General features: G+C 43.3%; 3 protein-coding genes across 3 annotated transcripts; 1 reads left to right on the top strand and 2 right to left on the bottom strand.

Moving 5' to 3' along the window:
• Positions 1 to 14219: 14219 nt before the first annotated feature.
• On the bottom strand, positions 14220 to 19235 carry BSPH1 (binder of sperm protein homolog 1). Its single transcript, XM_049899980.1, has 3 exons — positions 19211 to 19235; positions 14825 to 14956; positions 14220 to 14362 (listed from the first exon to the last, which is right to left on the bottom strand). The coding sequence occupies exons 1-3, from the start codon at positions 19233 to 19235 to the stop codon at positions 14220 to 14222; spliced, it is 300 nt and encodes a 99-aa protein (XP_049755937.1).
• A 13378-nt stretch (positions 19236 to 32613) lies between these two features.
• On the top strand, positions 32614 to 52967 carry ELSPBP1 (epididymal sperm binding protein 1). The gene is made up of 6 exons (XM_049901391.1): positions 32614 to 32687; positions 40691 to 40695; positions 41076 to 41204; positions 45947 to 46093; positions 48549 to 48704; positions 52810 to 52967. Exons 1-6 carry the CDS (start codon positions 32614 to 32616, stop codon positions 52965 to 52967), a joined length of 669 nt encoding a protein of 222 aa, XP_049757348.1.
• Positions 52968 to 63152: 10185 nt separating this feature from the next.
• On the bottom strand, positions 63153 to 70623 carry CABP5 (calcium binding protein 5). The gene is made up of 6 exons (XM_049901286.1): positions 70561 to 70623; positions 68576 to 68606; positions 67700 to 67843; positions 66372 to 66481; positions 65618 to 65765; positions 63153 to 63178 (listed from the first exon to the last, which is right to left on the bottom strand). The coding sequence occupies exons 1-6, from the start codon at positions 70621 to 70623 to the stop codon at positions 63153 to 63155; spliced, it is 522 nt and encodes a 173-aa protein (XP_049757243.1).
• Positions 70624 to 71463: the final 840 nt, after the last annotated feature.

Raw genomic sequence — 71463 nt, 5'->3', positions numbered from 1 at the left:
CTTCTAACCCCCTCCACCCTCCCATCTCCCCTCCGGGCAGGAGATGCCAACATAGTCTCAAGTGTCCGCCTGATCCAAGAAGCTCACTCCTCACCAGCATCCCTCTCCAACCCATTGTCCAGTCCAATCCATGTCTGAAGAGTTGGCTTCAGGAATGGTTCCTGTCCTGGGGCAACAGAAGGTCTGGGGGCCGTGACCACCGGGGTCCTTCTAGTCTCAGTCAGACCATTAAGTCTGGTCTTATGAGAATTTGGGGTCTGCATCCCACTGCTCTCCTGCTCCCTCAGGGGTTCTCTGTTGTGTTCCCTGTCAGGGCAGTCATCGGTTGTAGCTGGGCACCATCTAGTTCTTCTGGTCTCAGGATGATGTAGTCTCTGGATCATGTGGCCCTTTCTGTCTCTTGGGCTCATAATCACCTTGTGTCCTTGGTGATCTTCATTCTCCTTTGATCCAGGTTGGTTGAGACCAATTGATACAACATACAGATGGTTTTTTTTTTTTTTTTTGGCTTTAACAAAGAGAAGTTTATTCTCTCAAAGTCCAGTAGGCTAGAAGTCCAAATTTACGGTGCTGGCTTCAGGAGAAGGCTTTCTCTCTCTGGTGGCTCTGGAGGAAGGTCCTTGTCATCAGTCTTCCCTTGGTCTGGGAGTATCTCAGCACAGGAACCTCAGGTCCAAAGGATGTGCTCTGCTCCCAACATTGCTTTTTTGGTGGTATGAGGTCCCATGTCTCCCTGCTTGCTTCTCTCTTTTATGTTTCAAAAGAGATTTGCTTAAGACACTGTCTAATCTTGTAGATCTCATCAATATACCTGCTACTAATCCATCTCCTTACATCATAGTGATAGGATTTACCACACATAGGGAAATCACATCAAATGACAAAATGGTAGACAATCATACAATACTGGGAGTCTTGATCTAGCCAAGTTGACAGATATTTTGGGGGACACAATTCAATCCATGACAGGGGGCAAATTTCAGAAATATGCTGCACACCTCCCCAACAGCCACAGAGCCCTGAAGCTGACTCCAGCCTGCTGTCTGCCCTCACAACACTTTTCAAGGACTGTCTGGGATTCTGACCCTCTTTTTTTTTTTTTAATTAATTTTTATTAAGCTTCAAGTGAACATTTACCATTCCAATCAGTCTGCCACATGTAAGTTTACATACATCTTACTCCCTTCTCCCACTTGCTCTCCCCCTATTGAGTCAGCCCTTTCAGTCTCTCTTTTTGTGCCTATTTTGCCGTCTTCCCACCCCCCCTCCAGTCAAGAGTTGCCAACACACTCTCCAGTGTCCACCTGATTTAATTAGCTCACTCTTCATCAGCATCTCTCTCCCCCCCACTGACCAGTCCTTTTCATGCCTGATGATTTGTCTTCCGGGATGGTTCCTTTCCTGTGCCATCAGAAGGTCTGGGGAGCATTGCCTCCGGGATTCCTCTAGTCGCAGTCATACCATTAAGTATGGTCTTTTTATGAGAATCTGGGGTCTGCATCCCATTGGTCTCCTGCTCCCTCAGGAGTTGTCTGTTGTGCTCCCTGACAAGGCAGACATCGATCGTGGCCGGGCACCAACTAGTTCCTCTGGTCTCAGGATAATGTAGGTCTCTGGTTCATGTGGGCCTTTCTGTCTCTTGGGTTCTTAGTTGTCGTGTGACCTTGGTGTTCTTCCTTTGCCTTTGTTCCAGGTGGGTTGAGGCCAATTGATGTATCTTAGATGGCTGCTTGTTGGCATTTAGGACCCCAGACGCCACATTTCAAAGTGGGATGCAGAATGTTTTCATAATAGAATTATTTTGCCCATTGACTTAGAAGTCCCTTCAAACCATGTTCCCCAGACCCCAGCCCCTGCTCTGCTGACCTTTGAAGCTTTCATTTTATCCCGGAAACCTCTTTGCTTTTAGTCCAGTCCAAATAGGCTGACCTTCCTTGTATTGAGTGTTGTCAGATGGTTTTTTAATGGAGCACCGTACTCACGTACTCGCAGGTAATATCCTTCATTTCGTGTGCTAATCTGTTATTTCACTAAAAGGTGACCTCAGGGGATAGTTTTGTTTCAAGGTTTAAAGAGTATCTCAGGGTGATAATCTCAGGGAGCCTTCTGGCCTCAACTGGTCCAGTAAATCTGGACTTTTTAAGAATTTGAGTTCTGTCCTGCATTTTTCTCCCCTTCTCTCAGGGTTTCTGGTCTTTTTAGAACACAGATAAGGTGTAGGACCCACCCTACACTGGTGTGACCTTATTAACATAACAAAAGAAAAATCCTGCTTCCAAACAGGGTCATATTCACAGCTACAAAAGAAAAAAAAAAAAACAACACCAAACCCATTGACACTGAGTGGATTCTGACTTCTAGCAACCCTATAGGACAGAATAGAACTGCCCCGTAGAGTTGCCAAGGAACTCCTGGTGGATTTGAACTGCTGACCTTTTGGTTAATAGCCATAGCTCTTACCCACTACGCCACCAGGGTTTGGAATTCAACACATAATTTTGGAGGACACAGCTTAGTCCACAGCGGACTGTGCTGTATCAGTCAGGGATCTTACAAACGACCAAAATGGGCATTGGTTAATTTAGACAGAAGGGCAATTTACTGCACCTTGCGTGGCACAAACGGTTAAGCACGTGACTACTAACCGAAAGGTTGGTGGTTCAAACCCACACAAAGGCACCTTGGAAGAAAGGCCTGGCAATCTGCTTCCGAAAAGTCACAGCCTTGAAAACCCTACAGAACTGCTCTACTCTGCGCACATGGGGTCGCCATGAGCTGGAACTGACTCAGCAGCAACTGTTTCTTTTGTGAACTTTTTATTGTGGTTTGGGCGAAAGTTTACAGAACAAATTAGTTTCTCATTCAACAATTTATACACATTTTGTTTCATGACATTACTTGCAATCCCCTCAATGTGACAGCACTCTACCCACTTCCTCCCTGAGTTCCTCGTTTCCATTCGCCCGTCTTTCCTACTGCTTTCTGCCGCCTGGACTTTGTTTTGGGGCAAATGCTGCCCTTTGGGTCTGGTGCGGTTGGTTGTTCTGAGGACCACGTTCCTCACGGGTGTTATTGTTCACTCCACAGGCCTGTCTTTTGTTTGGCTGAAAGGTGATCTCCAGGAGTGGGTTCAGTCCCAGGTTTGAAGAGTGTTTAAGGGCAATTATCTCAGGATAACTGATCCTTAAATCCATTTATTTTGTTTTATTTTTGGATTATGCTTCATTCAGTTTGACTGTTTTATAAGAAAACATACTCAGGATCAAATTAAGTGATAACATTGAACTTTTATCAGAGGGTTACGGTACTTAAATCTTCTATAGTAAATACAGTCTATTTTATTTTTTATAGTAAAATCTCCCTAATTAGGCTAAAAATAATCCCAGCCCAGACTGACAGCAACTTTTTTTTTTTTTTTTTTTTTTAACAGCCATTGCAAGCAATGTGAAAACTTCAGAGGCTTAAGGAAAGTCTGGCTCTTGATCAGTGCAGGTCAGGAGAGGGTCTCTTCTCTCTGCAGTGACTGAGCGCTTCAGGTTCTCCCACCTGGTGCCTCCTTCCCCTGTTGGTCCCAGAGTCCTCCTCCTTTTCCTCTACATTCAGCAGGCAGACAAAGGGTGCGGCGATAGGAAGGGAACTCACACAGGCGGTTCTAGGGGCCAGGCTGGAAGCAACATAGATCCTTTCCACCACACTCCATGGCCCCCAGAATTATTTAAAATGCCTCTGTCTGTGTGCCATTGGCTCCTAGATGGGAGTAACAAAGAGGCAATGTTTATATTACATTCAGGCATTCCAGCTGCCAGAAATTGAGAGCTTCATGCCACAAATACTTAATATGGGTCCTCAATATGCCACCAGAGTCCCTGGGTTGCACAAATGGTTAAGCATTTGACTGTTAACTGAAAGGTTGATAGTTGGAACCCACCCAGAGGTGCCTGGGAAGAAAGGCCTGGCAATCTGCTTCTGAAAGATCACAGCCTTGAAAACCCTATGGAGCACAGTTCTACTGTGACACACAGAGGGTCACCATGAGTCAAAATCAACTCAATGGCAACTGGTTTTTATGTGTCACCACCTGTCTGTTAAATTTGTCATACCGTGGTGGCCTGTGTGTTTCGATGATGGTGGGAGTGGTGCCACAGGTATTTCAATACCAGCAGGGTCACTCATAGTGGGCAGGTTTCAGGGGAGCTTCCAGACTAAGACAGACCAGGAAGAAAGGCCTGGTGATCTACTTCTGATAATTAGCCAATGAAAACTTTATGGATCACAACTGAACATTGCCTGACTAACTTGCTTTGGACATGTTATCAGGAGGGATCAATCGCTGGAGGAAGACATGATGTTTGGTGAAGTAGAGAGGCAGCAAGGGTAAGGGAGACCCTTGGTGAGATGGATGGGCACAATAGCTGCATTGTTGTACTCAAACATGCCAGTGACCGCGAGGATGATGCAGGCCTGGGCAGTGTTTTGTTCTGTTGTACATAATAGGTTTACCATGAGTCAGAGCCAACTGATGGCAGCTATCTATCTATATCTACTATCTATCTATGTACCTATGTATCTATCTATCTATCCATCTATCTATCATCTATCATTCATCTATCCATGCATCCACCCACCCACCCATCCTCCATCTAACATCTATTTATCTATCATCTATCTATTCATTCTCCATCTAACATCTATCTGTCTATCTGTCCTCCATCTAACATCTATCTATCTATCATCTGTCTTATCTATTCATCCTCCTAACATCTTTCTATCTGTCCATCTATTTATCTCTGTATATCTATCTCTATATGCCAGGGTCCTGTACTCAACTCTGGGGATACAGCCATGAAGAGGACGACAAAGACTCCCCACCCCACACAGTTCTTACATACTAGCAGGTGAGGACAATGAATGATGAACATAATAAGCAAGAAAATTATGACGCACATTGGGAGGGTATAAGAATTACGGGAAGAGCAAGAAGAAAAAGTGGAATAAGGTAAGAGAGAACAAGAGCGACGGGAAGATAGAGAGACATCACTGAAAATGGTGGAGTAGGTAAATGCTGAGGGCCTGCCCCTCCTGGAAGCACCAAAAAAAAAAAAAAAGGCAAAAGCTATCAGAATCACCTTTACTAGAACTCAGAAACATAGTCAAAGGACAATGAAAAGAGCAAGAAGAAAAAGTGAAATAAGGTGAGAGAGATCAACAGCGTTAGAGAGGCAGGGAGTCGCAATTTAAAATTGGGAGGTGATGGAAAGGGATAGCGGTGACGGTTGCACAGCACGATGAATGTAATTAATGTCACTGAGGAATCATACATGTGAAAAATGTTGAAATGGCAAATGTTTTGTTGCAAGTATTTTTAGCACAATTAAAAAATAGGGAGGTGAGGGTAACCTCACTGAGGTGACATTTGAGGAAAGATTTTGAAGGCAGGAGATACCAGTTGCCACGGAGTTAACTCTGATTCATGGCGACCCCACGTGTGTCAGAGAAGAACTGGGCTCCACAGGATTTTCAATGGCTGATATTTTGGATGTAGATTGCCAGGCCTTTCTTCTGAGGCACCTCTGGGTGGACTCGAACCTCCAACCTTTCTGTTAGTAGCTGAGTGCTTAACCCTTGCTCCACCAAGGAAGAGGTGGGGCTATCTGGGATTGTAAGACTCCAGGAGCTGGAACAGCCAGTGTAGCCACCTGAAGCAGGTGTGTCTGAAAAAGAGCAAAAGAAGCTGGTACACTAGGGTGGAAGGAGCAGCCAATTGCTGTTGAGTCCACTCCGATTCAGAGTAGAACTATGTCCCGTAGGGTTTTTAATGACTAGTTTTTCAGAATTAGATTGCCAGGCCTTTCTTCTGAGGTGCCTCTGGGTGGACCCTGACCTCCAATCTTTTGGTTAGCAGCCAGGTGTGTTAATGTTTGCACCACCCATGAATTTTGAGCAAGGGAGAGGTTTGTAGGAAATCAGGTCAACCTGTTATTTCACTGAAAGGTGACCCCAGGCTATAGTTTTGGTTCCAGGTTTAAAGAGTATCTCAGGGTCATAGTCTCAGGGAGTCCTTTGGTCTCAACTGGTCCAGTAAGTCTGGACTTTTGAGAGTTTTCATTTTTAGCATGTTAAAAGGAGAGGGTATTTCTTTTTAATTTTAAGCACAAATTTTAAAATGTAGACTATTGCACTCACTGCTAGGGGGCAGAGTCTCCTATCATTTTACTGGAACCAGCCCATCAATCACTTGCCCACTTAACAATTCTTTCCAAGATAGCTTATCCATCACCATGACGCTTCTGCCTCTGTTAGAAGCCATATCTATGCACACAAACACACACATTTTCTATTCAACACCTGTTCTATCTATCTGTAGATAGATCTGTATCCATCCACCCACCCACCCGCCCATCCATCCATCCATCCATTGGTTGGACCCTTCAATTCAGCCAAAGAGAAAGACAACATTTGCCTGGAGAATCTTTATTCAACAATATAACAGAAATAAGCGAGCAGAGAAGAGCATTCTGGGAAGTCGCCGCCATCTTGTTCCCCACACCATCCTGAAGCAGCTGGAAGAAGTCAGAACCAGTGGTTGTTACATCAGCCATGCCTTGACTGTCCAAGAAATATTCTTGGGTTCTGCAGTGCAATTTAGGTCAGTTCTCTCTCCTCCCCACCTTCCTACTGTTTACCTGTCTTCACTCTGCATGGGTCTCCGCAGGATAATAAGGGCTCAGGGAGCAATGTGCTTCCTGCCCATCTGTTGTAGTCTTTCCGCTTGTTTCATGCCTGGTTCACATACCATTATTGTGTTTGCCTTCACCATCCACTTTTTTTTTTTTTTTTTACTTTCAAATGAAGATTTATTGTCAAAACCAGTCTTTTAGGATGTACGTTTCTTATCAAGCTGACAACTGACCTCACCACTGACCTCCTTTTCAGAAACTTCCAAAATAAGTGTCTCATTCATACCTTACTTGACCCTATGTTAGAATTTGGTATTATTTAGCAAAACTTTTTTTTTCCTTTAAAACTCTATTTCCTCTTACATTTAGAAATTCAACCAAAATAGAACAACAGGGAGTGGATTCATCCTACTGCCTGCAACAACTAAATACTGAAGAAAATGTATGAAACATTTTGGGTTTCTTGAATGACTTTTTAAACGTGTGATTTGTTGTATGTATATGCCAGTTATATGTGTGTTATGTTTCCTTAAAGAAGAAAGAGAAAAAAATATGAAAGAAAATTTTCCAGTGGTATGCATCCGTAGAGCCAAATATCTAAACAAACCCCAAACACAAGAAACATGGAGACAATTATACCAACACACATCATAACTGACTTACTCAAATCTTGTGACAAAGAGAAAAATTTAAAAGCAGAAAAAAAAAAAAAAGATCAGAATGACAGTAGACTTTTGACCAAAATAATGCATGTAAGAATATTGTAGAGCATCTTCAAGCCACAGGAATTCTTATTAACATTTTATCAATGTAGGCTACACATAAAACACATACAAGTAGAAGTTATGCTTGTGTAATAAAATATATAATAAAAATGTTCAGTTGCTCTGTGGGAAGGTGAGTTTTATCTCCTCTTGACTTCCTGTTGTCTCTCCCAGATTATTTACGCCTTCAGACATTCATAAAAACCTGCGTCCCTTTGAAAGTCTCTAGGTGGCACAAACAGTTAAGTGCTCGGCTACTAACCAAAAGGTTGGCAGATTGAATCCACCCAGAGGCACCTCAGAAGAATGTCCTGGTTATCAGCTTCCAAAAGATCACAGCCACTGAAAACCCTGTGGAGCATAAAGTTCTAACCTCATACACATAGGGTTGCCGTGAGTCAGAGCTGACTCAACAGCAGCTGGCTTGGTCTGCGTGTTCCACTGATGCTCATGGCACTCAGCTCTGTTTCTCCTTGCCCTTCGGCACATCTTGGGCTATACCCCATTTTATTGAAATTTCTGGCTAAGACTCACAAATTTCCTTTCCTCACCGTAGTTTTCTACTATCCTTGTTGTTGTTGGGTGCCACCAATTCCATTCTGACTCGTGGTGACCCCATGGGACAGAGTAGAGCCACCCCGTCGGGGTTTCCTTGGCTATAATCTTTATGGGAGCAGATCACCAGGTCTTTCTCCTGCAGAATGGCTGGGTGGATTCGAACCGCCAACCTTTCTGTTAGGAGCCGAGCATTTAACCATTTTGCTGCCAGGTCATCTGTCTACTCTCCTTAGTGACTTTAATAGCAGCATAACCAGCCCTTCCACAAATCCAAATTCAGTGTGGCCAGACCCAATGGACATCTTCCAACTATTATATATTATATAAACTTTCAATAGCTCTCTTACAACTATTATATATTATGTAACATCACATATATTATGTACTATGGACAGTTAAACATCTTGACCTCTTACAGCTTTTTTTATTTTTAAAAATTTTTTATTGTGCTTTAAGTGAAAGTTTACAAATCAAGTCAATCTCTCATACAAAAATTTATATACACCTTGCTATGTACTCCTAGTTAAAAAAAAAGTTACTCTCCCCCTAATAAGACAGCACACTCCTCCTCTCCACCCTGTATTCCCCATGTCCATTCAGCCAGCTTCTGTCCCCCTCTGCCTTCTCATCCTCTCTCCAGACAGGAGCTGCCCACGTAGTCTCATGTGTCTACTTGAGACCAGAAGCTCACTCCTCACCAGTATCATTTTCTATCCCATTGTCCAGTCCAATCCCTGTCTGAAGAGTTGGCTTTGGGAATCGATGCAGTCTTGGGCTAAAAGAAGGTCTGGGGACCATGACCTCCAGGTCCTTCTAGTCTCAGTTAGACCATTAAGTCTGGCCTTTTTACGAGAATTTGGGGTCTGCATCCCACTGTTCTCCTGCTCCATCAGGGATTCTCTGTTGTGTTCCCTGTCAGGTCAGGCATTGGGTGTAGCCAGGCTCTTACAACTCTTATATGCATTGATCATTCACCTTATTGGAAGACACTTCTTCCTTCGGCTAACATATTGCTGTTGTTGGGTGCCGTCAAGTGGATTTCGACTCATAGCGACCCCATGCGACGGAGTAGAACTGCCCCAGAGGGTTTCTAGGCTGTAATTTTTACGGGAGATGCAGTGGTTAAGTACCCAACTGCTAACTGAAAGGTTGGCAGTTTGAACCCACCAACTATTCTAAGGGAGAAAGATGTGACAATCTGCTTCCATAAAGATTTATAGCCTTGGAGATCCTATAGGGCAGTTCTACTCTGTCCAGTAGGGTCACTATGAGTCAGAATAGACTCAGTGACAGTGGGTTTATCTTTATGGGAGCAGATCGCCAGGTCTTTTCTCTGGCAAAGCTGCTGGGTGAGTTTGAACTGCCAGCCTTTTGGTTAGCAGCCGAGTGCTTAACCGTGGGACCACCAGAGCTCTGTTTACTGTCCTTCTTCCTCTCTGGTTTGTCCTTCTCTTCTTTTGCAACCTCTCCTCCTCCATGAACTTTAAATATCAGAATACCTCAGGGATCTCTTCTCTCCTTACTCTGTGCTCTCATGGAGCAATCGCACCCATACTTCGGCATCAAATGCCATCAACTTGGAAACAGAAGTATTCCTTTGAGAAATCATATTTTAGATTTGCTTTAAAATACTCAAGCAGAAAAAGAAATGGAGAGGAATAGACAAAACAAGAATACAAAAATGTGAATTGTTAAATCTGGTTGTTTTTGTTTTTAGTTGCCGTCGAGTTGCTGTAATCTTTACAGAAGCAGATCACCAGGCCTTTCTCCTGTGGAGCTACTGGGTGGGTTCGAACAACCAACCTTTCAGTTAACAGCTGAGCACTTAACCATTACACTACCAGGGCTCCTTTAAATCTGGTAATGAGTGTGTTATGGATTGAACTGAGCCTCCCCCAATATGTGCTGGAATCCTACCCCTATACCTGTGGATATGCCTGGAAATAAGGTTTTCTTTGTTTTGTTAATGAGGCCATATCAGTGTAGGGTGTGTCCTAAACCTAATCACTTCTAATTTATAAGGAGAGGCTTGCTTGGTTCCCATTACTCCTTCTTTCCCTCCAATTTCTCCCCTTTGTAATGGAAATGTCTACTTTGTACCTGTTCTGCCATTGTGCTTTGGAAACAGAAAATTTTTATTCTAGATTTCACAGGTTCACAGATGAAGAGGAATGTTGCCCCAGGATGGAATACACCTAAAACCTCACCCATATGTGATTTAGATGATTCAGAAGATGAGACTTTGGACTCGGAGTTGACTTAAGACTTTTGGGGTGATGTGATGGGGTGAATATGTTTTGCAAGTGGGAAGAACATAAATTTTGGGAGACCGAAGGGTAGAATGTTATGGATTGAGTTGTGTCCCCCAAAAATACGGGTGTTAAATCCTAACCCCTATAGTGGTTATAATCCCATTTGGGAATGGGTCTTCTTTGTTATGTTCATGGGGCAGTATTGGTGTAGGGCACGTCTTGAGTCAATCTCTTTTGAGATATAAAAGGAAGCACAGTTAGGGGAAGATCAATGCCACGCCACATGAAGATCACCAAGGGCCCAAGACATAGAGGATGAAAAAAGAAAAGTACCTTCCCACAGAACTAAGAGGGTGAGCGTCTTCCCCTAGAGCTGGTGCCCTGAATTAAGACTTCTGGCCTCCTAAACTGTGAGAAAATAAATTTCTGTTCTTTAAAGTCACCCACTTGTGGAATTTGTGTTATAGCAGCACTAAGATACCCATACAGAGTGCACGGGACTTCATGATAGTGTGGTACTGCCCATTCTATGTTTGGGTCTATTTGGAAATGTCTATAGTTACGCAGTAAAAGCAAAAGAATAAAATTTAAATACCACCTGTGTCCTGAGGATTCCCATAAGTGTGTCCCCAACCTATGGGTCTCTTCTGAGCTCATAACTGATCATTCAACAATTACCTCAACGTCACCTTTTGGATATCCATGAAATACCTCAAACTTGAAAAGACAAAAATGGAACCACAATCTCTGCCAAGACGAGGTCCCCCCAACTTGCCCTTCACCAGCTTTTCTCTTCTCAGAACGGGGACCCCATATCACCCCGTTGCTTATTCCAGAAGCGTGGAATCCACCCTGAGAGCCTCCCTCTCCCTTACCTCCAATATGTACTTAATCACCATTTCCTGTCTGTCCTTCCCTCTGTTACTGCAGACTTGAACTCTTTTCCATCTTCACAGTCATCGCCAATCCCTAAGAAAATACCAGCTCCCAGGTAGACTCCTTGAAAAGCTTTCTAACCAAATTCAACACATCAGCTTTTCCTTTTTGCATTTATTCTCCACTCAGATCAGTGGCATCACCACGGGGGTGCAGGGAGTGCTGACCACACCAGGTGATAGTGTCAGAGGGGAGTGACACCAAAATAACTATCTATAAAATGTTTGTGCAGTGTTCAGTAGAAATTTTTTATTTTTTATAAAAAATCCTTGTAGTTAGTGAGAGCAATAAAAACATCTTCCGTTAAGCCCAGCTTACATGTATCAATATACCTACAAGGCTAAAACTATGCTAATTTACTTTTCGAATGTCCCAATGAGCTCCGATCAGAGCTGTCATTACTACCCAATTACAATGATGCTTCGAGTCACATGGTTTCGTCTGCAGGTGCTGCAACACGCGCCATTGTTTTGGTCGCTGGCGGTGTTCTTACAGGCACTGAGTTTGTCAAATTTTCTAGTGTTTTAGCTACAGTATTGTGGTAATTAGTATTTGTGAATGTGTATCAATACCATTTTGGAGAATGACGTAGTAATTAAAGGAAAAAGAGTGACATATGGGAATTAGGTTTTATGCGCAACATTAGTACAAAAAACATTACTAAGGATTCTGTACGGTCTGGTACGGGAGGAGGTCCATGGGGGAGTGGGGAGTGACACCCTGAGTTACCGCACTGGGTGACACCAACCCTAGTGACACCACTGACTCAGATCCAACCCGGTCAGCCTTACCATTAAGTTGGGCAAATATATACAGATAGAAAGTAGATTAGTAGGGATGGGGGAGTGGGAGATGAAGAATTATTGCTTAATGGGTGTATAGTTATCTGTTCTTGTGGTTGTTAGGTGCTGTTGAGTCAATTCCAACTTACAGCCACCCTATATGACAGGGTAGAACTGACTCATAGGGTTTCCTAGGCTGTAATCTTTACAGAAGCAGATTGCCACACCCTTCTCCCGAAGAGCCACTGTGTGGGCTCGAGCCACCAATCTTTCGGTTAGCAGCTGAGTGCTTAACCATTGTGCCACCAGGGCTCCTTATCCACAGGTACAGGGATTAGGATTTCCTATGGTTGAATGGAAAGGCATGCTTGCTGTCTAAAAAAACAAAAACATAAATCAATCCATAGCATTGGGTACAGAGTTTTCGTTTGGAGTGATGAAAAAATTATGGAAATATTTGTAGTTCAACCAAGTATACGAGGCCAAATGGGCAACACCTGTCCAAAAGCAAGGATGAGAAGAGAGGAAGGGACAGAAAACTGGATAAACTGACACAGAGAACCCAGGGCGGAAAGGGAAAGGGGGAGAGTGCTGACACATGGTGAGGATTGCAACCAACGTCACAAAACAATTTGTGTATAAAATCGTTGAATGAAAAACTGATTTGCACTTAAACTTTCACCTAAAACACAATAAAATAAAAAACAATCTAAAAAAAGAAATTATGGAGATAAATAGTGCTGACAGTTGCATAACGCTGCAAATATAGTTAATGTCACTGAATTGTACAGTTAGAAGTGATTAAAATGGTTAAAAAAGAAAGAAAGAAATTGGTTTCTAGCTAGATCCTGCTTATACAACAGCGTTCCGGCTTCTCCTCGCACTTAAAAGTTAGCTGTTAAGTCGTTTGCACGGCCTGGGAACCGGCTTTTCAACAGACTCACTAAAGGCCAGTCAGACCGGCCTTCTTCAATGAAGCTGGCAGTCATGAGACGGTTACTGACCATCCCATAATAGTTGGTTTTCCAGAAAAGTCTACCCTTGTTACCTTTTTATTACAACTTTTACAACACCTCACCACGATTGGTTGATTCCCCAGGTTTCCTCTCTTCTTCCGGCAGGAGGCAGAGGCCCAGGCGCGCTGACTCTGAATCTAACCCCTGTATGATCTTCCTGGGGTGGCAGCAGTGAGCCGTCACCATTTTTTAGGGCTATGAGCAATATTTTTAGAGCCGTATGCAAAAACTCATTCACAAAAATTATGCAGACTGTGCACACATCACAAGACTGAAGATCCCCCCCTCACTGTTCATGCATACGTGTGTCACTCCCTACAAAAGGAGCAAATCTTACCTGGTTCAGGGAGCTGGCAGCCTTAGGTCAGGAGACCCTGCCTGTCTCCCAGTTTGCAAACTGTAAATAAACCCTTCTGTTCTTCCAACCCAGCATCTGCCTGACTTCAGTTTGCTAGTCTGCTGGACAAGGACCTATTAGATGAGGGCTTCGCCAACTGCTAAAATGCGCCGAGCTCCTTTCAGCCTCGTTACGGTTCATCGTGTTGTTCAGACCTGAGCTGCCTGGAGTCTCACTCTCAAACTTTACCCATCTCAGGCCTCACTTCAGTTTTTACCTTTTTTTCCTTTTACGGCCGAATTTTACAGACTTCATAAGTAAAAGCGCTGAGGCATGAGTATAAACGCAAGTCCGTTGCCATTGAGTCATTTCCGACTCATAGCAACCCTATAGGACAGAGGAGAACTGCCCCATACGGTTTCCAAGGAGCGGCTGGTGGATTCAAACTGCCGACATTTTGGTTAGCAGCCGAGTTCTTAACCACCACACCACCAGGGCTCCGAGGCATGAGTATAAGTCCCCATAATGAAAACCCCAAGTTATTTGCAGTCAGATCACCTTCAACTCATAGCCCAAAAGGAAACCCTTTTAATGAGGATCTTACTCCATTCCCAACAAAAACTATAGGTTTCTTTCCCATGCGAATGATGAAGCCTCTTCATTGCCTGCTCCCCTTAAATATCACCATAAGAAATTAAAAAAAAAAAAAACCCTGTTACTATTGAGTTGATTGCAACTCATGGCGACCCCATGTGTTACAGAGTAGAACTGCACTCCGTAGGGTTTTCTCGGCTGTAATTTTTATGGCAGCAGGTTGCTAGGCCTTTCTTCCACCGTGCCACCGAGAGGGTTCGAACCTCCAACCTTTAGATTAGCAGTCGAGCGCAGATCTCACCATCAATCACAATATCTCCAAATTCCGTCCTTGTTATAATTCTGGGTCAACGAACACCACTTTTTCCCGAACAAACTCCCATCGTCAGTACACTCCCGGTAGATCATACGTTTGTACCAGAAGGGAAATGCACAGTCTGCAACATCTGCCAGGAGGAAAGAAACAATTAGAATTAAAAAACTTTTTATTTTGCACGCCACCACAATACACACACATACGCACACAACTCACACAAACACACTTTGGCTTCCCACTCATCATCACCTACTCTGCTGTGCTCCACCAAAGCCAGACGATGACAATATTGGTGGGAGACTGAGACCCATTTCACCAAAATCACACAATAACAATATTGATGGGAGACTGAGAGCCCCTATTACTTTGATGTTTCACAAAAATATTTCTTCTCAAGGTAACAGGGTTGAAGTGCTCATAACATACCTTCGGTGCAATGTGATTTTTATACTGTCAAAACTATGTGTACCTTGTTGAAACAATGTACCTGGCTATCGATTCCATTTTCCAGAACCCTCTTGTGGAACTCACCCAGTCTCAGCCCCAGTGCCCAAGATTACCACCTGGAGGTCTTCACAGGGAAGACACTCACCTTCTTTACCACAATACTTCCAATATCCTTGGTAAGTCTTATTTAATGAGCACCAGTCATGTTTTGACAAGCTCTTGATGCAAGAATAGAATGTTCTATCCTTGTAGTTGAATGGAAAGGCACACTTGCCATCTAGAAAAACAAAAACAAAAAACAAAAGCTCTTCATCCGTCTGTGGGAGTGTCCATTGAAATAATACAAAGCTAATTTCTTCCTAGGGGTTGTCACACTCTTAAATCAGAGCAACTGCCTTGGTTCTTCTGAACAATATTGCAACACACCAGTTGTTGGATCTGGAATGATAAAGTTTTCCTCTTATACCCCTGACCCTACTCCAATTTTTTTCCCCCAGGGCATAAACAGTCTAGGAATTTTGCTTAGTGTTTGATTCCAGTTCAGAAATCTATCCCAAGCTTAGGAACATAAATGTGAGCATTTATTTACCAGAAAATTCTTTTCTTTTCCCTGTCTTTCTTACACCTTCTTTCACTACCTCTCTCTCTCGCTCACACACATACTCTCTCAGACACACACATATCTACTTTCTCTCAAATACACGCTTTCTCCCCCCCCACACACATACTCTCTTTCACTGTCTCGCACACATTGTGTCTCCCACAAATGCATATAATCTGTTTTTTCTCTCTCTCACACACACTGTCACGGGTTGAATTGTGTCTCCCCAAAATATGTGTCAACTTGGGTAGGCCATGATTCCTAGTATTGTGTGGTTGTCCTTCATTTTGTGATTGTAATTTTAAGTTAAAGAGGATTAGGGTGGGATTGTAACATCCTTACTAAGGTTACATCCCTGATCCAATGTAAAGGGAGTTTCCCTGCAGTGTGGCCCTGCACCATCTTTTATCTTATAAGAGATGAAAGGAAAAGGAAGCAAGCAGAGAAGGGGGACCTCATACCACCAAGAAAGCAGTGCTGGGAGCAGAACTCGTCCTTTGGGCCCAGGGTTCCTGTGCGGCGAAGCTCCTAGACCAGGGAAAGATTGATGACAAGGACCTTCCTCCAGAGCCAACAGAGAAAGCTTTCCTTTGGAGCCGATGCCCTGAATACTTTTAGCCTTCTAGACTGTGAGAGAATAAACTTCTGTTTGTTAAAGCCATCCACTTGTGGTATTTCTGTTACAGCAGCGCTAGGTAAGTAAGACACACACTCACACACACTGTCACACACACTCTCTTACACACATATGCTCTGACTCATATATACATACCTTCTGACACACACACTCTCTCCCACACATACACCCTCTTTCTCACACACCACACTCTTTCTCTCTCTCGCGCGTGCACACACATACTCTCTCTTTCTCACACACAATTCCATGTATGTAAGTCCTATGAGGAAACCCTGCTGGCGTAGTGGTTAAGTGCTACAGCAGCTCACCAAAAGGCTGGCAGTTCAAATCTACCAGGTGTTCCTTGGAAACTTTATGGGGCAGTTCTACTCTGTCCTATAGGGTCGCTATGAGTCAGAATTGACTCGATGGCAACGGGTTTGGTTTTGGTTTTTTGAGTCCTATGAACTGACACATTTGCTTCAGTAGAGTAGAATCCCTAAAGCAAGGCTCTTAGGTCAAAGCAGACATAGATGTTTAATATTGGAGGGTATTACTGCAAATAATGTCACAAAACAATTTGCATATTAAATTTCTGAATGAAAAACTAATTTGCTCTGTACACTTTCACCTAAAACTCAATAAAAAAAATATGCTGATGGATATTGTTTTACCAAAGGACAGTAGCAACACATTTTCCCAGCAATGTTAAAGAGTGTTTTTTACCGGAAGTTTCACCAATATGGAGCATTTATACACTTAAATTTTTTACCTTTCAAACAGATAATACCTAATTATGACTTTTATTTACAGTTTCTTTTTTTTACTTGCATTTTTTTTATTATTTCACTTTAGATGAAGGTTTACAGAACAAACTAGCTTCTCATTAAACAATTAGTACACATACTGTTTTATGATATTGGTTACCAACCCCATGACATGTCAACATTCTCTCTTTTCGACCTTGGCTTCCCTATTACCAGCTTTCCTGTCTGCTCCTGCCTTCTAGTCCTTGCCCCTGGGCTGGGGTGTCCCTTTAGTCTCATTTTGTTTTATGGGCCTGTCTAATCTTTGGCAGAACGGTGAACCTCAGGAGTGACTTTATAACTGAACTCAAAGGGCTTGCAGGTATTTACAGTTTCTTGATAACAATTCAGAGTACATGTCTTTGGAGGTGTTTATTGGTCAATTTTTTATTGTTGTTAGGTGCTATCAAGTTGGTTCTGACTCACAGTGACCCTATGTACAACAGAACGAAACACTGCCCAGTCCTGCACCATCCTCGCAATCGTTGCTACGTTTGAACCCATTGTTGCAGCTACTGTGCCAATCCATCCCGTTGAGGGTCTTCCTCTTTTTTGATGACTCTCTACTTTACCAAGCATGATCTCCTTCTCTAGGGATTGGCTCCTCCTGATAACATGTCCAAAGTATGGGAGACTAAGTCATGGCCAATTAAATCCCTGTTTTGGGAATTATTCTTTCATGTCCTTCTCTTTTGGGTTTGTCATTTTTCTTATCAACTTGTAGAAGCCCATTTATATGGTGGCAAACAACCCTTTGTCATGTTGTATGTGTGAAAAATATTTTCTTGGGGGAGATATCTTTATCTTTTGACTTTGTATAGTAGGCCAAATAAGTTTTTAAAAAGAGAAAATGACAAAGGGAAAGAAAATGAAGTCTACCTTTATTGCTTCTGAGTTTCCTGTCTTGCTTAAAAGACTTTTGCTCTCTGTTGTTATTAGTTGCTGTTGAGTTGAATTCGGCTCATGGTGACCCCATGTGTGCAAAGTAGAACTGCACTCCATAAGGTTTTCAAGTCTATGCCCTGTCTTCCAGCCACCCCTGAGTAGGTCTGAGTCACCAGCTTTTTGGCTAGTAGTCACGTGCTTAATCACTGGTACCACCTTGGGACTCAGATTCCTTCCCGGTCCCTGGGCCATACCTATATCCTTCTACATGTTCTTCTTAAATTAGATGATTGTGTTTCTTTAACATTTAAAATTTGCTTGATCAGAAATTCAGTTTTGTAAATGACGTATGAGGGGAGTATGACCTTATTATCTTCTAAGTGGACGTTCTGTAATGACAGATTGATCAATAAATAAACCACTTATCCCTCATGAAGTAAAATAAAAACGTTGTAATGTATTAAATTCTGATATATACTGAGATTCATCCTATATTTTCCATCAAGTCCTTGAATTTATTAGAGAGGTAGAATACCGTGGTGGTAAAAAGTGTAGACTCTGGAACCAGCGAGCATTCCAAAATATTATATGTCTTCATTGTTACTTGGGACCCCTGGTGGCACAGTGGTTAAGTGATATGGCTGCTAACCCCTATGGGGTAGTTCCGCTTTGTCCTCTAGGGTTGCTATGGGTTGGAATTGACTCTATGGCAACAGGTTTGGTTTGGTTTTTGGTGATAATTGCTTGACTCTTCCTTGGTTGCTTACTATGCTGTTTGGATTACAATATCTATGTTGTTGTTGTGTATTGTTGAGTCAATTCCCTACTCATAGTGACCCCACTTGACAAAGTAGAGCAGCCCCATAGGGTTTCCTAGGCTGTAATCTTTATGGAAGTAGATCACCAGGTCTTTCTCCCACAGAGCTGCTGGGTGGGTTCGAACTGCTGACTTTTTGGTGAGCAGCTGAGTGCTTAACCATCAGTGGGCCACCAGAGCTCCTTACAATATCTGTTGTTGTTGTCATTGTTAGATGCTGTTGAGTCAATTTTGTCTCATGGCAACACTACGTGACAGAATAGGACTGCTTCGTAGGGTTTTCTAGGCCCCCAAAACAAAAAACCGTTGTCATCGAGTCGATTCCGACTCATAGCGACCCTATAGGACAGGCTAGAACTGCCCCAACAGAGTTTCCAAGGGGCACCTGGTGTATTCGAACTGCCAACCTTTTGGTTAGCAGCCGTAGCACTTAACCACTAAGCCACCAGAGTTTCCTTCTAGGCTAAAGTATGTTTAAATATCTGATAAGACTAGGTGTCTCACCAACCCAGCACTATTTTTGTTTATAATATTACTATCACTGGACATTTTTTCTATATGGATTTTAAAATCAGGTAATATGTATCCAGTAGGCAGAAACTAAAGAGTAGAAATATTCAGTGCTGGGGAAAATTCAGGGTGACTTCTATTTCTCCTTTTCCCCTAACTGTATATGGGGAATTTATATAAGTTTTTATAAAAGGAGAAAAAAGAAAAATTTACCAGGAAAAAAATCACCAATTCCCTGTTTTTACAAAATTAAAAGAAAACACACTCAAATAGCAAAAGTTTTCAGATCAACTTACCTTTGATCTCTGGAAAATGCATCATAGTGTCTGAAAAATAAAATTTGAAGCTGAAGTTTATTTCACTTTCCTTAGACTTTAAAATGGACTGATACAAAATTGTATTAAATAAAAAGTTAGTTTGGGGAAATGTGACGTTGTTATTGCATTATGTCTTTCATTCAAGAATGTGGCACGATCTCCTACCTTTCAGAACTTGTTCCATGTTCTTCAATATGACTTTAACATTGATTTCATATGTTGTTGCTGTTGTTGGGTGCCGTTGAGCTGATTCCGATGCAGGGCAACCCTATGTGACAGTGTCCTGCCCCATAGGGTTTTCTTGGCTGTAATCTTCATGGAAACAGATTGCCAAGTCTTTCTCCCGGGGAGCCATCGGGTGGGTTTGAAACACCTACCTTTCAGTTAGCAGTTAAGCACTTAACCGTTGTGCTACCAGGACTCCTTCACATAAGTCCTATAATTTCTTACCGATTTAATTCCCAAATATAAGTAGAATGTTTTCCTTTTCCATCACTGTTTAGTAGCTTCTTACCAGTACAGAGAAAAACTGATGACTGTTGCATATTTATCTTATATCCAGCCACATAACCAGTTGCTCTTATTAATGCGAATAATTTTTGCTAGTGTTCCTAGAGGTTTTTAAATATGCATTCATAAAGTAATTTTTCCTATTTTCTATAGGTCTATGAATATTTCCTTTTTACAATATCACATGTGTTGTTGTTGTGTGCCGTCAAGTCAATTCCGACTCATAATGACACTATAGGAGTAGAGTAGAACTGCCCCATAGGGTTTCCTAGACTGTAATCTTCACGGGAGCTGACCACCAGGTCTTTTCTCCCATGAAGCTGCTGATGGATTCAAACTGCCAACTTCTCAGTTAGCAGCCGAGTGCTTAACCATTGTGCCACCAGGGCTCCTTTCACATATGTTACTGAAAAAACCAAACCCATTGTCATCGAGTTGATTCCGACTCACAGTGACCCTATAGGACAGATTAGATCTGCCCTATGGGGTTTCCAAGGAGCAGCAGGTGGAATTGAACTGCTGACCTTTTGGTTATAACAGCCCAGTGCTTAACCACTGTGCCACCAGGGCTTCTTCACATATGCTAGAGTCCCCCAAAATAATGTTAACTCATATTGGTCACAAAAGACACCCGAAGCTTTCCTGACTTTAGTTGGAATGATATTCAGATTAAGAATGTTCATTTCAGTGTAGTTAGTAATAGTTCGAAATGTGGGAATCGATTTCAATGTATCAACCACTAAGGGGATTTTAAGATAAATTATCACTAAAATTGTGCAGGTATTAACACAAATGAGCATGTAAATAGATGTTGAAAGATTTGTACTTCATCTTTAAGTGACAAAAGGCATCTCTTATTTCATTATGTTTTATAAGACATTTTTTGCAAAAATAAAATTGCATTATGTAGTTGTATACAATAAAATATTTATCACTCCAAAATGTTAACGTGATCATCCTTGACAGTAAAACTAAGATTTCTATCTTCTTGTTTTTCCTTAACTGTTTTCTTACCAGGAAAAAAGTACTCAGTGGCTTTTTTGTGTGTGTGTGTGAAATTTAAAAAGAAATTCTAATAGCAAAAGTTTTTTGATCAACTCACCCAAGACTGCTGGATATTGGTCTGAAAGACACAAATTTAAAACAAATATTTATTTCACTGCATTTAGCCTTTAAAATAAAATAAAAATGAAAGTGTTTTATTAATTTCTGGTTGAGTACAAATAATAATATTTGAAAGGTTATACACCCAAATCTCAATGGTGCTTATTTTTGGTGATGTGGTTGTGGATAATTTCTAATTTTCTTTTTGCTTTAACTGTATTTTCCAAATATTATTAGTGGACAGAAACAATGAAAATTATTTTTAAATTAAACACATTTCAGCAGGTAAAAGTAAATGATTTATTTGTTCCACATTTTCCTACAAAATAAACCACAATATAATAGGAAAAACATGTTCTACCATTTCACCATTTTTCTCTGTGTTGCTTTGTTTTATTCTTTTTTTTTTTTTCCAGGACTATCTGAAAGATATAATTTTTTTTTCTTTTTTGGTCTTGTAGAATTTTTTTTTTTTTTTTTTTTGGTAATAGCTTTATTGAGATAAAATTCACATACCATAAAACTCACCCATTTAAAGTCTACAGTTCAGTGTTTTTTTTTTTTTTTTTTAGTATATTCACAGGGTTGTGTAACCATCACCACAATCAATTTTAGAACATTTTCATCATCTCAAAAGAAGCCCTGAAAAACAGTTTAGCTTAACTGGTTAAGAATATCTGCCTTGAGCATTACGCTTTTTTAAGAATTAGCTATACAGGATCAAATTGACAACAGCAACTCAAAAGATTAGGTAGGAAACTTAGGGAGCACTGAGTTTATGTTAATGAGAGGTGAACAGTTTGGAAAAGGAGGGTGAGAACGGTTGCACAACTTGAAGAATGTAATCAATGTCACTGAACTGTACATGTATCTAATCTAACAACAATCTTTAAGTGTAAAATTGAATTGATTGAAAATCCTTTAGGCTCTAGGGTTCCCAAACCTGGCTTCAGGTAAGAATCACTTCATAGCTTTCTGAAAAATACTCACGCCCTTTTGGCTCTTAAATGCTTTTGAGCGGCCCTCTAAGATGCTTCAATTGGTCCCAAATCACTTGGAGCAAATAAGAATGAAGAATGCCAAAGGCACAAGGAAAATATTAGCCCAAGAGACTAAAGGTCCACATAAACCAGAGACTCCACCAGCCAGAGACCAGAAGTAGATGGTGCCCAGCTACCACCAATGACCGCCCTGACAGAGAACACAACAAACAGTCCCAGACAGAGCAGGAGAAAAGTGCGCAGCAAAACTCAAATTCACATAAAAAGACCAGACTTAATGGTCTGACAGTGTCATGTATTGAATTGTGTCCCCCTAAGAGATAAAAGGAAAGGGGAGCAAGCAGAGAGTTGGGGACTTCACACCACCAAGAAAACAGTGGCGGGAGCAGAGTTCATCCTTTGGACCCGGGGTTCCTGTGAGGAGAAGCTCCTATTCCAGGGGAAGATTGATGACAAGGACCTTCCTCCAGAGCCGACACAGAGAGAAAGCCCTCCCCTGGAGTTGAGGCCCTGAATTTAGATTTCTAGTCTATTAGACCGTGAGGAAATTTCTTTGTTAAAGCCATCCACTTGTGGTATTTCTGTTATAGCAGCACTAGCACTGGGTTTAGATGACTAAGACAGACAGAGACTGGAGGAACCCCTGAAACTATGGCCCTGGCTGCTCAGTTAACCCAGATCTAAAACCATTCTCGGAGCCCACTCTTCAGACAAAGATTAGACAGGACTATAAAACAAAAAATAATACACATGAGGAGTGTGCTTCTTAGTTCAAGCAGATACATGAGACCAAATGGGTGGCTTCTGTCTGAAGGCAGGATGAGAAGGCAGGAAGGGACAGGAACTGGTTGAATGGACACAGGGAACTCAAGGTGGAAAGGAGGAGTGTGCGGTCAAGTTATGGGGATTGCAGCTAATGTCAGAAAACAATATGTGTATAAATTTTTGTATGAGAAATTAACTTGAGCTGTAAACTTTCACCTAAAGCACAATAAAACAAACAAAAAAATACCCACACCCTTACCCTATCCTTGTATATTTAGGTTTAATTAATCTTAGATGGGCTCTAAAACCAAAAAACCAAACCCGTTGCCATCGAGTCAATTCCAACTCATAGTGACCCTATAAGACAGAGTAGAACTGCCCCATAGAGTTTCCAAGGAGCGCCTGGTGGATTCGAAATGCCGAGCTTTTGGTTAGCAGCCATAGCTCTTAACCACTACGCCACCAGGGTTTCCTAGATGGGCTCTAGGCATCTGTATTTTCACTTTATTTTTTAATTAACACCTAGGAAAATCGACCCTTTTCTGGGGTTTCATGAGTTTTAATGCATGTGTAAATTCATGTAACCACCACAATCAGGATCCAAAACTGCTTCATCGCCCTTAAACCTCCCTCCATTATGGCTGCGCCCTCCCCCCATCTCTCCCTTCAGGCAACCACTGATTCGTTCTCCATTATTATGTCGTTAGTTGCCGTGGAGTTGGTTCGAACTCATGACAACCCCATGTGTGCAGAGCAGAACTGCTCCCTAGGGTTTTCATGGCTGTGACTTTTCTGAAGCAGATAACCAGGTCTTTCTAGTGCGGCACTGTTGGGTGAGTTTAAACCACCAACCTTTCAATTGGCAGGTGAGCACAGGCTGTTTGCACCACCCAGGGACATTGTTCTAGAATAATGGTCTTCCAACTTGAGTGGCATCAGAATCACCTGGAAGACTTGTGAAAACCCAGGTAGTCTGGCCCCACCCACCAGAGTTTCTGATTCAGCTGTTGTTGTTGTTGTTAGTTGCCGTGGAATTGTTTCTTACTCATAGCGACCCACGTGTGCGCAGTAGAACTGCTCCATACGGTTTTCAAGGTTGTGCCGTTTTGAAAGCAGATCACCAGGCCTGTCTTCTGAGCTGCCTCTGGGTGGGTTTGAAGCAACAACCTTTCAGCTAGTAGTAAAGCACTTAACCGTTTATGCCACCCAGGGACTGTCTTTTCGAGAATGACACATAAATGGAATCATTCAGGATGTAACCTTTTCAGACTGGCTTCTTCCACTCAGCATGTCTTTGAGATTCAATCAAGTTGTGTGTGTTAATAGTAGTATTCTATTGTATGGATGTACCACAGTTGAATGAATGGATAAAATTCTTTGTCTGCATACTGACAGAAAAAAAACAAAAGCCAAACCCGTTACCATTGAGTTGGCTCTGACTCGTAGTGACCCCATGTTTTATAGAGTAGAACTTCTCCATAGGATTTTCTTGGCTATAATCTTTATAGGAGAAGATCACCAGGCTTTTCTTCCATGGCACCATTTGTGGAGTTCCAGTTGCTCCACATCCTCACCAACACTTGATATTATCAGTATGTTTTATTTTAACCATTCTAATAGGTGTGTAGTGGTAATGGTGAATGATATTGAACATCTTTTTTTATATGCTTACTTGCCATCAGCAGTTTTTTTTAAGGCTTCCTAGCTAATTAGAATGTGAAACCAGGATTTAAAACCACTGCTTTGAATGTCCCAACCCTTGTCTGTCATCATTAAGATGTCTCTCATCATCTCTAATTTACAAAGACAGTACATCCCTCGCCTTTTCTCCAGCCAGGGTGGAGGGTGTCACAGTGAGAAAGTATTCCTGTTTTGGGATATATGCTTTTAATGTATAAAACCATTAATTGTTCATGTTGGTTTCTAACCCTGACACCTTTTCCTAATATTAAGTCTAAAAGTAGAGATTTGGAACTGGTGATGAGAGAGACAGTTTCTTGGTATGTCGTCTTTCCTGGAAGGAGAAAAACCGAACTGAGAAAAATTCCTGGATTTGGAGCCAGGATCTTTTCAATGGTAAATCTGCTCGAAGATACTCCCTGATTGTCCTCCCCTCACTCCTTACCCCTGATTAAGTTGGGTATCTTGCCTCACTATCCCTTTTCTGTGCCTCCACATAGTCAGTGATTAGAAAACATCAGTCATTACCGTACAAAAAGTTAAGGGTTCTGTTAGTATGAAGGCTCCTGGATGGCACAAGTGGTTTGCACCTTGACTACTAACCAAAAGGTTGGCAATTCAAACTCAACCAGTGGTGCTGTGGAAGAAAAGCCTGGTGATCTGCTCCAGTAAAGATTTCAGCCAAAAAAAAAAAAAAAAAAACCCTATGGAGCAGTTCTACTCTGTAAAGCATGGCGTTGCCTTGAGTCAGAATCAACTCGATGGCAACAGGTTCGTTTTTCATTTTTTTCTTTTCCAGTTTAGTATGAAGGCAAAGAATTTGCATAGCAGGTAACCTCCCCACAAAGGTAATACACTTGAAATATGTTTCTCTCTAACCAAGACTCTCACTACCTATCCCCAGAACCATTATAATAACCAACCCGTTACTGCTTTTCTGATTCAGAGATGCTCCTCCTGGCTCCCTTTCAGGCCCAGTTACAAGCAAATGTAACCATGTTATACCCTATCGAGGAGCCCTGGCGGTGCAATGGTTAAGCATGAACCCACCCACTGGCTCCGCAGGAGAAAGACCTGGCCGTCTGCTCTCTTAAAGATCACAGCTAAGAAAACCTTATGGGGCAGTTTTACTCTGTTGAATGGGGTTACCATGAGTTGGAATCAACTCCAGGGCACCTAACAGCAATAGCGTACTCTATCACACTGTTTTCCAAGGGTTTGCTCTCAGACTAAAACACAAATTCATTAGGCCAGCCTACATTGTCCCTTCCTGACTCCCCAACCTTGTCTTCTATCACAACCTGCTCCCGTGTGACCAACAGACTGCAGTACTGGCAAAGTGACATTCTGTGCACGGCAAATTCCTGGTCCTGTAACAAGATCACTCAACTGAGTCTCACTGTGAAGCTTTGCCAGTTCAATCCCTTCTCCTTCTTCAGGTCACATGTGTAGTTAATTTAGCACATACTGTACATTTTGGAAAGAGCCCTGGTGGCGCAGTGGCTGAGAGCTCGGCTGCTAACCAAAAGGTTGGCGGTTCAAACTCACCAGCTGCTCCACGGGAGAAAAACCTGGCAATCTGCTCCCGTAAAGATTACAGCCTTGGAAACCCTATAGGGCAGCTCTACTCTGTCCTATAGGGTCTCTGTGAGTCAGAATTGGCTTGACGGCAATGGGTTCTTCCCGTTTCTTCTGTCTTCCACTGAAGTGTGAACCCATTGAGCCAGAGACACTCAAGCTATTTAGCCTCTGCAACTGTGCAGGTGGCAGGATCTGAAACCCACCATTTCACAAGTTCCAAAATTCTAAAATGCCATGTTGTTCATATTGTAATGTCTCTGAAATCAGAATGCACCTTATTCTTGATGGCATCTTATTATTGTGTAGGCCAGGTGGCCGTGGAGACATAGTTGTCATTGTCTGTACTGATTACAATAGTATTAAAAAAAAAAAAAAAGCAATATGCACATCCAAAAACCAAACCCATTGCCATGGAGTTGCACCACCAGGGCTCTTCTTTTCTTATCCGTTGCCATCAAGCTGATTCCAACTCACAGCGACCCTATAGGACAGGGTAGGACTGCCCCATATGTTTCTCAGGAGCACCTGGTGGCTTCAAACTGCCAACCTTTTGGTTTGCAGCTGAGCTCTTAACCACGGCACCACCAGGACTCTTCTTTTCTTTCTTAGGGTATGTGAAATAAGGATGCCTCTCACCCTCGATGGCATCTTAGAGTTGATGAATTATGGCAGTAGATACACAAGACTCACTTTTTTTCAACATCCAGCCCCAGACATCGTTTGTCACATTCCTCCTCACCTTCGTAGTCGTAGCTGACCACACTGTGAAGGAGGCAGATCCAGACCAGCAGAAGCCTCAAGCCCAGTGCCATAGCTCCTCCTTCAAGATACTAGTGGCTCATGGGCTCATCCTGCTTGGGGTTTTATGGCCCTGGGAACCAGCCACACCACTGTCTCCTCCCTGTCCCTTCCTCCCCTATCTCTCTGTCTTTCTCTCCATCCTCCCCAATCTCCTCCCCTCCCCTTCTTACTCATGCTGCCCCCTTCTCATCTTCCTCCTCCCTTCTGCTCCCCCCCCTCTATTTCTTCTTCCTCCTCCTTCTCTTCTTCTGTCTCCTTCTTCCTCTCCCCCTCCTCCTTTCTCTGTTACTCCTCTTCTCTTTTCCCTCCTCCTCTTTCTCCTCCTTCTTTCTCTCTCATCATCCTCCTTTTCCTCTCTCTCCCTCTCTCTCACTCCTCCTCCTCTCTCTACCTTCTCTTCTTCTCCTCTCCTCCTTCCTTTTTCCTCTCCCTCCTCCTCCTCCCTGTTCTCCCCCTTTTCCTTTCTTCCCCTCCTTCTCCCTCTTTCCATCTCCTTCTCCTGTCCTTCATCCCCCTATCTACTTCCCTCCTACTCCTCCCCATTCTCCTTTTCCTCTCCCTCCCGGTCTCTCCCACCCCCTTCTCCTTCTTCACCTTCTCTCTCTTTCTGCTGAAAAGCTAAGCCACTGGCCTCACATTGGAAGACATAGAGAAAAAGAGATATTTAAGATCTCTGGTTCCTGGGTGGCACAAAATGGTTTGATCTTGGCTACTAACCAAAAATATAGGGCTGCTATGTGTAGGAATCAACTAGATGGCAAGGGTTTTTTTTTTTTTTCACTAACCAAAAAAAGAGCCCTGGTGGCACAGTGGTTAAGAGCTCAGCTGCTAACCAGAAGGTTGGCGATTGGAACCCAGCAGCCTCTCCCCTGGAGAAAGATGTGGCAGTCTTCATCCATAAAGGTTACAGCCTAGGAAACCCTCTGGGGCAGTTCTACTCTGTCCTATAGGGTCACTATGAGTCGGAATCAACTCGACAGCACGTAACAACATTACTATCATTATTATTATTATTGAAGTTATTTATTATTGTTGCTATTATTATTAAAGTTATCTACTATTATTATTATAGTTGTGTTAGTAATTGTTAAAATGATCTGTTATTACTATTATTAAAGTTATCAATTATAATTATTAAGGATTCTTGGTGGCTCAGTGGTTAAATGCTCCACTGCTAACTAAAAGGTCGTTGGTTTGAACCCACCAGCCGCTCCATGGGAGAAAGATGTGACAGTCGGCTTCTTTAAAGATTACAACCTAGGAAACCCTATGGGGCAGTTCTACTCTGTCCTATAGGGTAAATATGAGTGGGAATCAACTCGACAGCAATGAGATTTTTCTTGTTTTTCTTTTTATTCTTTACCGAAGCAGACTGCCACATCTTTCTCCTGCGGAGCAGATAGTGGGTTTGAACAGTTGACCTTTTGGTTAGCAGCCCAATGCTTAACCATTGCACCTCAGGGTTCCCCTAGGTTGGAAGGCACTCAAAATACACTGTGGCCACAACCATGGACTCAAGCATACCAAAGGTGGTGAAGATGGCCCAGGACCAGACAGTGTTTTATTCTGTTGTACATGGGGTCGTCATGAGTTGGAGCCAACTCAACTGCAACTGGCATGGTGGTTTTTTCGTATGTCTTTAACTGTCCAGCTGAAACCTTTCCAGTTCTCTGTAGCTAAATATCCAAGAGTTCTTTCTCCACCACTCATTAATATTCTTGTTCCTGATTCCAGCCTCCACAAGACCCCATCAATATACACATGACTGAGTTTTGTGGTCTCCTGAATATGCATGAGCTTACCCTGAGCATCATTCACCACGGGTGACCCATCCAGACAGTGCCTGATTGTCATCACTTACCAAGAATACCAGGCACCCATGACATTGGATTCCTCCTTAGGGGAGCTCCAATTTCAGTCCTACAGACAGACTGACACCAAAGCAGTCCTGTCAATTTCCAGATAATCCAGAGATCTTGGGAGCTCCCCTTGAGGACTCGTTGAGAGAGCAAGGGCCAAGAAGGACACTCTCAAAGGTACCCCTTGACCTGGAAACCTGGGAGGGTGTAAGAGCAGGAAAAGAGGCCCTGGTGGCACAGTGGTTAAGTGCTCGGTTGCTAACAGAAAGGTCAGAGGTTCAAACCCACCAGCTGCCCTGTGGGAGAAAAGACCTGGTGATCTGCTCCCATAAAGATGACAGCCTAGGAAACCCTGTAGGACAGTCCTACTCTGTCCTGTAGGGTTGCTATGAGTCGGGATCAACTCAACAGCAAGAGGTTTGGTTTTGAGTTTGGTACTGCAAGGAAGGGAGCCCTGGTGGGTGTCTCAGTAGTTACAGCGCTTGGCTGCAAACTGGAAGGTCAGTGGTTCATACCCACCAGTCACTTCCTGGGAGAAAGATGTGGCAATCTGCTCCCTTAAAGATTTATAGCCTGGGAAACTCTATGGGGGCAGTTCTACTCTGTCTTATAGAGTGGCTGTGAGTCAGAATCCAGTCAACAGCACACAACAACAAAAACATAGTGTTTTATAGTTAGGAGAGTCTTAAAGCCCTTGATTTCGTTTAGTTCGCTCAAGACCCTTGCTTTATAGGAATAATGTCCCCATAGTAATATGTTGTTGTTAGTTGCCATCCAGTCAGCTGTGGCTCATGGTGACTCCACATACAACGGAATGAAACATTGCCCTGTCCTGCACCATCTTCATATTGTTGGTATGTTCCAGTCCATCGTTGTGGTCACTGTGTGTTTTGAGTGCCTTCCAACCTAGGACGCTCATCTCCAGCACTATATTGGACAATGTTCTGTTGTTATCCATAGAGTTTTCATTGGCTGATTTTTGGAAGTGGATCTCCAGGCCTTTCTTCCTAGTCTATCTTAGTCTGGAAGCTCCGCTAAAACCTGTCCACCATGGGAGACCTTACTGGTATTTGAAATAATGGTTGCATAGCTTCCAACATCATAGCAACACACAAGCCACCACAGTATGGACTGACAGATGGGTGGCAGATAGTAATATAGAGGTTTGTTATAATGGTTAAGAGCATAAGCTCTTCACTGTCTGGTTGTGGTCATAGTTCTACCTTTAGTGGGCTTTTTTATTGGTGTAAAAATACAATAACAACGTTTTCCACTGCAATATTTTTCATGTGTACAATTCAGTGAGACGAATTACATCAATCATGTTGTGCAACCATCGCCAGTGTCTGCTGTCAAGTTTGCCATCACCACAAACAGATACTCACTGCCTCCTAAACAACGATTCCCCCTTCCCTCCTCCCTCCAGCCCCTGGTTTATAAGTCACCACTAATAAACTTTGGTCTGTATGCATTTGCCTATTCTAGGTGTTTCCTATTAGTGAAACCATGTAATATTTGCCCTTTTGTGATTGACTTACGCTTTACCTTACCTTACCATGCTTCATTTTCCCATAACATGGCCTAATAATAGTTCCTGCCTTATAGGACTTTGTGATTATTAGAATAAAAAACTTGCTGTCCAGTCAATTCCGACTCATAGCGACCCTACAGGACAGAGTAGAACTGCCCCATAGGTCTTCCAAAGAGTGGCTGGTAGGTTTGAACTGCCGACCTTTTAGTTAGCAGCCAAGGCTCCACCAGGGCTCCAACAATTAGAATAGGCAAGTATACATTTAAAATTCATCTATATGAGACTCAGCAGGCAACAAGTACTTTAAAACAAAGATGAGAATGTAAGGGGGGCAGGGAAACTAGATTAATGGAAATGGAACAACCAGAGCGGAAATAATGAGAATGTTCACATGTTGTGAAGAAAGTAACCAATGTCACTGAACACCATGTGTAGAAATTGCTGAATGGGAAACTGAACTGCTGTGTAAACCTTCACCGAAAACACAATAAAATATTATTTAAAAAATAACACAAAAAGAATAGGCAAGTATGTAGAGACCAAAGTTTATTAGTGGTTATCAGGGGCAGGTGAGGGGGAGGGGGAAGGGAGGGCTCAGTGTTTAGGGGGCACTGGGCTTCTGTTAAAGGTGATGGAAAAATTGGGGGGCAGATAAGAGCAATGGTTGAACAACATGATGAACCTAAGTTAATGTCACTGAACTGTACAGGTGAAGAATGTTGGGAAATGGCAAATGCTTTGCCACCTGTATACTTTTACACAATTAAAAAAAAAAAAAAAAGGAGGGTTTAGAGGAAGTGACAAAATTCGTCTCTCTCCCCTCTCCATACATAGTAACTGACTTCTGACTTGTATGCCCTCTGCCATTTACAAAGTACTTGCTAGAACCTGCCATACTTATAACAAGAAGTTTGAGGTGAGTTTTGTGCTCTCTCATTCAATGCTTGGAGTCCTTGAGTGGTGCAAATGGTTAAGCGCTTGACTACCGGCCAAAAGGTTGGGGGTTCAGATCCACCCAAAGCCATCACAGAGGAAAAGCCTGGTGATCCGCTTCCGAAAGGTCACAGCCTTGAAAACCCTATGGAGTGCAGTTCTACTCTGCACACATGGGGTTGTCATGAGTTGGAGTCGATTTGACAGCAACTAACAGCGACGATGACATTTAATGGTTGGAAAAACAGAGGTAAGAAAGGATGAGGGAGAACACCCAGGTCTGCCAACCCCGTAACCCCTTTCCCACCTGCCAACACAACAGTAACAATGGCAAGAAGCCAACTGTTGCTCGGCCCAGAACCGAGGGCCCTCCAAGCGCTTGAACATGCCAACGCGTAGGGAAGAACTTGCTCCTAACCTGAACGTTCCAGACGTGGGTGTCTGGCTATCGAGTCTCACTTTCCAGTCCAATAATTTTTTTGAACCACCCCCAAAATATTTTCTATTAATATCCGTGATTTGACCCAAGGTGACCTGTTCACATTTCAGAATATAAGTTGTTGATACCAATTCCTCACGTTCGCACACAATCCTTGGTGGCATGAAGAAGCAAGCCACGCGAATATACAGGGATGGGGGGCTGGGAGCATTCCAGGTGAGGGAACACCAAGTGCAAAGACCCTGAGGTATCAACAAGCATGTCTTATACAAAAAACCCAAACCCACTGCCCTTGAGTTAATTCTGACTCATAGCCACCCTACAGGACAGAATAGAACTGCCCCATAGGGTTTCCAAGGCTGTCTTCTTTACGAAAGCAGACTGCCACATCTTTTTCCTGTGGAGCCGCTGGTGCGTTCAAATAGCCAACCTTTTGGTTAGCAGCCGAGTAGTATTTTAACCACTGTGCCACCAGGGCTCCACTTGTGTTACAGAAGAAAGAGGAAAAAAGCTGGTGTGGCTGGGGTAGATGGAGGGAGGAGAAGGCCATGGTGTGGACTCTTGATTTTATTATAAATATGACGGCAAGTTATTGGAGGACTCTGAATTAATGAATACCACTCCCTCCCCATTTTAACTCCTTCAACGGGTTCCAGTTGCACTTGGAGTTTAAAGAAGGCTCTGCAGGGTCTGCGTGGCACTAACTACTGGCTGAAAGGTTGGTGGTTCGAACCCACCCAGAAGTGCTGCACAAGAAAGGCCTGGCTGTCTGCTTCCAAAAGGTCACAGCCTTGAAAACCCTATGGAGGACGGTTGTACTCTGCACTCATGGGGTCACCATGAGTTGGAGCCAACTCCATGGCCACTAACAACAACAACATCACCTTATTTCTGAGACTCCAGTGGCCTAAAGTATGTGGAGCATCTAGCGTCGTGCTTGGAGTACAGGCAGCACTCAGCAAACGCTGGGTCTCTCTCCCTTCCCATACACTCTCCCTTCCATAATGACAGCTGATTTTTTTCTGGCAAAAAAGGAAGTTATTTTTTGATCGCCCCTTGGGGATAGGAAAAAAATTGCCATGTGCGACCTCAAATATGCAGTTAGTGGGAAGAGGAAGAGAACACGTGGGAGCCAAATTTTTGTCTACCTTAAACCCAGAGAGAAGAGGTCAGCCAAAATGAGCTGGTGGTCCAGTTACCTACTGGGATGGACGGCCTTCCTCCTCTACTCCTCTGAGACAAGTGGAGGTGAGTATACTGGGAAAAGCTGGGGAGGATCTCCAAACCAAAACCAGACCCGCTGCTGTTGTGTTGATTCCGACTCAGTCACCACCAGGGCTACTCAACAACTCCCAAGGATAACCTTAGTTCCGTGGTCATAGCAACCCTATAGGATCCCATAGGGTTTCCCAGGCTGTAATCTTTATGGAAGCAGACCGCCACATCTTTCTCCCACGGGGTAGCTGGTGGGTTCAAACTGCCACCCTGTCAGTTAGCATCTGAGCTATTTAACCACTGGACTACCGGGGCTCCTTACAGGGGTGGATTACCCAATAAGCACAAGTTTACTGGTGCTTCCTTCCTAATCTGTACCAAACAATTTCATGCGTGGTGAAAATGTGTGAAATTGTTCACCACAGATTAGGAAGTAAGCCAAGTAACCCTGGGCTTACCTTGTTCACTGAGTAATCCATCCCTGTCAGGGACTGCAAATTTGAAAAAAGGCTATTCTGTAGGAAGGTTCTGTGGGGTTAGGAGAGACAGATGGCAGCCATACCTAGAAGCAGAATCTTTGATGTGGGGAGAAAATGTGAAATTGTTCACTACAGATGACCTGGTAAGCAAGATAAGCACCGTGCTTACCTTCTCCCTGGCTCCTTGTAGTAAGATCTACAAAAAAAAAAGGAAAAAGAAAAAAACCCAAATCTGTTGCTGTCGAGTCCATTCCAACTCATAGCGACCCTATAGGACAGAGTAGAACTGCCCCAAAGGGTTTCCAAGGAGCGGCTGGTGGGTTTGAATTGTTGATCTTTTGGTTAGTGCCGGGACGCTTAACCACTACACCACCAGCGCTCTGTAGTAAGATCTAGAAAATGTTAATCAGGAAGTGAGATCAGAGAGGTCAGCAGGGTCTGGATTATAGAGGATTGTAACCCAGTTAAGAGAATTAGGCCATCGCTAGATTACTTTGCAGATGGCTAATACGGTGAAACCTGTGAGAGCCAGAACTCCAGGAGACTGCCTTGTTTTTCCGGGTCTCACGAGTTTCCAGCCTTTGACAAGGTGCAGTCTTAACCACTTTTCTATTGCTCTCTATTAATGGAAAATATTTGTGTTTTCCTTCTCTGACAGGTTTCCGCCTTACACAGGTTCCGGTTTTGCAGTTTTTACTGTAGTATCCATTATGTGTTGATTTTTACTAACAACTCTCAAAACTCGTTGCCGTTGAGTTGATTCCGACTCACAGCGACCCTATAGGACAATGTAGGACTGCCCCATAGGGTTTCCAAGGCTGTAACCTTTACGGAAGGCCATTGCCAGGTCTTTCTCCCATGGAGCAGCTAGCTAACATTTATTGAGCGACAGCCATATGCCAGGTGCTCTTCTAAGCACTTTCTGTATATTAACTCGTTTAAACGCCACAAAAACAAGACCAAATGGTCCTCAGAGACACAGAGGTGGAAATGCATCAACCCATTAGTGGGGCTCGAAGATGGACATCTGACTCTTCCAGTCTCACCCATCTCGCCTTCGTTCCCATCATGGTTTATGTCAGATTATAGAGAGAAAGAGTCTGATCCAGAACCAGGGATGGGGCTCCTAGGCTATGAAGACAGAGACTGTGTCTTAGCCATCTGTAGTAACCCAGTGTCATTGTGACAGTTCCAACTCCTGGTGCCCCCGTGTGTTACAGAGCAGAACTGCCCCATAGGGTTTTCTTAGCTGTAATCTTTACAGAAGCAGATTGCCAGGTCTTTCTCCCGCAGAGCCACTGGGAGGGTTCGAACCACCGAACTTTTGGTGAGCAGCCGAGTATTTAACTGTGACTTATAGGTTTCTAATAACTTATAGTTAATGTTGGAGCCTTGGTGGTGCAACAGTTAAGTGCTCAGCTGCTAACCAAAATGTTGGTGGTTCAAACCTCCAGCCGCTCCAGGGGAGAAAGATGTGACAGCCTGTTCTGTGAAGATTTACAGCCTCGGAAACCCTATGGGAGCACTTCTACCCTATCCTATAGGGTTGCTATGATTCAGAATCACCTCCACAGCAACGGGTTTTTTTTTTTTTTGGAATAATCTTCACAGAAGAAGATCACCATAGTGAACTGTAAACAATTTGTGCCATTGAGGGACCTTTCCATCTGTATTAGTAAAGGCCTAACTGTTATAACAGACAACCCCAAAATGTCAGTGGCTTAATTCAAGAGAGATTTATTTCTCACTCATGGAACAGCTCAGTGCGGATGTCGGGGCGGGGGGGAAGCCTTTTTTTGTGTGTGACTCAGGGACACAGCATCCTTCAGTATTCTTGGTTCATCATCTCCTGGGGCCTCAGAGCTCCCTGCAGGGCAGCGGCGTCACTAGGATTGGTGTCACCCAGTGCGGTAACTCACGGTGTTACCCTTGCATGCTATTACTATAATATTGTAGCTAAAACACTAGAATATTTGACAAAATCAACCCCCCCCAAAACACAAACCCGTTGCTGTCGAGTTGCGACTATAAAAACACCAGCCGCAGTGAAAACAACAGTGCGTGCTTTAGTGTGTTCAGATGAACCCTCGCGATTTGAAGCGTCAGTGTAATTGGGTAACAATGACAGCTCTGACCAGAGTGCATTAGAGGGCTCAGAAAGCAAATTAGCATAGAGTTTTAGCCTTGTAAGGCTATGAAAAATGTTTTTGTTGTTATAATGAACTACAGGGATATTTTTATAAAAAATATTAAATTCTGCTCAAACACTGCACACGCATTCATAGACAGTCATTTTGGTGTCATCCCCTCTCACAGTGTCACCCCGTGCGTTCCACACCCCCTGCACCTCCCCACTGCCTGCAGGGTCCTCTTTATCAGGGTTTCTCAATCTTGGCACTATTGGTACTTGGGACCAGATTATTCTTTGTTGTGAAGGGCTGTCCTGTGCATTGTAGAATGTTTAGCAACATCCCTGGCCTCTATCCAGTAGATGCCAGTAACACAGCTCCTCCCTCGACCCCGGTTGTGACAGCCAAAAGTGTCTCCAAGCTCTGCCCCATGTCCCTGGGGGTTAAAATCGTCCCACCCCTCGCCCATTGAGAGCCACTGGTTTATATCCAGCGGACACACGGAGAAAGACGAGCATGGACAATTGCTTGGGACATTTTTTTTTTTTTAATTTTTATTGTGCTTTAAGTGAAAGTTTACAAACCAAGTTGGACTCTCATACAAAAATTTATAAACACCTCGCTATATACTCCTAATTACTCTCCCCCTAATGAGACAGCACACTCCTTCTCTCCTATTTCTTTTCGTGTCCATCCGACCAGCTTCTGACCCTCTCTACCCTCTCATCTCCCCTTCAGACAGAAGACACCAACATAGTCTCATGTGTCTACTTGATCCAAGAAGCTCATTCTTTACCAGTATCATTGTTTATCCCATAGTCTAGTCCAATCCGTGTCTGAAGAGTTGGCTTTAGGAATGGTTTACTTGGGACATTTTTATGGACTAGGAAATGGCCATCATCATTTCCACCCATACTCTCTTGGTCATAATTTAGTCATATGTTGTTGTCGGGTGCTGTTGAGTCAATTTTCAACTCTTAGAGACCCCATGTGACAGAGGAGAACTACCCCATAGGGTTTCCCAGACTAGTCTTTACAGGAGCAGCTCAACAGGTCTTTTCTCCCGTGGAGCCTCTGGCTGGGTTTGAACCACCAACCTTTCAGTTAGCAGTCGAGCACTTAGCCGTTGCACCACCAGAGATCCTTTAGGCATATAGACCTTTCTGGCTTTAAAGGGAAGTCCCTGGGTGGTGCAAATGGTTAACACACTCAGCTGCTAACTGCAAGGTTGGCGGTTCAAGTCTACCCAGAGGTACTTTGGAAGAAAGGCCTGGCAATCTACTTCCAAAAAGCAGCCATGGAAAACTCATAACGATCCCTTGTGACAGAGGAAAACTACCCCACAGGGAGCACAGTTCCACCCTGTAATACACGGTTTCACCATGAGTCTGAATCTACGCAATGGCAACTGGTTTACTGGCTAGCGATAGGATGACTGGAAAATGAATTCTAACTGTGTACCCAGAAAGAAAAGGAAGCTGGGTTTTGTGAATACATGACAGTTTTGGCCTCGCCATCTTTGTAACATGTGCACACACACGCATGTACACATAGACAAATAACCTACTAAAGTGTCTCACTCATAGTAAAAGCCAGCTGCCTGTCAAGTTTGATTCTAACTCATGGGGACCCCATGTGTGTCAGAGCAGAACTGTGCCCCATGAGGTTTTCAATGGCTGTGAGCTTTCAGAAACAGACTGCCAGGCCTTTCTTCCAAGGCACCTCTGGGTAAATTCAAACCACCAACCTTTGGTTAGTAGCTGAGTGCTTACTAGTGTGCTCCACTCAGGGACTCCTTCACTCATAGTAGTCCATTATTATATCTTTGAGGGAGGGAGAGAGGAAAATAGAGGAGTTGGCAAGATGAGGGCAAGGAAAGGAAACTGATCCTGGATGAAAAACCAAAACAAAACCCACTACCATCAAGTTGATTCCGACTCATATAGGACAGGGTAGAACTGCCCCATAGGGTTCCAAGGCTGTAACACTTTTTTTTTTTTTTAATTTTTACTGTACTTTAGATGAAAGTTTATAGAGCAAACTAGCTTCTCATTAAACAATTAATACACATATAGTTTCGTGACATTGGTTGCCAACCCCACGACATGTCAACACTCTCCCCTTCTTTACCTTGGGTTCCCCATTACCAGCTTTCTTGTTGCCTCCTGCCTTCTCATCCTTGCCCCTGGGCTGGTGTCTCATTTTATTTTATGGGCCTGTCTAATACTTTGGCTGAAGGGTGAGCCTCAGGAGTGACTTCATTACTGAGGTGTAAGGTGCCTGGGGTCCATACTCGCAAGGTTTCTCCAGTCTCTGTCAGACCATTAAGTCTGATTTCTTTTTTTTTTTTTTTTTTTTTGAGAGTTAGAATTTGTTCTATATTTTTCTCCAGCTCTGTTTGGGACCCTCTATTCTGATCCCTGTCACAGCAGTCGGTGGTGGTAGCCGGGCACCATCTAGTTGTGCTGGACTCAGTCTGGTAGAGGCTGTGTGTGGTACATGTAGCCCATTAGTCCTTTGGATCAGTCTCACCTCTGTGTCTTTGGTTTTCTTTGTTCTCCCTTGCTCCAGATGGGGTGAGACCAATGGAGAATCTTAGATGGCCACTCACAAGCTTTTAAGACCCCATATGCTACTCACCAAAGTAAAATGTAGAACATTTTCTTTATAATCTATGTTATGCAATTGAGCTAGATGTTCCCCAAGACCATGGTCTCCACAGCCCTAAGCCCAGTAATTTGGCCCCTCAGGGAGTTTGGATGTGTCTGTAGAGCTTCCATGACCTTTCCAAGGCTGTGGTTTTTACAGAAGCAGACTGTCACATCTTTCTCCCATGGAGCTGCTGGTGGGTTTGAACTGCCAGCCTTTAACCATTTAACCCCTGCGCCACCAGGGCTCCTGGACTAGCTGATGACAAATTGAGCTCTCATTCCAGTTTTGCTAAAAAAAATATTAACTTTAAATTATTCCTTATCTTCCGTGGGTCCCTTCATTTCCTTCTCCTGTGTATTGAGGAATATGGGCTAAAACAGCACTGCTTAAGATGTATTTCAGGAGTGGTTAGTCTCTAGAGTTATTGAGTGGTGAGAGGGGGAAAGAAAAGCATAATTCAGTACATTCTATACCACTCTTGGAGTTCCTGGATGGTGCAAATGGTTAATACGCTTGGCTGCTAACCAAAAAGTTGGTCTTTTGGGCCTACCCCGAGGTTCCTTGGAAGAAAGACGTGGCAATCTACTGCCAAAAAATCATCCATTGAAAACCCACTGAGCACAGTTTTATTCTGACACATGGGGTTGTGTCTTAGTAATCTAGTGCTGCTATAACAGAAATACCACAAGTGGATGGCTTTAACAAAGAGAAATTTATTCTCTCATAGTCTAGCAGGCTAGAAGTCCGAATTTAGGGTGCCAGCTCCAGGGAGAGGCTTTCTCTCTGTGTTGGCTCTGGGGGAAGGCCCTTGTCATCGATTTTCCCCTAGCTGTAGGAGCTTCTCAGCACAGGGACCCCTGGTCCAAAGGACACACTGTTCTCCTGGCTCTTGTTTCTTGGTGGTATGAAGTCTCCTATCTCTCTGCTCACTTATTTCTTTTATATCATAAAAGAAATTGATTTAAAACAAAACCTAACCTTGTAGATTGAGTTCTGCCTTGTTAACATAACTGCCTGTAATCCTGCTTCATTAACATCATAGAGGTAGGATTTACAACACACAGGAAAATCATATCAGATGACAAAATGGTGGATAATCTCACAATACTGAGAATCATGGCCTAGCCAAGTTGACACATATTTTTGGGGGACACAATTCAATCCCTAACAAGTTACCATGAGTCAGAATCAACTCAACGGCAACTGATATCCCACCCTTGGTAATCTGATTCGTATTTGCCCATCAACCCTCCTGATGAGTCCTTGATCATTAAACAGGCCTATTTAACTTTGTTTGACATGGCATTTTCCAACATTAATTTATTATGTCAGTCATCTCTTGAGTATCTATTATGAACTGGCCACTATTCTAGGTTCTGAGGACTCATTACATAGAAGACCAAGTCTGTCCTTGTAGAGAAGACTATAACTTTATCACCCTCTCAAAATGTGCCACCAGCACTATTATTTACTGAACTTTTAAAAAAAATTTGCTTACTCTTCTTCTGTTAAATAAATGTATTTTAAAAGTATGCTTTACATAAATGCTGTATATATAAAAGTGGTACTAATTGCCATAAGTAGGAGGTACAAATAAAAATAAATACTATGAAAATAAACCCTCTTATTAAATTTTACCAAATATTATTGCCCAAAAAGGCTTTGAGCCTGAATTCTCCCCTCTTTTTGTTAAAAAGGGAGATTATTAGATTATTAGTATTAGAGATGTGGTAGAGAAATACTGGCATGAAAAGAAGCTTTCCCTTTTCATAATCAGAAGGATTAAAAGAGCATTGAAAAAGTGTTTTTTTATATGTCCAGTTGCCTCCATGGACAACTGCCTTCTTTGCCATGAGACCAGAAGAACTGGTTGGTGCCAGGCTACCATTATTTAATGATTTGATCAAAGATTCTATAGAAGAGTCTTGATCAAAAGGGGGAAAATGTAGAAAAGAACTTCAAATTCTCATGGAATCCAGACTTTCTGGAGCCACTGAGGCTGGATGACCCCCCAAAACTATTACCCTGAGGAAATCTTTAAACCTTAAACTTTATATCAAAAGTATCCTCTGAAGTCATCATTAAACCAAACAATGTTGTTAGGTGTCATCGAGTCAGTTCCAACTCACAGCAACCCTATGTACTACAGAACGAAACACTGCCCGGTCCGGTGTTGTGCTCACAATTATTGTTATGCTTGAGCCCATTGTTGCAGCCACTGTGTCAATCCATCTCATTGAGGGTCTTGCTCTTTTCTGCTGACCGTGTACTTTACCAAGCATGATGTCCTTCTCCAGGGACTGATCCCTTCTTATAACATGTCCAGAGTATGTAAGACGTAGTCTCGCCATCCTTGCTTCCAAGGAGCACTCTGGTTGTACTTCTTCCAAACAATAGAAACATGTCCAGAGTATGTAAGACGTAGTCTCGCCATCCTTGCTTCCAAGGAGCACTCTGGTTGTACTTCTTCCAAACAATAGCTTTGCTTAATTAGAAAAAAATGGGCACCTTGAGCGTTGTGTTCTTTTAAAGAATTATCTATATGAGTTCAAATGGATAGTGGCAACTCAAAAGATAAGGCGAGAAGCTTAGGGGGGCAGTGAGTTTTTGTTCATGATGGTGAAACAGTTCAGAAAACAATATAGGGAAAGGTGATATAACTTGAAGAATATAACCAATGCCACTGAATTATACTTGTAGAAATTGTTGAATTGATGTATCTTTTGCTGAATATCTTTTCAACAGAAATTTAAAAAAAGACCCGAACAACCAAACAAAAGACATGGTTCCAGCCCCAAAGGTGGGGGGAGGGAAGGAATTGATTTTTTGGCCTGAGTTTCAAAATTATTTAATGTTGTATCCCTCATTCTCTAACTCGATCTTGTGATCCACCAAAAAGTATCCTTGTGTAATACTCATGGGCACATTCCACACTCTAAGAAATAGTGGTCTGGAGGAACAATATATCTTGGTTGCCTCTACCGTTTATGAAACTCTTTCCCAATACCTTTGGTCCAGAAATAAGCCGGACATGCCGTTATATGTTCATAGGAATTTGGATGCCAAGCTTACACGTGTGGTCTTCAGACCATGACGAGAACCAAACTAGAAATCATCCTTGGCTCATTCATTTGACTAATCCCTCTTTTGTCCTTTCAGATAAAGACTCGTGTGTCTTTCCCTTCATCTACAAGGGGTCTACTTATTTTTCTTGCATCAAAGCCAATAGCTTCTTTCCTTGGTGTGCAACCAGAGCAGTTTATGATGGAAATTGGAAGTACTGCACAAAGGAAGGTAAGTGGTGCCATAGGTCCCCAATCAGGGGAGTTCTTAAAATGGCAGATACAAAAGAATACGTGTGAGTGTATATAATGTGATCTTCAGACAAATGATAATATGGATGTGTGTATAGATTATTCTCTGGAAGGCCAAACACTGAATGTGAATAATGAATAGTAAGTTTAAAATGTTAGTGTTAAAAACGGTACCCTCAGGAAGAGGGTATTATTATACTAGAAAACTGGAGGCAACCATTATACTCTTTGTGTCTTAATTTTAAAAGAAGTAAAAAGAAAACAAAGTATAAAAGAAAAGCACCTGAAATTTGAGAGATTTTGTTTATTTTTTTAAAAATTCAAGATATTTTTGACACATGTGATTTCTATTTTTTGTTTTAACCAATCCCCTGTTGTTGGACATTTATATTGTTCCTACGACTATCCAGTGTCTTAACTTGTCAGTGCTGCTATAACAGAAATACCATAAGTGGATGTCTTTAATGAACAGAAATTTATTTTCTTACAATTAGGGAGGCTAGAAGTCCGAATTCAGGGCGCTGGCTCTAGGGGAAGCCTTTCTCTCTCTCTCTATCGGCTGTGGGGAAAGTTCTTGTCTCTTTTCAGCTTCTGTTCCTCTGTTCCTTGTCAGTATTCATGTGGCGTGGTATCCGTCTTCCCCCATCTGTGCTTTCTGGCTTTTGTGCTGAATCTGCTCCTTTTATATATCTCAAAAGTGATTGGTTTAAGACATACTGTATATTGATACAGCCTCATTAACGTAACAAAGAAAACTCTATGCATATTTTGGGGGAACACAATTAAATCCATATCACCCACTTTTAAATGTTTAGAATAAACTTCTCCCTGGTATTGCTGTTCTTGACAGAACCAGTGAGAGAAATACACAGATACTTAAAAAAAGTAACCATTTCCATCGAGTCAATTCCAACTCATAGCAACCTTATAGGACAGAGTAGAACTGCACTGTAGGGTTTCCAAGGAGCGGCTGGTGAATTCAAACTGCCGACCTTTTGGTTAACAGTCAAGCTCTTACCCACTACGCCAATATGTTGTTGTTGTTAGGTGCCACTGAGTCGGTTGACTCATAGCGACCCTATGTACAACAGAACGAAACACTGCCCGGTCCTATGCCATCCTCATAATCCTTGTTACACCCATTGTTAAGCCCCTTGTTGCAGCCACTGAGTCAATCCATCTTGTTGAGGGTCTTCTTCTTTTTCACTGACCCTTTTCTTTACCAAGCATGATGTCCTTCTGCAGGGACTGGTCCCTCCTGATAACATGTCCAAAGTACGTGAGACGAAGTCTCGCTGGCCTTGTGTCTAAGGAGCATAAGGGCTGTACTTCTTCCAAGATAGATTTGTTCGTTCTTTTGGCAGTCCATGGTATATTCAATATTCTTTACCCAAACTGCAATTCAAAGCTGTCAATTCTTCTTTGGTCTTCCTCATTCATTGTGTAGCTTTGGTATGCATATGAGGCAATTGAAAACACCATGGCTTGGGTCTGGTGCACCTCAGTCCTCAAGGTGACATCTTAGCTTTTTAACACTTTAAAGAGATCTTTTGCAACAGATTAGCCCAACACCATGTGTCATGTGATTTCCTGACTGCTGCTTCCATGGGTGTTGATTGTGGATCCAAGTAAAATGAAATCCTTGAAAACTTCAATCTTACCTCCGTTCAACATGATGTTATTTATTGGCCCAGTTGTGGAGATTTTTGTTTTCTTTATGTTGAGGTGTAATCCATACTGAAGACTGTAGTCTTTTATTTTCAACAATAAGTGCTTCCCATCCCCTTCACTTTCAGCAGTCAAGGTTGTGTCATCTGCATAATGCAGGTTGTTAATGTTCCTCCAATCCTGATTCTTCTTCATATAGTCCAGCTTCTCAGATTATTTGCTCAGCATACAGATCGAATAAGTATGGTGAAAGGGTACAACCCTGATGCACACCTTTGCTGACTATAAACCACACAGTATCTCCTTGTTCTGTTCTCATGATTGCCTCTTGGTCTACGTACAGATTCCTCATGAGCGCAGTTAAGTGTTCTGGAATTCCATTCTTCGCAATGTTATCCATAATTTGTTATGATTTACACAGTTGAATGGCTTTGCATAGTCAATAAAATGCAGGTAAACATCTTTCTGGTATTCTCTGCTTTCAGCCAAGATCCATCTGACATCAGCAATGATAGCCATCTTTCCACATCCTCTTCTGTATCTGGCTTGAATTTTTGGCAGTCCCCTGTCGATGTACTGCTTCAATCGCTTTTGAATGATCTTCAGCAAAATTTTACTTGCGTGTGATATGTAATGATATTTTTTGATAATTTCAGAATTCTACTGGATCGCCTTTCTTTGGAACGGGCACAAATATGGTTCTCTTCCAGTTGGTAGGCCAGGCAGTTGTCTTCCAAATTTCTTGGTGTAGACAAGTGACCACTTCCAGTGCTGCATCATCCATTTGTGGAAGCATCTCAACTGGTATTCCCTCAGTATCTGGAGCCTTGTTTTCATCAATGCCTTCAGTAAACCTTGGACCTCTTCCTTCAGTACCATTATTCTTGATGATATACTACCTCCTGAAATGGCTGAATGTCAACCAATTCTTTTTGATATAGTGACTCGGTGTATTCCTTCCATCTTCTTTTGACGCTTCCTGCATCATTCAATATTTTCCCTGCAGAATCTTTCAATATTGCAACTTGAATTTTTGAATTGCTTGTATTTTTACTTCAGTTCTTTCAGTTTGAGAAATGCTGAGTATGTTCTTCCCTTTTGGTTTACACATGTCATTATAATACATTACTTTGTCTTCTCTAGCCACCCTTTGAAATCTTCTGTTCAGCTCTTTTACTTCATCATTTCTTCTGTTCGCTTTAGGTGCTTTATCTTCAAAAGCAAGTTTCAGAGTCTCTTCTGACATACATTTTGGTCTTTTCTTTCTTTCCTGTCTTTTTAATGACCTCTTGTTTTCTTCATGTATGATGCCTTTGATGTCGTCCCACAACTCTTCTGGTCTTTAGTCATTAGTGTTCAGTGCATGAAATATATTCTGAGATGGTCTCTAAATTAAGGTGGGATAGACTCAAGGTTGTATTTTAGCTCCCGTGGACTTGCTCTAATTTTCTTGAGCTTCAGCTTTAACTTGTATATGATCAATTGATGGTCTGTTCTGCAGTCAGCCCCTGGCCTTCTTCTGACTGATGATATTGAGCTTCTCCATTTTCTCTTTCCACAGATGTAGTTGATTTGATTCCTGTGTATTCCATCTGGCAAGGTCCACATGTATAGTTGCTGTTTTTGTTGTTGAAAAAAGGTATTTGCAATTAAGAAGTCATTGGTCTTGCAAAATTCTATCATTCAATCCCAGGTGTCATTTCTATCATCAAGGTCATATTTTCCAACTACTGACTCTTCTTCTTTGTTTTCACCTCTTGCATTCCAATCACCAGTAATTATCAACACATCTTGGATGTATGTTTGATCAATTTCAGACTGCAGAAGTTGGTAAAACTCTTCAATTTCTTCACCTTTGGCCTTAGTGGTTGGTGTATAAATTTGAATAATAGTCTTATTAAATGGTCTTCCTTGTAGGCATATGGATACTATCCTATCACTGACAGCGTTGTACTTCAGGATAGATCTTGAAACGTTCTTTTGCTATGTGTCAAAGTCAACTCCACAGCAACTGGTCATGGGAAGGTAATCTGCTTTACTTAGGGCAAAGGATTTAATAGGATGGTGCAGTGGTTAAGTGCCTAGCTGCTAATCAAAACATTGGCAGTTTGAACCCACCCAGCGGCTCTGTGGGGGAAAGACCTGACGACCTGCTCCTGGAAAGATTAGTGGTGTTATTTTTGTTGTTAGGTGCCACTGAGTTGGTTCTCACTCATAGCGACCCTATATAAAACAGAATGAAACACTGCCCAGTCCTGCGCCACCCTCACAATTGTTGATATGTTTGAGCTCATTGTTGCAGCCCCTGTGTCAATCCATCTCTTTGAAGGTCTCCTCTTTTTTGCTGACCCTTGTCTTTACCAAGCAAGATGTCCTTCTCCAGGGACTGGTCCCTCCTCTTGTAAAGATTACAGCCTAGGAAACCCTATGGTGCAGCTAGTTCTACTCTGTCACATGGGGTCATTGTGAGCTGAAGTCGACTCTACCACGTCTAATAACAACAACTAGACTAGTGTTTGTCCAGACAACGGGGAACAGTAGTCTAGCCAAGTTGACACCTAAAATCAACCATCACAGGCACCATGGGTTGAGATTGGGAACCCAATTGGAGAAACTCTAGGAAAGGTGAGATTACATGATGTTGTTATTTTTAAGTGCCGTCGAGTAGATTACCACTCATAGTGACCCCATGAGACAGAGTAGAACTGCCCCATAGGGTTTTCTAGGCTGTAATCTTTACAGGAGCAGATCGCCAGGACTTTTCTTCTGCAGAGATGCTGGATGAATTTGAACCACTAGCAGTCAAGGGCTTAACCGTTGTGCCACCAGGGCTCCTTGTACATGGAATAGAGTTCACTAGATGCTTGATGACATGAATACCTCCGGTTTCTTCCACATCTGATGTTTCCCCTGTACTTAGATGATTGATGGATTATGTGACTCCATGCTCGGGCTGACCAGAGAAACTTGAGCCCCTCACAGATGCTTTTCCCTACAGATTACACATAATGCATCTTCCCTTATAGGTTACCCATAATGCATCTTTCCTTATAGATTACCCACGATGCATCTTTCCTTTCAACTATCATGGAAAGTCCTATAACAACTGCATCACAGAAGGTAGCTGGCTGGGAAAGCTGTGGTGCTCAGTGACGTCCAGTTTTGATGAGAAACAGCAGTGGAAATACTGTGAAACAAATGGTAAGACATCAGACTTCACTGAAGACCAAGGATGGGGAGTAAATGGGGGAGGAGGTGGACACTGAGGACCCTCATGAGTGGATGGTGGGCAAGGTGGAGGGACAAGCCACTAGGGGAAGAATTCTAGGAACCAAGTGCTTTCTCAGAGAGCACACTATGGCAACTACGAGAGACAGAAATGTCCTAAGGCCATCTTCCCTAGAGCCCCCAGTGCCAACCCTGAGAACCTGTTGTATAGGATTTTAACCTTAGAAATTAACAGACCACGGCATGGATGAAACTTGAAAGCATTTTGCTAAATGAAAGAAGCCAGTCATGAAACACCACATCCATTCACAAGAAGGTTGAGAATAGGGAAATCTATAGAGACAGAAAATAGATTAGTGACTACTTAGGGCTGAAGATGATGCAACAGTTAAGCACTTGGCTGCTAACTGAAAGGCTGGTGGTTCGAATCCACCAGCCGCTCTGCTGGAGAAAGATGTGGTGATATGCTTCTATAAAGATTACAGCCTTGAAAACCCTATAGGGCATTTCTACTCTGTCAAGTGGGGTTGCTATGAGTTAGAATAGACTCAGTGGAACCTAATAACAACCACAACAACATAGAGACAGAAAGTAGATTAGTGATTGCTTAGGGCTGAAGGAGGAAGGGCTGGGGAACTGGGGGATAATAGGTAAAGGGCATGGGGTTTCTTTTTGAGATGATGAAAATGTTCCAAACTTGACATTGGTGATGGTTGCACACTTTAAATGGGTGAATTATATGGTATGTGAATTATATCTCAAAGCTGTTAAAAAAAAAAAAAAGAAATGAATACAGAGACATTCATGCATAAACTGTTTAGTTTATTGCAAAGTAGTCATGGCAAGGCAGGCAAGTAAGACCTCACATTCATTTAGAACTGGAGGATCAGAGTCAGCAATTACAATGTTAGTTCAGTGGTTAGAGTCCAAATTTTACTTCAGGCTTTTATGTTTTGCATGAGATTCTTAGGAGGAAGGCTTGACCACGGCTTGAACTTAGCCCTCGCGTCTAGGGTCTGATGTCGGTGGTGGTGGCAGAGTTTCAGTCTCTGGCAAGGTTTCCTTTTCAGAGAGTGTGAGAATCAAGAGGATGACATCCTGTCTTTGCTTTCTGTCCATGAAAAAAAAAAAAAACTCAAAAATTTTTTTTGAGTGAGCAGAAATTCAGGGTTTATATGTGAATTCCTTACCTTGGCTTCACATGATAAGGGCCAGCGTGACATCAAAGACTGGTATGTTATGTCTTCTCTTCATCATTAGAGATTAGTCAAATGTCACATCTTCTCTTCAAGGTTAGAGATTAGGAAGGTTGTTTAGATTTATGTCTCAAGGCTAGTTTACAAAGATTAACTGTTATATGTGTTCTTTTGTCACAGCATACAGCATGTCGAGTTAAAGTCAACTTCAAGGTTATTTACGTTTTCCACATACTTATATGTCTAAGTACAGAAATTTTCTAGACAACTTTCTAGTGACTTGTTGTTGGGTGCCATGGAGTCGATTCCAACTCATAGCAACCCCGTATGACAGAGTAGAACTGCCCCATAGGGTTTTCTTAGCTGTAATCTTTACAGAAGCAGATTGCCAGGTCTTTCTCCTGCAGAGCCACTGGGTGGGTTTGAACCACCAAACTTTTGGTTAGCAGCCGAGTGCTTAACCATGACTTACAGGTTTCTAATAACTTATGGAAACCCTGGTGGCATAGTGGTTAAGTGCTACGGCTGCTAACTGAAGGGTCGGCAGTTGGAATCTGCCAGGCGCTCCTTGGAAAGTCTATGGGGGCAGTTCTACTCTGTCCTATACGGTCGCTATGAGTCAGAATCAACTCAACGGCACTGGGTTTGGTTTTTTTTTGGTAATAACATGGTTAATGTTCTAATAACTTATAGCCTTGGTGATGCAACAGTTAAGTGCTTGGCTGCTAACTGAGAGGCCAGCAGTTCGAATCCACCCAGCAGTTCCACGAGAGAAAGATCTGTCAATCTGCTTTCATAAAGATTACAACCTAGAAAACCCTATGGCGCAGTTCTACTATGTCACATGGCGACAACTATGAGTTAAAATTGACCCAATGGCACCTAACAACAACAGTAACACAGTTAATGTTAGAGAGCCTCCCAAAGGTAGACATATTTCTAAGTTCATATTATGAGTATATATATATATATATATATATATATATATATATATATGTATTTTGGAAACATAATAGTGACTTATACATTAAGGAATTTGACAACATTATAAAAACATACACAACAGAACCCAAACCATAAAATGGAAATAATAGAAAGTTCAATGACATATTGCCTTTAACGAGACTTTTAAGACCTTTAATGGGATAAAACCCGGCATGTTTGCATGTAATGAATGAAAACCCTTCTCACCTTCCCTTACTGACCTATCATTTTTCTGTGCTCATTTTCAGAATACGGAGGAAATTCTTTCAGCAAGCCCTGCATTTTCCCCTCCATCTACAGAAATAACGTGATCACCCAGTGCGTTGACAATGAGAACTACCTCTGGTGCCCGACCACAGAGAACATGGACAAGGATGGAAAATGGAGCATCTGTGCAGATACCAGTAATCTGGGGGTGGGCTCCAGAGAGGGCATAGGCAGATCCTTCATTCATTTACTCAGTGTATTAGTGTCTGAGGGCTGCTGTAATAAAGTACCACAAAATGAGTGGCTTAAAATAACAGAAATCCATTGTCTCACAGTTCTGGAGGTGAGAAGTCCAAATAAGGGTATCAGCCTTGTTGATTCCTTCTGAGGGCTCTGAGAGAGAATCTGTTCTAGGCCTCTTTCCTAGCTTCTAGTAATGGCCGGCAATTCTTGGCGTTCTTTGGCTTGTAGATGTATCATCCCAATTCTGCTCCATTGTCACCTGGCCGTCTTCTCTCTGTGTCTGTGTTTCTTCTACTCTTTTATAAGGATGAGGAACCCTGGTGGTGCAATGGTTAAGCACTTGGCTGCTAACCAGGAGGTTGGCAGTTTTAACCCACCAGCTGCTTGGCAGAAAGATGTGGTGGTCTGCTTGTATAAAAGATTCCAGAAAACAAAAGCCAAACCCATTGCAATGGAGTCAATTCTGACTTATAGCATCCCTATAGGACTGAGTAGAACTGCCCCATAGGGTTTCCAAGGCTGTAAATCTTTGTTTTATTTTATTGTACTTTAGATGAAGGTTTACAGAACAAACTAGTTTTTCATTAAACAGTTGGTACACATATTGTTTTATGACATTGGTTAACAACCCCACGACATGTCAGCACTCTCCCTTCTCAACCTTGGGTTCCATATTACCAGCTTTCCTGTCCCCTCCTGCCTTCTCGTCCTTGGCCCTAGGCTGTTGTGCCCCTTTAGTCTCATTTTGTTTCATGGGCCTGTCTAATCTTTGGTTGAAGGGTGAACCTTAGAAGTGACTCCATTACTGAGCTGAAAGGGTATCTGGGAGCCATAGTCTCGAGGTTTCTCCAGTCTCTGTCAGGCCAGTAAGGCTAGTCTTTTTTTGTGAGTTAGAATTTTGTTCTATGTTTTTCTCCAGCTCTGTCTGGGACCCTCTATTGTGATCCCTGTCAGAGCAGTCAGTGGTGGTAGCTGGGCACCATCTAGTTGTACTGGACTCAGTCTGGTGGAGGCTGTGGTAGTTGTGGTCCATTAGTACTTTGAACTAATCTTTCCCTTGTATCTTTGGTTTTCTTCATTCTCCCTTGCTCCCAAAGGGGTGAGATCAGTGGAGTATCTTAGATGGCTGCTCACAGGCTTTTAAGACCCCAGACACTACTCACCAAAGTAGAATGTAGAACATTTTCTTTATAAATTATGTTATGCCAGTTGAGCTAGATGTTTTCCGAGACCAAGGTCCCCATAGCCCTCAGCCCAGCAATTCAGTTCCTCAGGGAGTTTGGATGTGTCTATGGAGCTTCCATGACCTTGTGAAGTCTATAAATCTTTATGGGAGCAGACTGCGACATCTTCCTCCTGCGCAGTGGCTGATGGGTTCAAACTGCCTACCTTTCCGTTAGCAGCCAAACACTTACCCACTGTGCCACCAGGGTTCCTCTGTAAAAGTCTACAGCCTTGGGAACCCTATGGGGCAATTCTACTTTGTCCCATAGGATCTCTATGAGTTGGAATTGACTCGATGGCAATGAGTTTAGAGTCATAAAGACATCACTCAGATTGGTATTGGACCCACTCTACTCCAGGATGACTTCATGTTAGTTGATAGCAATCCTACAGGACAGAGTAGAACTGCCCCACAGGGTTTCCAAGGAGTAGCTGGTGGATTAGAACTGCTGAACTTTTTGGTTAGCAGCCAAGCCCTTAACCACTGATCCACCAGGGCTCCAACTTAATCAATAACATCTTCAAAGACCTTATTTCCAGACAAGGTCACATTCACAGGTACACAGGTTAGGACTTCAATATATCCTTTTCGGGGGGTGGTGGGGGGAGCACAATTCAATCCATAACACTCAAAAAACATTCATCAAAGCCCTACTGTGTGTCAGACATTGTCCTGAGCACTGGGGATATGACGATAATACTATAGACGAGAGCATACCTCCATGGATCTGAGGAACAAGTACAAGTAGCCCCCGACTTATGACAGGGCTCCGTTTCGAAGATGACCCTACCATAACTTGGTTCTGAAGTAAGCGAATACTTCCTTTTTTTTTTTAGTTTTCATTATTATTGCCTTTTATTATCAGTAGCTTTATAAGTCTGTCTTTGAACATCTGTGAATGAGCATCTGAGAATGATAACATCAACAAATTACGTGCTGCAACGTTGTATGTAGTACATATTACTGCATGTCCAAAACCAAAAAACAGACGGTCGTAAGTGGGGTTTGTTGTACTCCAAATATTGGTAAGTCCGGGACTACCTGTAGTGTAAACAACAGGGTACCTGTTGCTGTCTAGTCAATTCCAACTCATAGCGACGCTGGAGGGCAGAACAGAACTGCCCCATAGGGTTTCCAAGACTGTAATCTTTATGGAAGCAGACTCCGACATCGTTCTCCCTCGGGGTGGTTGGTGGGTTCGAAGTGCTGACCTTTTGGTTAGGAGCCCAGCACTTAACTGCTGTGCCACCAGGGCTCCTTAAACAACATGATAACAGTTCAAGTGCGTGCTACTTTGAGATGCAAGAGAAAAGTGGCAATATCAAAAATTTTTTGGTTAAACCCAAAGGTCTTGTACCAATACATGGTGAACACATGCCAAGGTTTTATTTAAATTTAATTAACTTTTTAATTTAACTTTTATGAGGCAAGCAGAGGGGTGGTGAAGTTAGTTCAAAGGAAGTTACAAGTACCAAAAAAAGAAAAAAAAAAAACCCAAACCCGTTGCCATCAAGTCGATTCTGACTCATAGCGACCCTATAGGACAGAGTAGACCTGCCCCATAGATTTTCCAAGGAGTACCTGGTGGATTCGAACTGCCGACCTTTTGGTTAGCAGTTGTAGCACTTAACCACTGCGTCATCAGGGTTTCCTTACAAGACACACAGTAATTGAAAAAAAGAAAGCTGAGCTGAAGGAAGATTACTAACTTAGATGCAAAATCCATTAACATCTGTGCCCGGTGTTACTGACTGAATTGTCCCCCCCAAAAATATGTGTTGGAATCCTAACCCCTATATCTGTGGATGTGATTTCATTTGGGAATAGAGTTTTCTTTGTTATGTTAATAAGACCGTATCAGTGCAAGGTGTGTCTTAAACTTATTCACTTAAAAAAAAAAGTTATTTTTTGTTGTTGACAATATACGCAGCAAAACATACATCAATTCAAGTTTCTAGATGTACAATTCAGTAACATTGATTGCCTTCTTTGAGTTGTGCAACCATTCTCACCCTCCTTTTCTGAGTTGTTCCTCCTCCATTAACATAAGCTCACTGCCCCCTAAGGTTCCTATCTGTTGTCAGTTTAACCCCATATACATAGATCTTAGAAGAGCACAATGCTCAAAGCAGACACTTTTTACTAGTTAAGTTAAACTATTGTTTGGTTTTAAGAAGACTTCAGAGAACATTTTTAGTTTAAGGTTAAAGATTATCTCAGGGCAATAGTTCTGGGGGTTCATCCAACCTCCATGGCTCCAGAAAGTCGGGATTCCATGAAAATTTGAAATTCTGTTCTACATTTTCCCCCTTTTGATCTTTTGAGGTATAAAAAAGAGCAGATTAGGCACAGAGAAGCAAGCACAAATGGGGGAAAGGTAGATGCCACATGGAGATCACCAAGGAACCAAGGAACACCAGGGCTAGAGCAGCTGAGACAGGGATTTTCCCCCAGAGTGGACAGAGAGAGAGAGCCTTCCTTCAGAGCCAGTGTTGAATTCGGACTTCTGGTCTTCTATACCATGAAAAAATGAATTTCTCTTATTTAAAGCCACCTACTTGTGGTATTTATGTCACAGCAGCAGTAGATAACTAAGACAAGATCCAAAGGACAATGCCTTTATGAACGTTACCAACAGGTGGCCCCACCAAATAGATGAGTTACAACAAGGCTCAGGGCACCGCACGCCTGACATTGCTCCAGGGGAGCAGGACTCAAACCACACAACCATTCACCATGTTGACTCAATTTTGATCTAGGGTGGGCTCTGATGCCTAAGTCACTATAGTGTGGAAGCTCTTGGAGTAATCTTTGTTTCATCCTCTTCTCCCTAGGAATTTCCGCAATGGTTTTTGGCCCTCCTTGTCACTTTCCTTTTAACTATAAAAACAAGAATTATTTCAACTGCACTACCAAAGGATCAGAGGAGAAACTTTTATGGTGCGCAACTTCTTACAACTATGACCGGGACCACACCTGGGTGTATTGCTAATGTGAAGTCCTGATGTAAGGTGAGATTAGGAACCACACACCTCGGTGCGTTGCTTGTGTGAAGGTGAGGTCCGGTACCACATGCAGGTGTGTTGTGGATGATGAGATCAGGTACCACACCTGGGTGCCTTGTTTGTGTGAAGGTGAGATTAGGTACCACACCTGGGTGCCTTGCTTATGTGAAGGTGAGATCAGGTACCACACATGGGTGCCTTGTTTGTGTGCAGGTGATATTAGGTACCACACCTGGGTGCCTTGCTTGTGTGAAGGTGAGATCAGGTACCACACCGGGGTGCCTTACTTGTGTGAAGGTGAGATCAGGTACCACACCTGGGTGCAGTGCTGATGTGAAGGTGCTGTCTCTTCTTTCCAGCATGCCTGGTTCGCTGTGGCTCTCAGCAAGGTGGACTCCGTTTCCCAGAGATAAACTGTTGGGGGGAGATTAGAACAGCTTCTCAAATTAGAAAGCAAAGGAACTGGGATTTCCCTGTTGAGCAGGAAGGCAGAAGGGTGAATGGGCAAATTCTTCCAGTCCCAGAGAGATACCATTCCAAGTTCCATGTCTGGGAGGCTTTGGATATGGGGGACCAGGGAGGTGGAATTTCTCAAACTGGAGTGTGATATGAACAGACAATCTGGAAAAGGGACATTGGAGACTTCTCAATCCCCCAAAACCATGGCACCATTTGGTCACTCCATCACCCCCATCATGGGGGAGCCAACCAAGAAAAAGATGGGGTTTACTTCTCTTCCTTGTCACTTTGGCCCCCTCCCCACATGAACCTCCCTCCTCCCAAATCATCCACTATCTCCTCTGGACCAACTCCATCTCTCCTTTTCTTCTAGTCTCCTGACTCCTCACCTGGGCTAACTTTAGACATCTGTGTTGTCAGGTGCTGTCGAGTTGGCTCCGACTCACAGTGACCCCATGTGGCAAAGCAGAACTGCCCCATAGGTTTCCAAGGCTGTAATGTTTACGGAAGCAGACTGCCACATCTTTCTCCCTTGGAGCGGCTGGAGGGTTCGAAACACTGTCCTTTTGGTTAGCAGTCCAAGTGCTTAACCACTGCACCTCCAAGGCTCCTTTTGGCTTATGGATGGCACCAAATTAATGACTCTTTCTGAATTATGGGTTAGCACTGAAAATTGAAAAGTAGAGGGTCAGCAAAAGAGAGGAAGACCCTTAACGAGATGGGTTGACATAGTGGCTGCAACAATGGGCTCAAGCATAACAACGACTGTGAAGATGGCTCAGGACCCAGCGGTGTTTCGTTCTGTGGTGCATAGGGTGGCTATGAGTCAGAACTGACCCGACGGCACCTAACAACAACGACAACAACGTTGAAAATTATCTTCTCCGAGCAGATAAGAGGCAAAGGAATGGATTTAGGACTCTGGGTATCATCTTAACAAAACGGATATTAAAAAACACCCATGGTGCTCCCGTCTGTGGCTGACATTAAGGACATTTTCGGTAGCCAGCCCCCAACTTCTATCCATGAGAACAGAACCATGTCTTCTTGCAGGCCCCTCTTCCACCGAACATATTACAACACAGGTGAAGTTGAGGAGCTCATTTTTTATTGACTACGTCCTCCTAAGAGGTCCCTAGGTAGCATACATAAACAGTGTGCTCGACTGCTAACCTAAAAGTTGATGTTCTGAACCCACCCAGTGGTACAGCAGAAGAAAGGCGAGGCAATTTGCCATCATTAAGATTACAGCCAGCTTAACTAGTAAAAAATATCTGTCTTGAGCATTACGCTCTTTTAAGAACTATCTATATGGGATCAACTTAACAACAGCAACTCAAAAGATTTGATAGGAAACTTAGAGGGGAGTGAGTTTATGTTAATGGAGAGGAACAACTTAGAAAAGGAAGGTGAGAATGGTTGCACAACTCGAAGAATGTAATCAATGTCACTGAATTGTACATGCAGAAACTGTTGCATTGGTGTATGTTTTGCTGTGTAGATTCTCAACAACAACAACAACAAAAAGATTACAGCCAAGGATATGAAGCAGTTCTACTCTGTAACACGTGGGGTCGCCGTGAGTCGGAATTGACTCTACTGCGCCTAACAACAACAACAACAACAACGAGAGGCCCCTAGGTGGTGCAAACAATTTGTACTTGACTGCTAACCCATAGCTTGATAGTTCAAACCTACCCAGTGAGTGGTACCACGAATGAATGGCCTGGCAATCTGCTTCAATTAAGATTATAGCCAAGAACACCCTACGGGGCAGTTCTACTCTGTAACACACAGGGGGAGCTATGAGTCAGAATCGACTGGATGGCACCTAAGAACAACAAGAGCCAGGCAGGGGAGGGAATATGTGTAACGACACTAAGGTAAGCTGCTTCATCTTACTTCCAGTTCAGTCTTAAAAACCAGTACAAAGTTGCTTCCCCAGCCCCACACCCCCGCACTCCATTTGAAGCCAATGCACACTCATTATCTGAATCCTGGCCTTTGATTTTCTTTTCAAGGGAAGAAAACCATCTACAGGAGAGGACTTCCACATCGAGGCTGAAACCTGCTTCGTCTTTTACATCTCATCTTCCAAGCTTAGAAAACAACCTTTAGAAACGCCCTCTCCACCATCTTGTTTAATCACTTGGTCCTTTGTCAAGAACAGAGGGAAAATGTGGCGAAACCCCCAATAAAAGAGAGTCCAAAATTAACTCCGGGGACTGCCTTTTCTGCTTCCTAGAATGACAGAAAAGGAGCCCTGGTGGCTTAATGGTTAAGCATTCGGCTGATAACCAAAAGGTTGTCGGTTCGAACCCACCAGACACTCCCAGGGAGAAAGAGATGGAAGTCTGTTCCCGTAAAGATTGCAGCCTCGGAAACCATATGGGGCAGTTCTACTCTGCCCTATAGGGTGGTCATGAGTTGGAATTGACAGCACACAACAACAACAGAGTGAGAGATATGGTGAGGGATCAGAACGCATGGGGAAGGAAAAGTTGTTGGCTAGGTTGGTGAGTCTCATGGAGGGGAGACCAGATCCTCAACCCAGGGACCCTCGGGAGTAATTGCAGCCTGCTCTGTCTTCCTGGGGAATCACAGACTTGGTTGGATCATTTGCAGGTATGTATTAAACCTTTGTCGTTGGAACTCGGGCTCACCCAGGTAGTCCTGGAGGCTCTCGCCTTGAGATCTTTAGTTACATCTGCAAAAACCCTTTATCCAAATAAGGTTCCGGATGAACGTATCTTTTTTTTTGGAGGGGGGGCACCGTTCAACTCACTACATTCATATCCTGGAATAAGCCAGCAAAGTTAAGAGTATGGTCCCACCTTGGCTTACCAACCAAAAACCAAACCAGTTGCTGTTAACTCGATTCCGAATCATGGTGACCCCGTGTGTGCAGAGTAGAACTGCTCCATAGGGTTTTCAAGACTGTGACCTTTTGGAAGCACATCACCAGGCATGTTTTCTGAGGAGATGCCTCTAGGTGAGTTTGAACCGCCAACCTTTTGGTTAGTAGTTGAGTGCTTAACTGTTTACACCACCCAGGGAATCCTCCGTGACCTATGGAGCCCTGCAAAATGAGGTCCCTGCTCTCTTCTCTCACCTTGTGTTCTGCCACTGCCCCCTCACTTATTACCTTCAATTGAGGAGTGCCCTCCCCTCCCAAGTACTGATCCTATGGGGAATTCCCTGAAAAGCCTCCTGTATGCTTGTCTTCACCCTCAGACAGAGGAAGAACCCTGCAGAGCCAGCCTGGGACATCCCCTCTATATTTCTTCCCTGATCATTCTATCTAATCAAGCCGCCCTGAAACCCTGTTGGTGCAGTGGTTAAGAGCTATGGCTACTAACTAAAAGGTCGGCAGTTCGGATCCACCAGGCGATCCTTGAAAACTCTATGGGGGCGGTTCTAGGGTCACTATGAGTTGGAATCAACTCTATGGCAATGGTTTTTTTCCCCCCTTTCCCGGTGTGTCTCTGGGTAGTGCGAACAGTTAATGTGCTCGGCTGCTAACAGAAAGGTTGGCAGTTCAAGTCCACCTAGAGGTACCTCAGAAAGTGGCCTGGTGCTCTACTTCCAAAGATCAGCCATTGAAAACTCTATGGAGCACAGCTCTACTGGGACACATATGGGGTTACCATGAGTTGGAACTGACCCCATAGCAACTGGTTTTTATCTTTTTTTTTCCCCTGTATCTGTATTCATTTTCATTTGAGTTTTCCTTAAATGGTAATTTTTTATTCTCTCCTCACAGTTGAATGGAAGTTTCAAGAATAACCCCAGGCTGACAGCATGACCCCACACTGCCCAATACAGTAGCCACTAACCACGTGGGGCTATTTAATAAGCTAATAAGTAATTAATTTATTAACTGATTAAAAATCAATAGTCATTTAAAATAAATTTGATAAATTATTTATTTAATAATTGGTAAATGAAAGTAATATTCATTTTATTAAGTGATAAATAAAACTAATAACTAATTGATTAATAAAATTATTACATACTATTACTTGGCTGCTAACCAAAAGGTCGACAGTTTGAATCCACCAGGAATGGAAACCCTATGGGGCAGTTCTGTTCTGTCCTATAGGATTGTGATGAGTTGGAATCGACTTGACAGCAACAGGTATCGTATTTACTAAGGATCCCTGGTTGGCACGGTGGTTAAACGCTCAACTGCTAACCAAACAATTGGCAGTTTGAACCCTACCACCGGCTCCTCAGGATAAAGATGCGGCAGTCTGCTTCCGTAAAGATTACAGCCTAAAACACTCTGTGGGGCAGTTCTACTCTGTCACATGAGGTCGCCCTGAGTCAGCATTGGCTCGATGGCAACGGGAGTTTTGTATCTTATTTACTCACTTACTTGGTCAAATAATATAATAACGAGTGTTATGGAGAAAAACAAAGCAAGGAAGAGGCTTAGGGGCTCTAGGAGTGAGGAGGGGATTTCCATTCACCGTAAGGTGATTAGGGAGTTCATTGAGCACGATGGGCTTACCTGGGGAACAGCATTTCAGACACAGGGAAGGGCAAGTGCAAAGGCCCTGAGGCAGGTGCAAACCTGAAGTGTCAGGGGGAACAGCAAGGAGACCAGGGTCGCTGGAGAGGAGTAGATGGTAGGCGTCTAATTGTTTCCTAGAGCTGCCATAACAAAGTACCACAGACTGGGTTTCTTGTAAGAACAGATACAGTCATGTTTATTCACGTATTTTGTTTCACCTCTGCCTCTGCCCATTATGTCGGGGTCTGGAGTTTTCTCTGGTTTATTCACTGCTACAGCTCGATGTCTGGAAGAGGGCCTTTCACACAGCAAGCACTGAATACATTCCTGTGGAAGGAAGGAGGCACTAGTGGCGTAGTGGTTAAGCATTCATTCGGGTCTTAACCAAAAGGTCGGCAGTCCGAATCCACCAGTCACTCCTTGGAAACCCAATGGGGCAGTTCTGCTCTGTTCTATAGGGTCTCTAGGAGTTGGAATCGACTCGACAGCAGTGGGTTTGGTTTTGGTCTTGGTGGAAGGAAAGCAGGCAGTAAGGGATGGAGGGAGGGAGGGAGGAAAGAAAGAGGGATGGTTAGGAGGCTTAAAAATAAAATGGTCAATGCAAAGAGTGAACCCTGATGTAAACTATGGGTTTTAGTTAATAATAATGTGTCAGAATTGGCTCATGAACGGTAACAAATGTAATACAGGAGTGCAAGATGTTACCAACAGGGCAAACTGTGTACGGGTTGGTGGGTGGGGAAAAGGGGTAGATGGGATCTCTCTGTATTTTCTGCTCAATTTTTCTGAACACCTAAAATTGCTTTAAAAAATAAAGTTCGTGGCTTAGTTACCTGTTGTTGTTAGGTGCTGTCGAGTCAATTTTGACTCATAGTGACCCTATGTACAACAGAACGGAACATTGCCTGGTCCTTCGCCATCCTCACAATCGTTGTTGTGCTTGAGCCCGTTCTTGCGGCCACTGTGTCAGTCCATCTCATTGAGGGTCTTTCTCTTTTTCGCTGATCCTTTATCAAGTGCTGCTGTAAGAAAAAGGCCGCCAATGGGTAGCTTTAAAGAACAGAAATTTATTTTTCATAGTCTTGGAGGCTAAAAGTCCAAGTCAGTGTCTGAGCCCTGTCAATTCCTTCTTTGTTGGTAGCCCTGGGAGTTCCTTGGTTCTTTGGCTCATAGACGAGCCTCACATGGTGTCTGTCTTTCCTTCGCCCCCACAGGTAGGTGCCTCTGTGTCCATTCTGCACTTTATATAACTCAGAAGTGATTAGGTTTAGGACCCACCCTACTCTGGTATGATCTCATTAACATAACACAAGAAACCCCCTACTTCCAAACAGGATGATATTGACAGGTACAGGGGTTAGGATTTCAACATATATTTTGGGAGGGGCACAATTCAATCCATAAGAGTCTGTTAAATTAATTAATTAAAAAAATGGTCTCAGAAAAGAATAAAGGAATAAATGAATAAAGGAATGGCAAAAAGGGAGTGGCCCCAGGTAAGAGGTTAGGAAATTCATTATTCTGGTTCCACCTTTTAAAATCTAAATTTTAATTTATATCTTTAAAATTTATTTATTTATTTTGTTGTTGTTGAGAATATACACAGCAACACATACACCAGTTCAACAGTTTCTACATGTACAGGCATTTCAATGACATTGATTATATTCTTCGAATTGTGCAACCGTTCTTGCTCTCCTTTTCCAAATTGTCTCTTCTCTGTTAACATAATCTCACTGTCCTCTAAGGTCTAATTTATATTTTTATAAAATAAAATTTTTCACTTTTAAAAATACTTTATATAAATTTTTATGTAAAATTTTTAAATATTTACTTTATGAAATTTAATTAAATATAATTAATTTTATTTAATCGATTTTTCTATCCCACTTAGATATGCTCTGAAAAATAAAGTCTGTATCTTGGTTTCCCAGTGCCATCACAACAAGAAATACCACAAGTGACTGGCTTTAAAGAACAGAAATTTCTGATCTCACAGCTCTGGAGGCTAAAAGTCCAAATCAGGGTCTCGGCCATGTTGATTCCTTCTGTGAGCCTCTCTCCTAAACAAAAAAACCCAAACCCAATCGCCATCGAATTGATTCTGACTCAGTGTCCCCTACATGGTCACAGTAGTATAGGGGTCAGATCCCTACAGACAGAGTAGGGTTTTCAAGGAGTGGCTGGTAGATTCAAACTGCCCCATGTTTTGGTTAACAGCTGAGCTTTTAACCACTGTGCCACCAGGGCTCCCTTAAATATAATTAAATGTTATACCTTGAGGTTATTGAACCAGATGACCCATTCTATAATCTACATAATGGATTTCAAAGCATAAAATGAATAAATAAATAAAACTCAGAGGAGGCATGACATGAATTCTTTATTTTGAGGACCTTGGCATTGCCGGGGTGTCCTAGTGCTGCTCTGTAACAGAAATACCCCAAGTGAGTGGTTTAACGAACAGAAATTTTTCTCAGCAGTTGGTGGCTAGAAGCCTGAATTTAGGGTGCCAGCTCTAGGGGAAGGCTTTCTTTCTTGTTGGCTCTGGAGGACGGTCCTTGTCTCTTGAAGCTTCTGTTCCTCCGTTCCTGGAGATCCTCACGTGGCTCGGCTTCTGTCTTCCTCCTCCTGTGCTTGCTTCTCTGTGCCTCCTCTGCCCTTCTCAGCGTCAGAAGTGATTGGCTTTGGACACACCCCTCACTGATATGGCCTCATTAACATAACAAAGAAAACCCAGTTCGCAGCAGGAATTACATCCACAGGTGTGCTTGTGTTGTTGTGTTGCCTTGGAGTTGATTCTGACTCATGGCGCCCCCATGAGACAGAGTAGAACTGACCCACAGGGTTTTAAGGGTGTAATTTTTTTTTTATGGTGCTTTAGATGAAGGTTTACAAAGCAAATTACTTTATTAAACAATTAATACACGTATTGTTTTGTTGCATTGGTTGCCAACCCTGCAATGTGTCAACACTCTTCCCTTCTCGGACCGTGGGTTCCCCATTTCCATTCGTCCAGCTTTCCTGTCCCCTCCTGCCTTTTCGTCCCTGCCCCTGGGCTGGTGTGACCATTTAGTCTTGTACAGATGGTTGAGCTATGTAGATTATTTTTTGTTTTATGGGGCTGTCTAATCTTTGGCTGAAGGGTGAACCTCAGGAATGACTTCAGTACTGAGTTAAAAGGATTTCAGGGGGCCATGCTGTTGGGGTTCCTCCAGTCTCTGTCAGACCAGTAAGTCTGCTTTTTTTTGTAAGCTAGAATTTTGTTCTACGTTTTTCTCCAGCTCTGTCCAGAACCTTCTATTGTGATCCCTGTCAGAGCAGTCAGTGATGGTAGCCGGGCACCATCTAGTTGTGCTGGACTCAGTCTGGTGGAGGTTGTGGTAGTTGTGGTCCATTAGTCATTTGGACTAATCCTTCCCTTGTGTCTTTGGTTTTCTTCAGTCTCCCTTGCTCCATATGGTGTGGGACCAGTGGAATACCTTAGATGGCCACTCACAAGCTTTTAAGACCCCAGACGCAACTCATTAAAGTAGGATGTAGAACATTTTCTTTATAAGCTGTTATGCCAGTTGAGCTAGATGTTCCCCAAGACCACGGTCCCTAGCCCTCAGGCCAGTAATTCAGTCCCTCAGGGAGTTTGGATGTGTCTATGGAGCTTCTGTGACTTTGTCAAGGCTGTAGTATCTACGAGAGCAGATCGCCAGGTCTTTTTTCCACAGAGCCACTGTTTGGGTTCCAAATGCCATCCTTTTGGTTAGCAGCAGAGTGCTCAACCACTGTACCACCAGGGCTCCTTATCCACAGGTATAGGGGTTAGTACGCCAACACATATTTTGGAGGGACACAATTCAACCCATAACACCATCGAACAGAGGAAACTTCCCTGAGCAGTGCAGGCCGAAGACTGAGGGCAGAGCAGTATGGAGGCAGGGGGCTTCCTGGAATGGCTTCCTGGCAGCCTGGCAGGGCTGGGGATTTGGAGGTCCTGTCCTCCCTCTCCTTGGGTCATGACATTTTTTGGGTGATTAATTCCCCAGGGATCCGCTTGCCCTAAGCCTTGATAATCCAGATTTGTGATTTAATTCAGTTCCCTGAGTGTCTTACACAAGGAGAGGGAAGCAGGAGGCCGGGGGGTGGGGGGAGGGGGAGCCAATAAATAAATAAATAACCCAGACCGTGCTCCCAGAAAATCAGAAAAGGGGGAAGCTCGCTTTAAATGTCAATTAACGTTTACATTTAAATTTAATTAGTCTTTCTCAACCCCAGATTTATCAAGAACCCTATTTCTAGCCCTGTGGCGTCCCTGGGTGGTACAAACAGTTAATGTGCTTGGCTGTTAACCAGAAAGTTGGTGGTCCGACTACACCCAGAGGCAATTCAGAAGAAAGGCTTGGCAATCTACTTCCAAAAAAATCAGCCATTGAGAATCCCATGGAGCACAGCTCTATCCTCTCACACGTGGAGTTGCCACGAGTTGGAATTGACTTGATGGCAACTGGTTTCATTTTTTTTTGGTTTTGGTTTTCAGTTCCTGAGTGGTGCAAACATTTAACACTCTTGGCTGTTAACCAAAAGGTTGGCGGTTTGAGTCCACCCAGACGTGCCTCAGAAGAAAGACCTGGCAATCTACTTCCAAAAGGTCGCAGCCATTGAAAACCCTATGGAGCACGACTCGACTCTACACACCGGGGGTTGCACTGAGTTGGAGTCAAACAGATGGCGACTGGCATCTCCAGCATCATAGCTGATACGCCTCCCTCTTACAGGGAGAAACGAGGGAGTTTAAAGCAGTTAAAAGTAGGAGTGAGGGGTAGACTCTGTGCAGAACTTTTTGACAGTGTGATGGGAGAAAGAAAAGACTATTATAACCCCCAGGAAGCTGGGGCAAAAACTCTGATGGAAATAGGGACTTAGGATTCTGTGAAGGACAAAGATGTCGTTAATCATTGGAATTCTTGGGGTGACAACTGGACCTTAGTTCATTCACATTTCCATATGTAGATTCTTCCTCCTTAATCTAGTTCTAGCCACACCCCTCTTCCCCCAGTCCAGGTAAAGTTTATGATTTGTAGTCTGTCCTCAGTCCATGCTGCATACAGCCCTCCCACCCTCTTTCCATTTAGGGGCCATGGGGACTTGATCCTCCACAAGAGCTTGTACCAGGTGGAGAGTGGCTGGGGTTTCCAGAACCTTCTCAGCGAGACATCATCTTCACAAACTCTGCAAAGAAAAGCCCCAGGTGAGGTGCATATTCATAAGATTTGCCAACATTTTTTTTCCCCTGAGCCCTTACTCTGTGCCAGGAGCCCCTGGGTGGTAGAAGCAGTTAACACACTCAGCTGCTAACCCAGAGGCTGATGGTTCGAATCTACATGGGGCACCTAGGAAGAAAGGCCTGGCAATCTACTTCCAAAAATAAGCCAGTGGTCCCGACCCCCAACCGGTCATGGGAATGGCGTAGGACTGGGCAGCGTTTTGTTCCCTTGTGCTTCTGGTTGTCGTTGAAAACCCTATGGAGCAGTTCCACTCTGACACCCATGAGTTGGAGTTGGACTTGATGGCAACTGGTTTTGGTGTTTCGGCTGAGTACATGATTCCTTTTTGTTTTCCCCAAAACTTTGGAAGAAAGGCATCAGCATCGCCCCCATTTTACAGATGTGGAAACTGATACTTAAAGAGAATAAAACCAAAAAAACCAAACCCAGTGCCGTCGAGTCGATTCCGACTCATAGCGACCCTATAGGACAGAGTAGAACTGCCCCATAGAGTTTCCAAGGAGCGCCTGGCGGATTTGAACTGTTGACCCTTTAGTTAGCAGCTGTAGCACTTAACCACTGCGCCACCAGGGTTTTCTAAAGAGAGAATAAGTAACTATGATATGACCACACAGTTGATAAGAGGCAATTATGAATTTGGACCTGTGAATCTGACCCCAGACTTCCAGCTTCTAACCAGTCCACTTCCCTTCTTGGGGAACAGTTTTTTATTTATTTTATTGTACTTTAGGTGAAAGTTTACAGCACAAATTAGTTTCTCACTCCAAAAATTTCCATACACTCTTTCAGCTCGGTAATGAAGCCACTCCTGAAGTTTACCCTTCAGCCACAGATTAAACAGTCCCATGGAACAAAACAAGATTAAAGGGGTGCACCAGCCCTGGGGCAGGGAGTGGGAGGTAGCAGGGAACAGGACAGCTGGTAATAGGGAGCCCAGGGTTGAGAAGGGAGAGTGTTGACATGTCGTGGGGTTGTTAACCAGTGTCATACAACAATGTGTGTACTGTTTGATGAGAAACTAGTCTGTTCTGTAAACCATCTAAAGTTCAATAAAAAAAAATTTATACACAAATCGTTTTGTGACATTAGTTGTAATCCCTGCAATGTGTCAGCACTCTCCCCCTTTCCCTTTCCATCTCGGGTTCTCTGTGTCCATTTATCCAGTTTTCCTGTCCCTTCCTGCCTTCTTGTCTTTGCTTTTGGGCAGAAGTTGCCCATTTGGTCTCGTAGACTTGATTGAACTAAGAAGCACGTTCCTCATGTGTATAATTTATTGTTTTTATTGGCCTGTCTAATCTTTGGACGAAAGATGAACTTTGGGAGTGGCTTCAGTTCTGAGTCAGCAGGGTGTCTCGGGGATTCCTCCAGTCTCTGTCAGACCAGCGAGTCTGGTCTTTTTGTGTGAATTTGAATTTTTTTCTACATTTTTCACCCACTCTGTCCGGGACCCTCTATTGTGATCCCTGCTAGAGCCGTCAGTGGATCAGGGAATATTTTGTTCCTATGATCAGGGAACTCAGTAAGCAAGGAAAGGATGGGAGAGCTGGGAGTGAGCTCTGAGTGTAAGAATGGGCCGCCTGGATGGAGTGTCCCAAGGAGCTGTTGTCGTCGTTGGGTGCCAAGGAGCTGTTGTTTTTGGGTGCTGTCAAGTCATTTCTGACTCACAGCGACCCCATTTGACAGAGTGGAGCTGCCCTGTAGGGTTTTCTAGGCTGTTATCTTTACAGAAGCAGACTGCCACATCTTTCTCCCAGGGAGAAGGTGGGTTAAACTACTGACCTTTTGGTTAACAGCTGAGTGCTTAACCACAGCCTAGTGGGAGACATTGAGCTTTTTGGAACGACATGGGCAGAAAGGGATAGAAACAAACCAAAAGCCAAGCCAGGTGCCATGGAGTCAACTCCAACTCATGGTGACCCCATATGTGTCACAGTAGAACTGTGCTCCATAGGGTTCTCATGGCTGTGACATTTTGGAAGCAGATCTCCAGGCCTTGCTTCCCAGATGCCTCTGAGTGGGTTCGAAGACCACCAACCTTTCAGTTAGTAGTTGCGTGCTCAGGTGTTTTCGCCAGCCACTGCTGCCATCGAGTCGGTTCTGACTCGTGGCGCCTCCATGTGCTGCAGAATAGAACTGCTCCATAGGGTTTTCATGGCTGTGACTTTTCAGAAGCAGATTGCCAGGACTTTCTTCCGAGCACCTCTGGGTGGGTTTGGACCACCAACCATTTTGTTTGCTTAACCATTCGGTTGGAACGAACACTTCCAAAGCCAACCACCACCACCCTGAAGCTGGAAGAAGAGTGAGAAAGGTTGGCCGACTTGGAAAAGCACAGAGGAGCTGGACATGAATTCCAGCAGTGGCTGCCCCCATACAAGGTCACCTTCAAAGTCAACGGTGCCGTCCCCGTTAACATCGGCCTCCTGGACCACCTCAGAGATCTCCCGGGCCGTAAGCCTCTCTCCCAGAAGCCTCTGCATGGCCTGCTGCAGCTCCGCCAGCGTGATCTCACCATCCCCGTTGGCGTCAAACTGGATAGGAGCAGAGGGGAAAATGCTAGCAATAACAACGACAAGGGCAATAATAATAATTGTTGTGTGTGCCATCAAGTTGATTCCAACCCGTTGTTGTAGGGTGCCATTGAGTCAAGTCCAACTTATATCGAACCTACAGGACAGAATAGAACTGCCTTATAGGGTTTCCAAGGCTGTAAATCCTTATGGAAGCAGATCGCCTGGTCTTTAATCCCGAAGAGCTGCTGGTGGGTGTGAATCTTTCAGTTAGCAGCTGAGTAATTAACTGTTGAGCCACCAGGGCTCCATAGTGATAATAACCCACTGCTGTTGCATCAATTCTGACTCATAGTGACTCTATGGGACAGAGTAGAACTGCCCCATAGAGTTTCCAAGGCTGTAATCTTTATGGAAGCAGACTGCCGCATCTTTCTCCCGTGGAGCAGCTGGTGGGTTTGAACCACCGACGTTTCGTTTATAACCACTGCGCCACGAGGGCTCCTTTAAACCCCACCACAGCTAGGAAGAAAAGTTGGCTTTGCTTGGTCCTGTCTATAGTAATGACTAATCATAGACCTCTGGGGCTCATCCACTACCTCCAGCACCAGGAAACTCTGAACTCACCTCCTTGAAGGCATCTCGCATCTCCTGGACTCCGATCATCCCAGCTGTTTCTGCAAGCAATTTGGGGGTCATGAGCTCCACAAAGTCATCAAAGTCTACACGGCCACCCACTGAAGGCAAAAAAGGCAGGTTAAGTGAAGCTCCATGTGCATCAGCCTTCCACTACCTTACTCTGTTCCTCAAATATATTCAAGAAAGGGACTTGCTCCCACCTCTCTTTCTTCTAAGAGCTGTCTTTGACCTCCTCCCTCCAACTCAAGCCCTTATGTGCCTCTAATCCGAACAGAGATGGACAGGGTGTGGTATGGTAGCAAAAACTAACTACTGTCCAGGTGACCTTGAGCCAAGCTCTTAATTGGTTAAGCTCTCTGTTCCCTCATCTGTACAATGGGAAGGAAGATATGAATTAAATCAGCACCAAAGTCTCTTTTAGATACGAAGTCTCTTCCAAATCTGAATAATACCTTGTCCTTGAATTAAAAAAAAAAAAAAATTTTTTTTTTTTTTTTTAATTCAACCTTGTTTACTCAGTTACAACCTTGTTTACTCAGTTACAGACTTTGCCCAGAAGCAAAGTCAAGGGAACGTCATTTCAGCTTTGATCTCAAAATCAATCCTGGCAATCTGCTGCCATAAAGATTATAGCCTAGAAAACCCTATGGGTAAGTTTTACTCTGTCACGTGGGGTCACTATGAGTTGAAATGGACTCCGCAGCACCTAACACCAACAACATTCATATAAAAACCCATGCTTTTTGCAACACTATTTATCAACATCAGCTCCAACTCCAATTCTGTTTCCAATGTCGGATAAAGCTCCAATCTTGTGCTCTACTGATGAATCTTAGTGGTGATATCCATAAGTTACATTTAATAAGTATTTCCTGGAGGCTACGCCTTTGCCAGGAAACCCTGGTGGCGTAGTGGTTAAGTGCTACTGCTGCTAACCAAAGGGTCGGCAGTTCAAATCCTGCTGCAATAGCACCTTTATCCCTTCCCTCCCATAGTCCTATGAGGTAAGGAGTGATATCATCTTCACTTGACGGATGAGGAGACTGTGACACAAGAGGGGGGGTTAATATCACTTTTCAAAATGACTAATCAGTAAAATAATAGAACTGGAACTTGAACTCAGATCTACCTCTAAAAGCCATTCTTTAAACACTTCAAATGATGCCTCTCTTCGTCAGAACCATTTTCTTTTCAGACTTCTTGCACCTCTCACCCTCCTCTCTATCCCCAGTTCTACTCTCAACCTCCATATCCTTCCCAACTCCATCTTTAGTCCTCCCCTAACTCAGGTCATTCCTCCCACCCCCTGGCCTCACAGTTCATGCGTATTTGCTGGCCCAGTTCAGTCAGTTCCATCTCCGTGGGCATATATCCCATCGTCCTCATGAGATTCCCCAAATCCTTACAAGAGATGAACCCATCTCCGTCTTTGTCAAACTCAAGGAATGCTTCCCGGAGCTCTGAAAGTAAAGACAGAAAAGCTTTGGGAAATGTGAAAACAATCAATGGGAAAGAGTAGCATCATTTGAAACTATCAGTGAGGCACTCGCTAGAGATTCCTCAAAAGAGAATACAGAGAAACATATGAAAGCCGGAACTCGAAAGGACTGCCTTGTTTTTCCAGGTCTCATAAATTTTTGACCTTTGACAGGGTGCAGTCCCCACTTTTCTATCATTCTCTATTAAGAATCCTACCTCCTAAACACCCAGTGAGTTTTCCTTTTCTGACAGGGTTCCACCTTATGCAGGTTCCAGCTTCACAGGTTTTATTGTACATTAAAATAAACAAACAAAACCCAAAACAAAAGCTTCAAAGGATAGTGACGTATGAAATATGTTCACAAGAGGGATGATTCCTGAGGCCACTAAATGATGGCACGGAAATCCTTCAAATTCTTGAGTGAAGTTATGGAGAACCTCAAAACCACCGAGAGAAAACCCAACAATTCATCCTAAAATGCATGTGTCCTTCCTGGGTCTTGGAGACACTTGGGGATAGAGATACCTCTAAGTATTTTGGGAGGTGCTTAAACTGTCATGAGAAAGAGTTCCAGAAAATCTGAATTAAGTGAGAAGGGAGAGGGATGTAAAATTTTCATGTAAAGAGATTTACACTGAAATATACAAATGGGTAGGAGGGCAGGGTAAGTGGGAGGATGGCAATGTGAGGTGTTTGGGGGAGACGGTGTTACCTTCAATCTCATCTTGTCCTAGTGGTCTTTCCTGGAAAGAAATTCAAGGGAAAGGGAATGTGGAGAGAGGGTTAGGAATCCAACACCCAGCTTCTCCAAACATGTCTCATTCTTCCAAGTTACTCCTTACCCTTTCCCTTTTCCCATTCTTGCTCATCTCTTCTCCCTCACATCCCCTAACTCCCATTCCATGTCTCTTGGACTCTCGCCCTCTTCCCCACTCCTTCTCTTCTCTCCCACCCTTGAATCTTGATTTCTCTCCTTCTGCCTTTCAGAGGAGCCCTGGTGGCACAGTGGTTATAGCGCTTGGTTGCTAACCAAAAAGGCTGAAGGTTCAAACCCACCAGCCTGCTTCTGTAAAGATTACAGCCTTGGATGGTGCCCAGCTACCACCTTCAGAGTGCTGACTCTGTGCCAGTCAATTTCTACAATTATTTTATTTAAACCTCAGAACCCCTCTGTATGGTATATCCAAATATCATTTCCATCTCACTAGTGAGGAAGCGGAGGCACAGAGAGGTTAAGGAGCCTGCCCAAGGTCCCACAGCTCATAAGTGGCAGATTCCCCCTGCCTCCAAGGCACAGAAGCATTAAAGTACTTCCTCAAGGTCATGCAGCAAGTCAAGCACAGGTCTGGGGTTTACATTCAGGGATCTTGACTCCCAGGTCAGAGTTCTTTCCACTATACCCCATGGGTATATACCTCATGGGGTCACCATGAGTTGCAATTGACTTAACAACAACTAACAACAGCAATGTACCCCATCGACTTTTCCACCTGCCTCTGTTTTTTCTTCCAAGCGTTAGAATCCCTTTTCATATGGCCAATATTCAGTGGAATCCAAGATGATCAGTGCCACCAAGACCAATCCCTACAACTTCTAAGAACTTCCAATCATTGCTGCCCCTGCTCACTCCCAGACATACCTGAAGGATTGGACCACCTGGGGAATTTTCCCAACCTCTTGCTTGTTTCACCCTCATATTTCCTTTTATCCTTCGAACCCTTCCCCCAGCTCCTGTTTTTCGTTATCCCCTTCCCCCAAAATTCCCTCCCTTTCTTTTTTCAGTGATCATAAAGCTTAGCAATGAAAACACACTCATTGGAATCAAACAATCCGACCAGGTCACTTAGTAATTGTGTAACCTTAAGTCAAGACCCATGACGCAGAGCCTCAGTTTCCTCAGCTGTCAAATGGGAATGAAAGTATCACTGATCTCATGAGTTGTTCTGAGGATTAACTGGCATCAGGAATGCAGAACCCTTTGCACAGGGCTGGGCACATAGCAATGACTTAATAAGGGGTAGCTTTTTTTTTATTAGTTAGTATCATCATGGGGACATTGGTGGTTCAGTGGTAGAATTCTTGCCTCCCATGCAGAAGATCTGGGTTCAGTTCTGGTTCAATGCATGTCAGTAGTGGCTTGCATGTTGCTACAATGCTGAACAAGTTTCAGCAGAGCTCCCAGATTAAAATGTATGAGGAAGAAAGTCCTGGCAATCTACTTCTGAAAAGTCAGCCAACAAAAACCTGATGGATCACAATGGTCCGATCTGAAACTGATGGTGGGGATGGCACAGGACTGGGCAGTGTTTCATTCAGCATTGTGTATGGGGTTGCCATGAGCTGGGGGCTGACTTAATGGAAGCTAACAACAACATTGGTATCATCCTTGCCGTTGCTATGCATGTCCATAGAAGAGTGATCATCATCAACAATGACATCACCCCAACTCAATCTCTTGTTTTATTTTTCTCCCCCTTCCTCTCCTCCTTTTTGCTTCTCATTTTACCCTTACGCATTTCCCTGGCCCACACATCCCCACTGAGCTGGGATTCAGTTACCTTCTCTGTTCATGCTCTTTCCAGCTGTTCCCCTTTTTCATTGCACCCACCATGACATCATCTGTCCTTCTCCTCGTTTTCCCTAAGTCTCAGCTCTTCTTGCCCTGCCCCCACCTTTCCCCACCATCCCCCACCTCACCCGCTGTTTCTCAGCGATGCCTTTTCTTAAGAAGATGCAGGCAGGGCCCATGGGAAACTGCATGGAGGGGGCAGGACGGAGATCGCCAGGTACCAATCTCAAGACGGTTGCCCTCCTTCCAGTTTCCTCCTTGGTGTCTCAGCCTCCTATCTTCTCTACCACTCCTTGTGCTGCCTCTGTTGGCCTCACCCTCAGTCTCTGGGTCTTGGTGCTGTGACAGCTGGGGTGGAAATCTCTCCCTGGGTTGGGGAGGGGTCACAGCTGTTCCTGCATACCCATCTGGCTCAAATGAGACAGTCTCAGGCTCTGACCTTTTATCCCCAAAATAGATTGGAAAGATCATCTCAAAAATGAGGATTAGAGCAGAGGGCGGGCATCTGTCATTCGATATTCCAATAACCATTCTTTTTTTTTTTTAGATTTATTTATTTATGTTTATTGTGCTTTAGATGAAATTTTACAGAGTGAATTAGTTTCTCATTAAGCAATATGCAACTCGTTTTTTGACATTGGTTGCCAACCCTGTGATGTGTCAACACTCTCCCCTTCTCCACCCTCCCCAATAAGAATTCTGATTGCTCACTCTGAGTCAGGCTCCTGTGAAGATGGGGAGGACACGGCCTCTGTCCTCAAGGAGCCTCTAGAGTGAGTGAGGGATGTGTGCAAATTAAGGTGCCTAGGTGGCCCAAATGGTTTCTGCTCGGCTGTTAACTGAACGGTGGCAGTTCAGACCCACCCAGTGGTGCCACAGAAGAAAGGCCTGGTGATCTGCTTCTGTAAAGATTACAGCCAAGAAAACCCTATGAGGCACCATCCTACTCTGTAACACATGGGGTTGCCATGAGTTGGAACCAACATGACAGCAATAGATTTTTTTTGTTTGTTTAATTAAGCATGGAGTCC

Source organism: Elephas maximus, chromosome 11 (genome assembly GCF_024166365.1).
Source record: "Elephas maximus indicus isolate mEleMax1 chromosome 11, mEleMax1 primary haplotype, whole genome shotgun sequence".
Lineage (NCBI taxonomy): Eukaryota > Metazoa > Chordata > Mammalia > Proboscidea > Elephantidae > Elephas > Elephas maximus.
This window is presented reverse-complemented; position numbering and strand designations above follow the sequence as displayed.

Bases quoted from the DNA above. Each gene is read 5' to 3' on its own strand.
- BSPH1 (XM_049899980.1), bottom strand. From the start codon at position 19,235: ATGATGCATTTTCCAGAGATCAAAG. The intron at 14,957-19,210 runs GTAAGTTGATCT...TTGTTTTTCTAG, and splicing joins GCATTTTCCAGAGATCAAAG to ATGGCAAGTGTGCCTTTCCA. The intron at 14,363-14,824 runs GTGAGTGTCTTC...TCCTCCTGGCAG, and splicing joins GAAGTATTGTGGTAAAGAAG to ATGTTGCAGACTGTGCATTT.
- ELSPBP1 (XM_049901391.1), top strand. From the start codon at position 32,614: ATGAGCTGGTGGTCCAGTTACCTACTGGGATGGACGGCCTTCCTCCTC. The intron at 41,205-45,946 runs GTAAGTGGTGCC...CTTTCCTTATAG, and splicing joins GAAGTACTGCACAAAGGAAG to ATTACCCACGATGCATCTTT. The intron at 46,094-48,548 runs GTAAGACATCAG...GCTCATTTTCAG, and splicing joins GAAATACTGTGAAACAAATG to AATACGGAGGAAATTCTTTC.
- CABP5 (XM_049901286.1), bottom strand. From the start codon at position 70,623: ATGCAGTTTCCCATGGGCCCTGCCTGCATCTTCTTAAGAAAAGGCATC. The intron at 68,607-70,560 runs GTGAGGTGGGGG...ATTTCTTTCCAG, and splicing joins GCATCGCTGAGAAACAGCGG to GAAAGACCACTAGGACAAGA. The intron at 66,482-67,699 runs GTGAGGCCAGGG...TTTTGCCTTCAG, and splicing joins CCAGCAAATACGCATGAACT to TGGGTGGCCGTGTAGACTTT.